The sequence below is a fragment of the Perissodus microlepis genome, chromosome 2 (genome assembly GCF_051167445.1).
Source record: "Perissodus microlepis isolate ML-2025 ecotype Zambia chromosome 2, ASM5116744v1, whole genome shotgun sequence".
Lineage (NCBI taxonomy): Eukaryota > Metazoa > Chordata > Actinopteri > Cichliformes > Cichlidae > Perissodus > Perissodus microlepis.
The window spans coordinates 22,010,906-22,071,853 of NC_140462.1; the positions used below are offsets into that span (position 1 = coordinate 22,010,906).

The window sequence follows — 60,948 nt, forward strand, 5'->3', positions numbered from 1 at the left end:
GCTGTGGAAATCTTGTCTCAATCACTTTATCCTTCACCTTTCATGACATAATGTCTCAAGTTGCATTTATTCTTTTCACACACTTGTTTTTGGGTGTTTGTGCGACATTTGCAGTGATTGCAGAGCAGAAGCAGAACCACCAACCTTCCAACAGGTAGACAGCCCGCTCTTCCTCCAGACCCACAGAGTTTAAATGATCTGCAGCTGTGTGTGAATACTTGTGGACAGGTTTGTTTCCTCAGCGATATATGATGCCAAAGGATCAATCCTAAGTTTTCTTTAAATGTTCCTTAATTATCAAATCCACATTTAGATCAGAGTGATCTCTGAGCTATGACATTTCCTTGAGTACTGGTGGGAAGGTTGTTGTCAGAAATTTATTAAATGTGTGCAGATGCATCAGTCCATTAAGAGTTTCTTTCCACGGAGGTGACACCAAGTTTCCACTCGGTAACGCTCGGCTCTCAGGCCTGTCTGACTCAGGGCTGCCTTTAAAGGAGCACCGAGCCTGGGCCGGATCCGCATGCCAGCGTGACTGCGGTGCGTGATCCTGACATGCAGCATTGATTTGAGGCATCAGCAGAAATAAGAAATGGTGACAGGTAACTCAGCGTTACCAGCATGCATGTTTTTACTTACTGTTCATGTACTGCTTCTACATGATGAATCCATACTGATGATTGTAGTCTCTGATGGTTCTGCAGAGAGCCACAGAGATCTGCTGAGAACAGCAGCACAGTAACCTGCACTCTTTGTAACATGAATGGCTATGGAATAACTACAGAAACACAAAACTTTATATTCTCGGTTAATCTGTTAAAATCTGTAAATGAAAGTGGTGTCGGTGTGAAGCCGTCTCCCTGATAGCCGAGGCTGTCACCGGGTGACATGCTGTACCTGTCCCTGAGGTCACCTGCCACAGCACAGACCCGCTGGTGACAGTCTGACCTTACAGATCAGCCTTTCTTTGGATCAGTGAGCGCTCCATGAGGAATACTCAAATGTGAACGCACACACACACACGCGCACACGTCTCTGCTTACAGGATTGTGTTTAGTGCCTGTGCAGCTCACCGGGGCCCAGTCGGGCCCTTACAGACCCTCTGCCGTCCCGAGTCGTTGCCTGGCTCCACAGGCTTCTGTTTTCTAACCCTCAGCAGCTCTTCCTTGTTTCTCTGGCTCTTTTTGTCTTATTCAGTCTTCACTGTTTGTACTCAAGGATAACAAAATCCGAAAGGAGCTGCGGGCTGTTTATGGTTGTGACATATTTCCCCAGAGAATCAGCACTTTTAAAGATGGTGTAGTTTGGAGCGTACACTCTTGTTCTGTTATGATGTATCTCGGTCTGTTCCCTGAGCTGGCTGAAGGCCTGAAATGTGATTATAAAATGCAGTAACATAAGAAGAGGACAGCAATGGAATGCAGCTTGGAAAGTTTGTTGGTATCTCAGTCACGCTGGCTGATTCTTCTGAGGACACCACCGACAGAAACAGCGTGCAGACATGGCAGCTCTGTAAATTATGGCAAACACTATTTTTACCAGTTGGCACAGCGGGTGCCATAACTAAAATAGTTTTACTCCTGCAGGAGGAAACAGGCCGGCCGTTCAGGACGCAGGGACAGAAACTGTTCGTCACCTGGGGTTGTGTTAGTTTTCTCTGGTTAAATAGCAGGCGTCACTTATCCTAACAGTATCATCAGGTGGTCGTCACCTCCCTCTGTCTGCCAATCAGAAACCTGCACAGGTCTTCTGGCAGCAGAGTGGCTGATGGACAGAGGAAGAAAGAAAAATCTGAGGAGGTTAAACAGATGAGAGCTGAGCTGTGCCCCACTCAGAGACAGAGCTTAACAGTGATCAGCATCAGAGCACAGGAGCTGACTCTGTCCTGCAGCCTGGGGAGGCTTTGAAGTTGTGTCTGAGTTTGGGCTCAGGGCTGAGTGAGGATCACAGAAAAATAGAGCAGAAATACGTTTCTATAAAATTCGCTATTTTTAATGATGCTCCTCACACAAAATCCAACCCTGTGACCCTCTGAGCAGCCCCAACCCATCCTCCAGGAAATGTGGCGCTACCGTCCAGAGATCTGATTGGTCTGCACCAGAGCAGGTTAGGTGTGTCTATTACCTTGGTAACAGATGCTCTGTGCCTGCTCAGTAATCATTACCTTTGAAAATGAAATGCTGGCGTAGCCTCACAGAGAGCAGCTCCATCAAACATGACCCGGCGCTATGAACTGTGGGTGTTTTACTCAGGTAAAGCCTGCAGGTGTTTGTAAAGCTGTGGAGACTGGACCAGAACCAAACGCAGGATATGAAATCGGAGCTTCAGGTGCTGCTGCAGACTTTGGAAACGTTCCTTAAACATTGTCTGAGCATCACTCACGATTCTTTTCAGGCATTGGCCTCTTCTTCAGTGGATCAGACAGATGTTTAAACCAGTACTACTGCCCGTCCCCCCTCCCGGGGTGTGGGCCATTCTTTTCAGTTGGGCCCAGGTGTAGCCCATCGTTTTTGCTTCTGCTTCGAGGTCTTGTTGCCGGGTGTTTCTTGGGTGGCCTCTCTTTTACTTGCCTTCCACCTGAGAGCCTACCTGGTGATGTTGGTTGGCGGTTTGCTTAGAGCGTGCCCTACCTAGCACCATCTCCCTCTACTGGGAATTGACGGGTTCTTTTCCATAGTTTGATGTTTCTGATGGTGGGGTGTTTAAACCAGTGACCTGCTGGAAACACAGAACCAAAGAAACCTGTAGGCCTGGATGGATCAGTCTGTTTAATCCATCTTCACTGGTATTTGCTGAAGTGGCTCATGTGACACACACATAAATAAGATATGCAGAATTATTCAGACATGTTTCCCTTTTTGTTGCAGTCACTTCCTCTCTTTTATGACACTCGCTGTATGCATGCTTTGCATACTTCTAACACTCGGTCTCTGCCTCGTGCTTGTGCACTCCTCACTGACATAATGCATAACTCGGCCCCGCGTTCATGCATTAAAGCACAGAAAAGACCAGAACTGTTGAGAAACATGAACATTCAGACCCTCAAACAAGTGGCGCGGAGGCTTCCCACAGACGTGCTGCTGTCCCAAACATCCTCAGTCACAACTACAAAATAAGACTTGGATCGAGGAGCACATTTCTGTGACCGACGGCAGAATGAGAGCAAAAACTTGGCTCTGCAGTAATCACATTACAATCACTGTGTGCGTCTCCATTTTCCCGCTGCTTTCTATCTGGAACAGCTGCCATTACACAAACTCACAGCAGTCACAGCACATTCTGCAGTCTGCATGTCAATGAAGCTTTGGATTGCATCATGCAGCAATAATGGATCGTTATGTAATATTATGGGCAACGTATCCTGGAATGCATTTTCACAATAATCTGATAATGTTACAGTACATGAAACACACAGTCACATTAAAGTTGATTTATTCTGCTCATTTCCATCTCCACTCTTTGTTCCTGGGCTCTATCAGGGCAGCTTTGCGTGATTCACAATTCAGAATAAGCCTTCTGTATCCTCCCCCGTTAGTCCTCGGTCTGAAACGAGCTGTTTCTGTTCACACCTGGTGCTGCGTTAGTGAGATCCTCAATTTGTGACATCACACAGATCCCAGAGGAGAAACGCTGTGATAAACGAGTGTTTGAAGCAGCCTCACAGGGTTACTATTTATATACTGACTCATCATTAGAAACTTTGCACCGGAGCACGAGATACACTTTATTGTGTACACCAGCTAATACCAGTTTGGACCTGCTTTTTTTACTGAAAATCCCACCAGTAGCAGCCTGAACACGGACACAGGCAGGATGGATCCATGCTTTAAACTTGTCAGACCAGGAAATGTTTCTCCAGCTTCTGTTGTCCAGGTTTGAGAGTCTGTGTTAGCCATAGCCTCAGTTTCCTGTTCTTACTGACAGCAGTGACACTGGTGTGGTCGTCTGCTGCTGGAGCCCATCTGCTTCAAGGTTCAGAGATGCTCTTCTGCAGACTTTGGTTGTAGCAAGTGGTTATTGGAGTTATTGCTGCCTTCGTATCTAAGCAGTCTGTCCATCTTCCTCTGACCTTAGCGAGTCATTTCCTCCCACAGAGCTGCTGCTGGCTGGATATTTCCTCTGAGCTCAGAGATGGTTGGAGATCAGTGTGTGAAATACTCAGACCAACAACCATGCCACATTCTTTCTTCATCATTCTGATGCTCGGTCTGAACTTCAGCTGCTCGTCTTGCTGTGTGATTGGCTGAGTAGGTATTGGTGTAATAATCAGATGAACAGGTATACCTAATAAAGTGGCCAGTGAGTGTATATGTTGAGGACGTTAAAGCATCTTTCTGGTATAACTTGGGGTAAAGTGAGTATGTGCTGACGTGGAGCTGACCCTGTGGGATGACTCAGGTCAGACACACCTGGCTCTGTGTACAGGTCACACTTAGTCTGCTGCTTCGATCTCACACAGAGAAATCAATCAATCAATCGAGGCTTTATTCGCCACGTGCAGGTTGCCCTGCAGTGAAATAGGACCCCCCCCCCCCCGACCTTACACACACAACACAGACATCACATGGGGATACAGGTCGGAGATCGGTAGCGTTACAGAAAACAAACACTGAAATATACACTACAATTGGAAAGTACAAGAGGAAAAAAAGAGACCTCTACTCATGCTGGGCTCCTGGGAGGACAGCATGAGAACAGGAAACAAAAAAACTCCTCTGCACAAAAAAGCACATAAATGTCCACAGCACAACATTATGGAACACGTGACAAACCACAGGGTCGGGTGGGGGGTGAGGAGTAATCCGAAGCAAACACAGCAGCCATCCTGCCCAGCGCTACCATTCCAGCGCGGGCTCAGACCCGCCGTGTTCCCAGGAATCATGAAGTCTGGCTGTATCCAGTGAGCTGGGAGCAAAGCAGGCTCACCTGCCCGTCCTGACTGACCGACGCTGAGCCCACCTGGCTGATTTACTCATTTAAGAATAATTAATCAACATAATCTCAATTACAACAAAGAAAGACTAAAGTAAATACTGCAGGCTGATATCGGCCCTGCTGATCAGTTTATCAGACAAAACATGAAGTTTCAGTATTTCACAGCACCAGCAAACCTGCCCCTCTTCTCCACCCAAAGATGGAGGTGGGATTGATCCAAATATTGATAGTACTGATACAATTATTGGTATTGGATCGATATGTTGTTTCTGTCCGCTAAGCTGACCCAACAGGCACGTCTACATTCAGGAATGCTAAAAGCTGTTTTGTTATTGCTGCTCATTCAGATGTTTTCAGGATTTGTAAATTGATGATAATTCATCCTGTAAAAGTGACGCCGCGGCTCAGAAGCTGGCATTATTAAAAGTGTCGGTAACACCAGCCTGCAGCATCACTGGCACCGGGGCACAGCGCCGAGGCCCTCACCTGAATGCCTTCGGCCAATGGCAGCAGGCTGACTCAGTGACTGACAGAAGTTGGCTTTACAGTTGCCTGGCAACCGCCACAGGATGCTGTCCACACCTGTGCTTTTCAAAACAAAGTTATGAAGAGTCCAGAGTGAGGAGCAGGTGTGTTACTGTGTGTGTGAGAGAGAGAGAGAGTGTGTGTGTGTGTGTGTGTGTGTGTGTGTGAGGGAAAAAGAGAGAGAGAATGTTACTGTGTGTGTGTGCGTGTGTGTTTGTGTGTGTGTGTGTGAGGGAAAAAGAGAGAGAGAGAAGAGAGAGAGTGTGTGTGTGTGTGTGTGTGTGTGTGTGTGTGAGAGAGAGAGAGGGCGAGAGAGTGTGTTACTGTGTGTGTGTGAGAGAGAGGGAGAGAGAGAGTGTTACTGTGTGTGTGCGTGTGTGTGTGTGTGTGTGTGTGAGGGAAAAAGAGAGAGAAGAGAGTGTGTGTGTGTGTGTGTGTGTGTGAGAGAGAGGGAGAGAGAGTGTGTTACTGTGTGTGTGTGTGAGAGAGAGGGAGAGAGAGAGTGTTACTGTGTGTGTGGGTGTGTGTGAGAGAGAGAGGGAGAGAGAGAGTGTTACTGTGTGTGTGGGTGTGTGTGAGAGAGAGAGGGAGAGAGAGAGTGTTACTGTGTGTGTTTGTGTGTGTGAGAGGGAGAGAGAGCAGCAGGGTCCGGGCAAATGACGTCACACAAGTTAAGCCCCCCCGGGGCCGCCTCTGGGTCCCGGGCCTCATGTTTGTCCCTGTGTGGGCGCTCAGGTACGCCGACCCTGACGCTCGCGGTCCGCGCACGTGTGGCGTGCGGGTGAGCAGAGGCGCCCCCTGCAGGCGCGCTCCCGCGCCGCTGCTCCTCCTCCCGCTATACTCTCCGCCCGGTTCCGCGGCTCCTCATTCAGTGGAAGATGGCGGACTGCGCGGCGCTGCTGGATGAGGAGCTGTCGTCCTTCGTCTTCAGTTACCTGACAGAGAGCTCGCGCAGCCAGGTGAGAGACCGTCCGTGCACATGCAGCTCTGCGGACCGGGGCGCATGAAGGGAGCCAGCGGCGGCATCCCGACCCAGTCTGCATGCGCGTGGGTCCGGGTGTGTGTGTGTGTGACTTTGACGCAGTGTTGGAGGAAGTTTTCTTGTCGGCACGCAGACCGGGACACGTGTTGTGTCCTCACGCGTGAACTGTTCGTCATATTCGGGATTAAAACTGGTGTGTGTGTGTGTGCAAGATAGTGTCCGTGTGTGGGGACCTCTGTCTGTGCGCGTCCCGCTCCGGTCTGCCGGTACCGGTGCCGAATCCGGTGCTGGTGCTGTGAGCGAGGAAGGGCGCGCGGCTCCGCTCAGGTGAACTCAGAGCGTTTCGTAAGGCTTTGCGTAACCGAGCGTTACAAAACGTTTGTTTGAGTCACGTGGTGTTTTTTTCGGTTAAACCGGTGTGTGTGTGTGTGTGTGTGTGTGTGTGTGAGGGGGAGAGGTCACCGGTGAATCGGGGTGAGGATGATGATGATGATGGTGATGCGTGCAGTGGACCCGCGTGTATCCGAGCAGCCTCGTGCTGTGCGGAGGGAACTCTGCTCGTGCACGCCCCTGAAATGAAAAATTCTCACGCGACACCGGAACTTATCGGCTCTGATCTCCATCTGCTGCGTGCGGGGCACACGCGCAAACTATTCCATCTGTCCTTGTGCGTGTGCGCGTGTGAGTGGAGATGATCAGGCTGACTGCGAGGCTGGGGCGGTGGGGGGATTTGTCACAGCTGATTGGCAGCTTAAGCAGGTTACTGTGAGTGTGTGTATACAGGGGAGACTGTGGATTATTTATACACTTACATGTACTTTTACACACACTGTAACACACACACACACTGTTACACACACTGTTACACACACTGTAACACACACGCTATAACACACACTGTTACACACACACACACAGTATAGTACGTTACAAACACACAGCCTGGGGCAACTCACACACATCATAGTAAATATAATCCCACACATGTGTGTACTGGTGTGTGAGTGTCCATGCTGTGTGTATGACATGTTTACGTGTGTGTGTCTCCAGCTGGTACACACACTCTGCAGTCTTGAGCCCTGTTGTTGTGAGCAGCCACAGTCTCTGGTGCTTCTGAGCGTGTGCGGCTGAACTGAGAGTGAAACGTGCGAGCAGAACATGAACAAGTTTGCTCTGAAACAAAATGGAGTCGGAGCTTGGCGTGGAGCGGCGGGGACAGCGATGTGGACGTGTGTCCTGCGAGGCTGGGCTGCAGAGTCCTTGGAGATAAAGAGCAGACGAACCAATCGGGTGGTTGTTGCTATCCCTACGTGGGTCCTGTACAGAGTGATAAGGTGCCGGTGCTCTGAGGTGCATGAACGTGTTAATATTCACTGAGGTTATTGGAGCAGGCTGCTCTCTCTCTCTCACTGTGTGTGGATGGCTCTCGCCCCTGCCGGCTGCTCATTGTAATACTACTCTCTCCTCGTGACCGGAGTTACAGAACAGGCCCGCTGCAGTCATGTGAGCTGTAGTGGAGGAAGGGAGGGGGGGAGGGGGCGTCACCATGACGTAGGCGAGTGCCAGCACTGCCTCCTCCCCTCCTCCACCTCCTCGTGCTTCTCTTCTTCTCTTTTCATACTCAAGCTTGTCATTTCCTTTTCCTGTCGCCTGTCTTAGACCTGCTCCCTGCCTGCTGCAGCCTCTGTGTGTGCTGTTTCACTAACTCTGACTGCTCCACAGCATTTCCCCAGTTTGCTTTGAGTTCTTGATGAGCAAAGCAGCAGACGGCTTAGTGTTTGAAAGGTCAGGGCTGATGCCGTCCTTCAGTGTTTCCTCCCAGCGAGCGGTGTGCAGACAGGTCGCTCTCAGCTGGAGAAACGTTCACTGCAAAATGTGATTTTCGATCAAACGGAGTCAGCTGACGTGTGCTGGGAGAGCGCAACAAGCAGCTTGTTCAGAGCTTAAATGAACTGTGGACGCTCGGGCCAGCCAGCCAACCCCAATCGCAGGGGCTGCGGGTGAGTCGGTGCTGAGCGCCATCAGGCTGCCGGCTGGATCAGGTGTGTAAAATGAGCAGCTGGCTGCAGCTGGACTCTGGGCAGGGCCGGCTCGAGGACACTCACCTTGTTTCACTGTAGCTGGTCAACGATTAGCTCGGCTCGGCGACTGTGCGTTTAGTGACCTTGCAGCCACAGAGAGTCATGTGTGTCGACTGATGTCAGGAAATGGGGGGACACATAGGCAGACGTTCCCGTCTTCACTGCATGTGTCTTGAGGTCACGGGGCACTGAAGTGGCTGCACCTGTTTGTGGGCGTCGTAAAAACCGTTCTGTGCTCCTGAAATAAATCCTGAAGCATGCAGAAAAGTCTGAACGCGCTCAGTTTAGGGTTGGAGCAGACGTGCCCCACCAGCCTCACCGCTGTGTTTGCGCTGGGTGAGACGCTCCACTCAGACTCCAGATATTTGAAGCTCGAGGACGCTGAGCGTCAGGACGTCCTCTCAGGTATCCACTCCAACCAGCAGCACACTTGTGGCTGACCTGCTGCTGTGCAGGAAGCAGCTCAGACAGTCTCTCAGCTGAAGTTTGGACCATTCTTGGTGTGAAGGCTTTCAATTGTGTGGTTAGCATCATGAAAAGGATCAGTGGCTGCTCACAGCTGAGTTTAAAAAGGCCCCACACACACTCTGTGAAGCACTCTGGGCCTCCTCTGGGCCCAAAGCCACATGAGAGCTGTGATGAAGCTGAAAATCACTCTGTGCTGTTTATCGTGTTCATTTCATGGAGATTTAGCCCATCACCACCATGCCTCTGAGTGCGTGTGTGGCGTCAGTGCACAAATAGCTGACAGGAGCAGTGATGAAGGGTGGAGATCATGAGAACCAGAGCAGGTGTGTTCCTCCTGTGATGCTCGGCCTGCCCGACATAAACCACATCAGTCTGCAGGTGGACTCTGACAGAGGTGAGCTTTGAAGTTCCAGGCCAGCGATGGATGCAGGCATCACAGCCAGAAGCAGACAGGATCTACATCTCTGAAGGTTTTCTCCATTTCTCCTGGCCATTCTCCTTCTTTTATCTGTCTGTGGGAGTCGTGATGTGCAGTGCTGCAGTGCAGTGTGTTCAGCTTGCAGCCCTGCAGTGACTCACCTGTCACGCACACACACACACACACACACAGCGGCAGTTTTAGATGCAACGTGTGTCCAGAAGCGATGTGTGTGTTTACCATGCTGCTAATATACACTGCAGTAACTCGGTGTGGCTATTGGAACACCTGCCAGACCGAGCTCAGGGCACAGGAAACCAGCGGTAAGTGGGCAGGTTCCGAGCCAATGAGAGCAGACCTGCTGATGGTGGTGTGGATTGTGTTTCCTGTTGTGTGCGTGTGTTGGGAATTTGGTTTCTTCCTCGCAAATCCCTCCGAGGTTTATCAGGAATCCGCCTCAGAGCCCGGCCACCTTCAACGACTGTGTGTGTGCGTGTGCGCGCGCTCTGCAGGTGAGCGGTCTCTCTGTAATGAATGATTCAGCGTCACAGATGAGATTTTGGTGATTTGTTTAATGCTGCGTTAACCTCACCTGAGTGTTCAGGTGCTCTGATCCTCACGGTCATTCAGTGGTGTCACATATTCCTGCAGATAATCAGCACTGACCTCCAGATTCAGGCCGGGCGAGCGTCCTCCTCATAATGTGCCGTTTTGTGTTTCTGCTCTGGAGTAGCTGAGGCAGCGTCACCTTTAGCCCAGTTTCCATAAACGGGGCTAGCAGAGGCTTACTGACCTTACAGCTGCTCAGAGCTTCTTCTTTAACCACTTGAGTCCGCTGTCTTCGTGCGCATCGTTTTCCTCCTGAAGCTGTGGCTGAGAGCCGTTGGTCGTGCTGTGGGTTGTTTTGGTCACTTTGAGCTCTCCGGAGGATCTCGTAGTGGAATAAATGTGTCAGCAATCCTCTCTCACATGCACATGTTCAGCGTGTAAATCTGTTCATTGGGGCCAGGTTCCAGGTTGTTGCTTTAATGCAGATGATCTGCCTTACAGGCTGTGCCGTAGCTCACACTTTTCTCAGCTCTTCTGTTTTTCTGGCTCCTTCAGAGCTTCAGCTCACATCACTCCATTTAAATCATCACAAGCCATCAAAACAGTAACCACGGCGCTGCAACAGGTCAAGCAGGGATGTCCTTTGGTACTGGAGCTTTGTTCTGACTTCTAGTTTGAACCAGTTTTGGCTTCACTCTGTCACTTCAGAGTCTTCAGAGTCAGCTGATGCTGATGCTGAGTGTAACAGTGAATGAGGCGAGCTGAATTATGGGCACACACGACCCTGGTGTCATTATGAGGTTTGAGCGGGGCAGGTTTGCGGGTCTTTGGCTGTGAAGTTGTGTGCTTGTGGTGGCGGCGGGGGTCCTGCGGCGTGCAGAGAGGAAGAAGATGCTCCGCAGCTGTTCGTTGGTTCTGTGAGCCGTGCGCTGTGCGGTCCACAATTGGCCTGATGAGGATCTGATTGTGGTGTTGTGGTCCTTACTTAATGCCAGGAACAGGACGTTTCCTGTGGTAAAGTAAGGCGTGCGTATGTCTTTCCTCGTAACATCAGAGGTTTTTTCCTAAATTTTTCGAGCGTGGATGCTTCCACATGAACATCCTTATCTAACCTGTACAGGTGATTTGTATTCTTCCCAGGGACTCGGTGTCGGGTTTGATAGTGTCAACATGAGTGTGAGGCTGGTTGTCTTTGTGCACCTGCTCCTGCTGTGGCTTTGTGTAGCAGGCTGATAGGAAGGTGAAGCAGAGGGAATCCAGCCTCCAGCTCAGGGCTGCGGAGGGAAACATGGAGGACCGGAGGTCGCAGAGCTCGCCGCCTGCCCTACTTCCTTCAACTTCTCTGTGTCTCTTACCTGATTTATCACGGCCGAGGCCCGTCTGTTTTTAAAATGAAGGCAGTTAGGTGATGAGCACAGTGTGAAGCCTGCCGTCTGTACAGGAGGAAGCATGTGACACATTTAGGAAACAGATTCTGCAGCCACGCCGAGTGGACCTTAATGCAGCGTGAGCACTGCAGAGGCTTTGACGATGCTTGGGTTTGGGTTTGAGCTCAGACTTGTGGTGGGTGAGGCTCTGTCTGTGAAATGTGTCTGCTGCTGATCGGCGAGGCCTGGGCGCCTCTCTCTCTCTCTCTCGTTGTCACGTTGCCAATGTTTTGGCTGGGCTGGCGTCGACTCGGAGGTATGGAGCTGTAAAGATGTCTGCGATGGGAGGACACAAACATCAGCTGCACCCTGGTACCCGAGTGTCGCTCCGTCCTGTAATCCAGCAGGATTACTGGCTGAGATTACAACTCATGCTCCGTGAGTTAAGGATTACAAGGTGGTTTCAGGGGTGAAGCCTCGCGGTGCAGTCCTGAAACAGGTCTTCTCCTTAGTTCACGCATCACCGCGCTTGTACTTTCACACACATGCGCATGCGATTGTAGGACGAGGAGGCCTTGCGAGCGTCAGAGAAGAAGAGTAGAGGGCGAGCCGCTTTGTGCGATAAAAAGTACGTCTCTGTGAAACCCCGGGCTTCAAACACTGCACTACACCTGTATTCGTACCTGAGCCAACATGTCATCGGAAGCATGATCAGCGCTTCTTTAATTCTGAGCGTCTGGACCGAGTTAAAGCTGCACCTCCTCGCTGTCACTCGTGTCGTAGTGCTCGCAGTAATAACTTTTGGCACTTCTGGACTAGCCTCGGCACATCTTTTCCCAGCCGGCGGCAGCTGTGTATGATGGGAAGTTTCAAGTATTCTGTGCCGAGGCGTACCACAGGGCATGCCACAATCTCACCTGTACACACCTGTATTCATACCTGTGCGAGGCAGCCTGTCATACGCTCTCCTTGTAGCAGAGGACATTCAGGGCGCACGGCAGCGTTCAGCTCCGTTCAATCACACGTGTCTGCATCCAGTGCTCGCTCACTCCTCACTGAACCACGCTGTAGCACCAGCACCACCCAGCAGCTGCTCCACCTTACTGAACCTTCTCATGGGATAAAAGTCACCTCACTGCTGCTAACAAGTACCTACAAAATACTGCAGTAGTTCTGCAGCGGCATAGTATAAATATAATACTATACTGCAGCACACAAAGTACAACTGATACAAGTTGTGGCAACAACTGAAACAAGTACTGGCAACAGTATAGTAAACAGCAAGAGCAAGAGTACTCCACTGAGTAGTAGAAGCTTTAGAAGCTGTTTTCTAGTAGTAGTAAATGGTGAATGGCCTGTATTTGTATAGCGCTTTACTAGTCACTAAGGACCCCAAAGCGCTTTACACAACCAGTCATCCACCCATTCACACACTAGTGATGGCAAGCTACATTGTAGCCACAGCCACCCTGGGGCGCACTGACAGAGGCGAGGCTGCCGGACACTGGCGCCACCGGGCCCTCTGACCACCACCAGTAGGCAACGGGTGAAGTGTCTTGCCAAAAGACACAACGACCGACACTGTCCAAGCTGGGGCTCGAACCGGCAACCTTCCGATTACAAGGTGAACTCCCAACTCTTGAGCCGTGATTGTAATATAAGTACTTGTTTGATGTAGCTGTTGTAAAGTGTGAAGCACTGGTTTGTGTTGTTTTGGTCACAGCAGCAGGAGGCCGAGTACTTGTGTGCTTGTAGTAATTGTAAGCAGGAGGCTGATAGTACTGTGACTAGTAGTAGTATTTGTAGTAATAATCATCTGACTGATAAGCAGATTTGATGGTTTTATGAGCTAAGCACACACAGTTTATAGTATCAACAGAAGGATGGCTGGGCCCTCTATCGCCACGTAGGCTGTGTGTGTGTGTGTGACAACTCTCAAGGGCACTGGTGTAAATGAGAGAAAAGGTTAAAGGAAATTTCCATGCCATGGTGTAAACGAGCACGGAGAGAGAGCTCACACACAAACACACACACACACACACACACACACACGCGCGCTTGCATGGTATATAGCCGTAGTAACCATGTGCCAGGGGGAGGCGTGCTCAGGCTGGTGTGAACATGCACACTGTTTATCAGCTCAGTTACTGAGGAACTCAGGCCATCACAGTCAGCACACAGATATGGTTCAGTACACACACACACACACACACACACACACACACACACACTTTGGTGCCTTTTATCCAAGAAGGAAACAACAATTAAAAATAACTATAAAAGGACTAGGTTTTAAAGTAGAGTAATAGAGAGGAGTGTGTGTGCGTGTGTGTGTGTGTGTTATAAATAGGTTTGGTGCGACAGATGCGTGTCCTTGCTGTCACCTCACAGGACAGATATCGGCCTCATTCAGAGCCGTCAGCTCGACTTCCTGTGAGTACGACCTTGCAGATGCCGGCTAGCCGCCCAATGCAGGAACTCATCACGAACTAGAAACGCGGCGCTCTGGCAGTCCAGATGTGATGCAACTGTGACGCAGTCTCACCATAGTGTGATGTAACATAATAGGTCATAAACACCCACTGCTTTCACTGAAGGGCTCAGGAGAGTAATGGAAACTATAGACGTGTGTGTGTGTGTGTGTGTGTGTGAGTCATGTGTGTGGGTTGTAAGTAAGCAGGCTCTTACCTGCATGCGGCAAGGAGAGAGAGAGTAGGGTGAGGCCTTCAGTGTCCTCTGGGATGCAAAGACACACATGTGTATACACACACACACAACGTTAGCATGCGTGTGTAACGTGTGAGCACATGCTCCCAGTAAAACAGGATTGTTTTCCACATGGAAACGTTCCAGTCTCTTCTCCTTCGTACTTCATGTTCTGCTCACATTTACACCCCAACATGCTCCCTCCTTTCCTAACTGACCTCCTCACCACTCCTCCCTCCCTGCCTCTCTCACTGACCCACTTCCTGAACGCTGCTCAGGCTTGCGTGACCACAGAGCTCAGTGCTCCAGTGCTATGTTACACACACACACACACACACTGCAGTGAGGAGTGAGGAGCAGCTGACTCAGTAACAGCTGTCACTGATCGTGATTAAAATCAATAAAGTATCGGTAACACGTGTAAGTGATTTTGTTACATGTTTATATTGAGAGTTTGTGGTGACATCATTACTGCTACAGTGTTACAGTTGGCACATACAAAGCAGCACCACGCCAACGCTGTCTGTACCTGAAACCTTTGTGAGTCTTGCACAATCAGGCGGGCGTGCTATTGGCACAAGCCTGGTTATTGGTATGAAGCAATGGAGTAATGGGCCACATTCCTGTTTGTCCGAATATGTGTCGAAACAGCTGTGCGTGTCTTCGTGTCCTGAGTTTACTCAGCTGGGTTTACCTGAGCCAGGCTATGATCAAGTGGTGATCAGGTGGTCAGAGTTTGGAGGCTGATTTTATTTTTGGATTTGTGCAGCCAGAAACTGAAACATGCACATTATTACTCCTGTGAGAACGCCGTTAGCCTCCTGATCTAAAAACACATAAATCAGTCACACTGGGCTAAATCTCATCCTCTTGTTTTGAATGAAATCATACATATATCACCATGGTGACCGTGGGAGTTGGACATAAAGCTGAGTGTGTGTGTGTGTGTGTGTGTGTGTGTGTGGTGATGGTGATCATTCGTCCTGATGCCGAATGGGGCGGGTCAGCCCATCGGGCTCTCGGTGGTGATTGGCTGGTGCACGTGAATAAACGTGATCTGATTGGCTAACTCATAATTTGAAGTTTAGCAGAAACAAAACGAAGCATCACGCAACTTCACAGTGAACGCTCGTCCTGACACTGATCACCTGGACTTCTGGAGCGCAAGTGGAGCAGGGCGGGCCAGGGCCTCCTGGGTGGAGCTGCCTTTCATTATTTCCTCTCTTTCCTGTATACCACTTCCACACACACTGTCTTACCATGACACATACGTGTGTGTGTGTGTGTGTGTGTGTGTGATGGATGTTTAGTCAATCAAATGTGGGATTTAGCTTGACTATATGCGCTCAAAAGCACTCACATTTATTGCACGCTCTGTCTGCTCGTTACTGGGACACCAGAGCTGTAGGAAGGCCTGCTGCCGAGCGGGTCCCATATTTAATCATTTGACCTGGTTAGTCCACAGGCTCTGCAGCACTTCTGTTTAACAGGCATCGATGAGTGGGTGCTGGAGTACTGGTCTGGCCCAGTCTGGCTCTCTGCTGTTTTATACCGCGGTCAGAGCCGGCCTTCCTGCTCTTTTTGTCGCGTGTGTGTGTTTGGATGTTGTTATTCCCATACTGTGTGATAACGTAGCGCACCGCCTCCACCCTGTGTGTTTGTGTGTGTTCTGGTGCAATCAAAAAGCAGCGGCCGTGGTCCGGTTCTTTATTCAGTGTGTGAACTCCTCGGAAACCAGCGGAGAAAAGCCTTCTGGAGTTTTCTGTGCTTGCCCTGCTCGCTGGCGGTGTGCCTCCTCGATTGTAGCCACCAGCGCACCAGAACCTCCACCCGTACAGATTTTAGCTTTCTTGGAAACTGCCCTCGCCTTCATTTAAGGTCCCCTGCAGAAGTCCTTTCAAATCCAGGGTCTGTTTCTGCATGGCTGCCTGCACGTTAGTATGCAGAGCATACAGCAGCAGCATACAGAGCTCTGAGGTGATGTAATGCTCTCTTTGGCAGCCATGTTGGAGCCGGTGAGGTGCTGGATGTGTCCCACTGAGGTCGAGGAAGCACTGTTGGGGGGGTATGCAATGACTCCAGGTGGTATAGATGTCACTGAGCTGTAGCTTAGGTGGAACCTCAGTCGTTTCTCTGTTAAAAACTCTGTGATAGACTGCAGGGGGTCACAGTGTGGAGTGGGATGTTTAAACAGCCGCAGAGAAAAGTGCAGGTTTGCCGGATGATTCCGGATTCTGGGAGGTTAGCGACACGGCCCTGAAGTTCTCTCTGAACTCTGAGGTAACACAGCAACTCACCAGCTGTCAATCAATCCCTGCATTAGTACTAGGAGTACTTACTGCAGTACTGCAGTAGGTACTCCTGCTGTGTATGATTGACTGGAGGCAGATCTGCTCCCGTACTCTGGTACAGAGACTGCAGGGATGACTAACGCTTGCATAAGAACATCCTACACACACTCACACACTGACACACAAACACACACTCGCACATCAAACACCCACAAATGTGCAAATTCACAGAGTGACATGCCGCACAGCCACAGTCCATCCCACTGGGTGAAGTGTGTGTTTCCGCAGGTGACGGTGAGATTTATGTGTGTGTGTATATAAAACAGAGGAATCAGGGTAGTGTAGTAATAGTGTGAGCTGGTGGCGTGAAGGTCGCTCTGACACTATGAACAACACACACATACACACACACACACACACACACACACAGAGGTAGCTCTGAAAGTGCTGCAGTAAATAAATTCATATTTAAATTCATATTTAAATATAATACTCTTCTTCAACACACACACGCTGGACAGGTGTGCGTGTGTGTGTGTGTGAAGGCCAGGTGACGGGTGTCTGCAGACACTCTTGACAGTCTGTTTTCCACACTGTCTGTTTGAGCCATCGTGAATAATTTTCCCGAATATGAACAATGCAATCTCTGTTTGTTGCACAAGCAGCTCATTAATGATGTCACTAACCATGACATCACCCTTTGGTTTGTGACGTCTCCTTTTGCAGCTTTGATTTGAGCTTTTTGGACACCATGATGTTTCTTTTTTAAGAGACCACATTTGAATGAGAGTTATCAGATAACACGAACACAGTCTTTAGGTCAGGTGAAGCCTGGCATGACAGCTAGCAGCTACAGCTGCCTGCATCGCCATCCGCCTGTCAGTCAAAGAGGCCATGCCCCTAATACTTGAAACGCATACAGCCGTTATAAATAGGGAAATTGTCTATACAGGCTAAAACCCTCTGTGTCCGGCTGTAAACACGTTTGTTTTAACGTGGTAGTCTGTGGGACTGACTCACTGCTGCCTCTGCTGGACACCCGAGGAACTGCAGTTGTTGGTGCTCCTGGTTTAGAAGGTTGTTGAAGAAGAGTATTATATTTAAATATGAATTTAATTCTGCAGTGAAAAGAAAAAATCTAATGATCATTTTAACGTCTCGGTGTGTGCTGCTGTTGTGCATCCTGCTGGGATCATTAAAGCTTCATATTTATTCTCTCCTACTTTAATTGAATCTGTAGTTTACCTGCCGAAGGATTAAAAATACTTGTTTCATAAAAGCAGAACCGGTAGAGGAGATGTGACAGGAACAGATGCAGAAAAAAAATGATCTGTGTGTGTGTGTGTGTCAGACACAGAAAGGAAGCAGATCTTTTGATGGGACAGCTGGGAAGTTCAAAGCTCTGCAGCTTTACGCCTGATGATGAGCACACACACACATGTACACACTAACACTTTCTGCTTTCTGTGCTTGGTACAGCTGCAGTGACACACACCCACCCATGCACACACACACACTTGTTGGGTCAGCCTCATAGAAGCAGGTTCACCTCTGCGGAGCCGAATTTAGAGATAAACCAGGTCAAAGGTCACAGAAAGTCTGTCTTTGGTTCTCTCTTTCTTTTCTACCTTATATGGCTTTGCTGCTGCTGCTGCTGTTGCTGTTGCATGAGACCCTCCGTCACGTGCACCGTGCAACACACCACACACACACAGGTCACAAACCAGCTTCTCTCACACACTCTGATTCTCGTTCATAACGGAAGCTACAGATGGAGGGAAGCTGTAGTGTTAGTATGGACACTGACTGATGTGCCCGTTAACAGCGTTAAACCTTCACCAGTGGCTGATGGGTCCATGGTTAGGGTTAGGCAGGAACAAGGTCGAAGGTCGAAGCCCTGTACCTTATGTGTGTGTGTGTGTGTATGTGTGTGTGGGGTGAGTCAACATTAAAGCAGCGGTACGTTAATGCTTAGCTCTGTTTTTATTTTTCCTCTCTTTGCATTTCACCGTGCACGTGATGCTACATGTACACGCTCCTGACAGTGACGGATGGAGCTCGCTGCAGAGCCACATCTGCTGCTATGTTACACACACACACACACACACACACACACACACACACACACACACACACACACACACACAGCCTATTTATAGCTGAGCTCTTGCATGTGTGTGATTGTCTCTCTGTTCTATTTCAGCGTGGGAGCACTTGGCATGCACAAAAGACGTGCCTGAAAAGCGGTGGTTGTTTTCGTGCTTGCGAGGTCACTGTCTGACCTACGTGCGTGTGTGTGCAAGAGTGATCTTATGAAACCCGATCAAAGGTGAAAAAGGTAAAGCAGTAGCACCAGACAAATGTTCTTTCACTTTTGTGTTGCACAGCAGCATCACCGTTACACAGTGATTGTGTGAGCTGGAGGCAGAGGCTGTGATTGGCTGATGTGTAAATCCAGTCTGAATTTTCTGAAGTCAGAGTGTTTTAGTGTGGACGCAGTGAGCGCTGACCGTCATACACGTATTCATGTTGTTGCTGATCTCTGAGTGGAAGCTTGTTCCTGGCTGCTTGGTGCAGATGAGCTCTTGAAGGAGAATATGCCAGCAGCTCAACAGGCTTCAGCTCCGCAGTGGAAAGTAGAATTAAGCATTCATGAAGGTACAGTGGGTTAGGGTTAAGTGGACTGGCAGTCTGTAACCCCACAACTGCTCAGCATGAGAAGGACACGTAGAGCTGCTGCATCATCCACATCAGTGACTGTAAACACAGCTCCTCCATCACTCTGCACTTACAGTTTGGGTTGTCTGTGGGCGGAGCAATCTTCTTTTAATTAACTGTAATCACCTGCTCATGGAGTCACAAACCTTTAAAGCTGCGCAGTCATGCAAGATGGCTTGGAGCCCCTCCCACCAGGTGAGGCGTATACACCTGCTGCTCAGACGTATGTGAGGATGCAGAACACAAGTAAAGATTACACAGAAACAGATTTGAGCACCAGTCAGCTGAGTTCTCCCAACGCCACTCAGAAAAGGAGGCCGAGCTTTTTGTTGGCGCAACTGAGCATAGAATTTGAGAGTTTGGGGTGAGAGAAGTCATTGGACATATTATGATAAAAAGATTTTATTACCATTACTTTTTTGTGGGTGGCTGTAGCTCAGGAGATCGAGGAGTCCAATTAGAAGGTCGCTAGTTAGATCCCTGACTGCTCCAGTCTGAGAGATACTGGACCGTGATCCGAGTGTGAATGTTGGAAAGCACATCTGTGAGGGTCTGTGTTTGGGTCTGTGTTGGTCTGTGTGAGTCTGTGTTTGAGTCTGGCTGCAGTAACAGGGACTGTGTGGCTCTTTCTAATACTGTGTAGCGCTGTCTCAGTCTGGTCTGTGATTGGCTGATGTATAAACTGAAAACTGAAGTAAATCGTTTCAAAACCAGCTGTCAGGACAGGTGAGGTCACGAGCTGCTTTGCTGTTGATGGCGGTCTATAAATAAAAGACGGGCACAGAGAGCCTTCAGCTGACTCCAGGCCCTCTGACATGCTCAGTGAAGTCTGCTACACCTGCAGGTGGTGCAGGGGAAGGCTGCATGCTGTATTTATAGCTGCACTGTTTCCATGCTAAGCTCTTACATGTTTTACTGCATAGCAGCACACGCTGCATCCACTGACAGCATGTCCTTCAGGCAAAGAGCTCACTGACCTTCATGGCTGCTGCATATCAGCAGAATGGACAGCTGAGGGGTGGGGGTTACTCTGGGGAAAGGGCACCACAGCTGAAACGAGTGGGGAGAGGAGCGGGAGGAAGTAAGGCCACAGGAGAGGAAAGGAAGGTTAGAAGGAGAGAGACAGAGAGAAAGAGGAACTCTGCTTTTAATTCTGTAGAGAGCAGTGAAGCTCTGCCTCAGTGCACACACACACACACACACACGCACACAGTAGTTTTTTGTTCCTCTTCATCACTTCGGCCGCTTCCTTGGAGACGATTCACAGATTTGAAAGCGAGGGGAGATAATTAATAGTGTTTATGCGTGTGTGTTTGTGTGTGTGTGGCGACCAACTCTGCAACACTGACCGTCTCCAAGGAGACGCAGAAGGCGAGAGAAGCAGCCAATATGGCGTAGTAAACCCAAGAAGTGTCCCCCTCTCTCTCTGTGTGTGTGTGTACCTGTACCTGCTCGTTTGTTTCCTAGCAGCTCTGTGTTTGACCCAGGTGCGTCTAATTCATCCTTCCTCCCTTCTTTGGTTCCTTCTCTGCTCACAGCTCATGTTGATGTTACCTTTGCTTCTCCAGTTTTCCTTCATTCCACCTCTGATTATCTGCTGTTCTTCTCTTTCTTTCATCCGTCATTCTGTTGGCACCCTTTTTACTTACCTTTCCTTCTTCCTGTCCTTGCTTCCTTCTGTCCTCGACTGTATGTGGACAGAGTGAGCACGATGGTGTTACAGGCCGAGAATGACCCCATCCTCCCATCCTTCCTCTTCCACTTCAGGGGGTGGTTTGGTTGGAGCCTTTGTGAACCGTCATTGGCAAAGAGGCGGGGCACCTGGACAGGTTGCAGGTCTGTCACAAGGTTAACACATAGAGACACGATTCACACGGACTCCCACAGCCAATTAGAAGTCTCCATTTGACCTAACGAGCATGTGTTTGGACTGTGTGAGGAGGCCGGTGGGTTTGAAATCAGGACCTCTTTCCTGTGAGGCGACAGGGCCAGCCTCTGCACTAGGGCTGCCACAAACGATTATTTTGATAGTCGACTAGACACCGATTATTTTTGTGATTAGTCGACTAATCAGATCATGCATCCATTGAATGTAAAACGTACATCTTATTCCACCAGCATGCATCTGCTCTTATATAACTATCATTAGCTTTTAGCTTTAAGTGTTTAAGGTATGTGCTAACTAAAAATAAAGACAAGATGATAGTTTATTAAATTTTAATGAAGTTTGCAGATTGTTTCGGTGGAGTTTAATAAACTCAGTCGTCTGCTCCTTGCTATCGAAAATATAACAGGACACCGGAGTATATTCTCGAGCATCTCACACTTCTGATAATCAGTTGTCTGCTTGACGTTTATTCAGCTGTGTAAAAACTATAACTTTAATCTCAGCCAAACCGATTTACTCAGGAACAAATAAAATACTGAAAAAAGCCAAACAATAACATTTTAAGTTATCTAAGTGACTTATATATCATGTTTAACCTGAGTAGCGAAAGACGGTGGTGGGTTTGAAAACGATTTGCCAGGAGTCCGGTGTTCTCACCGGCTCTAATGAGCCTGTAACCCCGGCTAGCTATCGAGCTAGTGGGTAACAGACGTCTCCGAAAACGTCGGAGCACTTTTGAAAATATGTGGTGTCTTGATAAACTGAGCAGATGTTTGAAGTTTACACAGTTACACTCTCGTCTGAAAATATGTTAAACGTTTATTTTGTGATCCAGAAAGAATAATAAGAGTAACATTAAAACTAACCAGCTGCCACCATTGTTGGAAACTGAGCAGGGCCGCGCTATGAATTCTGGGACACAGTTTCTTCTTCTTCGGGGTTTAACGGCAGCTGGCATCCTTGTACATGCAGTGCTGCCATCTTCTGTTTCAGTCCGTTATTACACTCTTAAATCCTACTACTTATTCCTGTGTCTTTTGGGATCTTACAAAGCTTCAAACGACGCGTCGACTATTAAATTAGTCGTCGGCGATATTGATAGTCGACGTAATCGTGACTAGTCGACTAATCGTGGCAGCCCTACTCTGCACCACCATGCCGCCAGCTTTCGTTCAGCTCGGCTTCACACATGAACTCAGTGATTCTCGGGTGGAGGCTGCTGCGGCACATGGCTGCCCCTCCCTTAGCCTGCTTCAGCTGGATGTTTCTTCCTGTTAAAAGGGAGTTTTTCCTTTCCAATGCCGCCAATTGCCTGGTGATATGATTATTAAGACTGCTGGGTCTGGGTCTAACCCTAACCCCTACAGTATGAAGAGGCTCGAGCCTGCAAGTGCTGAATAAATACACCTAGACAGGTGAGAATAATTAGCAGAACGCAACGATCGAGGATTGTTTCCTTTATATTTGTTGTGATGTGCCGGGACAAACGGTGTGTTCCCAGCCATCTGATTTGAGGCCGTGGTTTCAGACTTTACGGATTTCCTTTGAGCTTCACCTAAAGACGATTCCTTCCTGCTCTTTATGAAGCGTTCCAGACATTTTTCCCTCTTGGATCTTTGTGTGTTTTTGGTTAAACAAAAGCACAAAAGGCTCCAGACTCACAACAGTACACATTAGCTTTGCTGCCTCCAGGTAACCGGCCTGTTTTATCCTGAGAAATGCAGCAAATTACTCATCAAACAGCCGACTTCTGCTTTAGCTGTCACTGTGTGTGTGTGTGTGTGTGTGTGTGTGGGGGGGGGGGGGGGGGGGGGGGGGTTGAAGGTTTGTGTTGGCGGCCGGCCAGCGGTGGGAATTACAGGTTATTTGTCAGAATAATGTTGTTGGCTGACTGCAGGAGTGTGTGAAGCCCCGTGGCTTTGGATCGTATATTTGGAGCTTTGGTTATTATGAGTGTGTGTGTGTGTGTGTGTGTGTGTGTTTACATGACAGTGGCAGAAAGATGGACGTGCATGATGAATGTTGTCAGCTCTGGGTTTGCAACAGATCGTCTGCTCCTGAAAGGTGAAAGGTCATCACTATGAAGCTCAGCGGACTGACCCTGTGTGTGTGTGTGTGTGTGTGTGTGTGTGTGTGTGTGTGTGTGTGTGTGTGTGTGTGTGTGTGTGTGTTAAAGCTGCAAATCTCTTACCTCACCCAAACAAGGTCTGGTCTGGGTGTAATCCTGTCATACTGACGGGTAGATGCATTCTGGGATATCGGTAAAGGACAGGGCCTGCACAGAGGTGATAGCTGCAGATCGCTCCCATTAGCTCAGTTTGGTCGTATTTGTTAAATCAGATGTGGAAGCCAGGCTGAGTTTAAACCTGATCTCAGTGGGTCATATGATGAGTGCGGAAGATCTTGTGGTGTTTGTGAGGCAGACTGAGAAAGGGAACTGGAATCCTTACATCTACTGGCTTCACTGGTCTGTAACCCAAGATATAAATTACCCAGACTCTGAGGAGGTTTGAGCCCTGACACTGCAGCTGCGACGCTCTAAGAATTAGGGCTGCACAATTAATCGTTAGAAAATTGCGATCTCAATTCATACTTTTGTGTGATCTCATTTCCAAATGACAACGATTTTAAGAAAAAAGAAAAAAAGATGACGATTGTACGGCATTTTGATCGGGGACATAATCTGCATGAAAACAAGTGCTCACTCTTCCTGCTCAACAAATGACAAGGGCGGAGCCTTATACCACGTGATACAGAAGCCGGCTGGCAGAGAAAAAACTACGGAGAGCACGTGAGAGATGACGAAGCTGTAAAGGCCAAGAAAGTGACAGGAGAAAATCCGTACCGGTCAGCCACCCAAACATCAATAACAGGAACCTTATACAGCGCTTCCCTATACCGGTCGAACTCCCGCAGGCACAAAGAAATTACGGAGACTAACACTTATCACCTGACTAAAGATATGGCTCCCATCAACACTGTGCAAAACGAGGGATTTAGGAAAATGATCAACACCCTAGACAAACGCTACACAGTGCCGTCCCGCAACTATTTTTCAAATGTTGCACTACCTGCTCTATACACGCAGTGTCGAGCAACGGTGGAGACGGAATTACAAGCAGTACAACATTTTGCGGCAACGACAAAATGTGAGACATTTGTTGTTTTTATGTTTATTTATTGTTTTTATGTTCAGTCTCAACTGTTACGAAGTTGATGTGCAGTTAATAAGTGCAATAAATATTTATATTGGAAAAGAAAATCATGAGAGAATCGTGATCTCAATTCTAAGCAAAAAAATCGTGATTCTCATTTTATGCAAAATCGTGCAGCATAAGAATACAACGACACCAGTGAGGGCACCGAACACCGTCTTAATGATGCAGCGTGATTACTCTGGATTTCCTCTCTTGTGTAGTGCGAGTTGGTCCTGATTGGTCGGTGGCACCACATTTACAACATTTAAAGTCTGAATCCACCAAACAGAGTCTGAGTCAGTGATATTCAGGTCCGGCTTCTGCCGGCCAATCACGCGGCTTGCTGAGAGCAATGTTGCTGGGAAAAGTCACTGATTTGTTGTTGCCTTGTGAGCAGATGGCTCGGCCGTCTGTCTCCAAGTTAGCAGGATACAGATGATATGAGTCAGCTAACGCACGCGCACGCACACACACACACACACACACACACACACACTCTCTCTGTGGGGACTTTAGTGTCTTTTTCCTGATAGAAAATCAAAGTGTTCTTGACTGAAAGTTTAATGTTTTCTGAGTGCCGAGTCAAAACCAATCAGAGTGTGCGTGCTCACTCGCTCTGGTCTTGAAAACACACCGTTCTCAGTAGAATGTGCTACTGCTCTGACAGCAGCGTGTGTGTTACGGGCGATGAGGATGGATCTGGAGGATGTGTGAGGAATGAAGAGCTGAATCAAACACTGAAGACAGCCAATCAGAGCAGAGACAGGCGTTCCATGTGACCTGCAGCAGTGTGGGTCAGTGATCAGACTCAAATTATTCTCTTTACAGTTCGGGTTGTTTTCCATCTTCTGGCTGAGCTGCCTCAGTAGCGACCCACAGGAAATCTTTCCTCTGTGTGAGGTCACCTGACACAATGTGATAGTCGGACTGCAGAACAGTGTTAGCTGCAGGCTATTAGCCATTGTTTTGCATTGCACTAGTGACCCTGAGCCGAAGCCTCCTGATCCTTGCACTGCTTCAGGTGTTTCATGTAAAACAGCTCTGAGGTATTTCTGTGTATTTAATCATGATGCTGCTTGGCCATCAGCTGAAATAACACACACAAACACACACACAGCTCTGCAGTGAGAGTCTGACATGTTTACTTCCGGGACTTTGTAGCCATTGGTTGCAAGTTTATTACAACTTTACATAATTCCATAATTGGCCGAGTGTGACTGGGCTGGCTCGTCGTTGCCCTCTATGCCGTGATATGGATGCGCGTAAAGAGGTGTGCGGGGAGGAAGGGGTCAGGTGAGCTTCAGTAGGGATCAGGTCACATGGTACATGGATGAGGTCACTGTCAACCTGTGTTTCTGTTTCTCCACATAGGGTTCCTGATTGGAGGAATCAGCTGGCTGATGGCTGAAGAACGCTGAGCTTTCCGTGATGCGTGCAAATATAACACGCTTATTCTATGTGCGTGAAACCTGTTGGATCATCTTTACAGTGTGAGAAGCACACTGCAGAATCAGCAGCTGTGTGTGTCACATCTGCACTGTTTTGAAATGGTGTGTGTGTGTGTTCGGCTGGAAGGCCTTTTGTTTTGCTCAGGGCATGTCTGCTGCTGGGATCGAACCTGCGACCTTTCTGTTAGACGAGGAGTGGGCTCAGAGGCAGTGGGAGGCGAGTGGAGCAGCCCCAGGCCTTTTTCTGTCTGTGTGTTTTTATTTACTGTCTAGTATGTGCCACTCTTTGGCACAGCTGTTTCTCACTGTGCCCTTTTTAACCCCACAACACCAGCGCCCCAACACACACACACACACACACACACACACACACACACACACACACACACACACACACACACACACACCAACAGTCCAGGATAAAGGTCAGAGTGCCCCCCATCCAAGCTGCTAGAGTTACAAAACAAATTGTGGGGTGGCCTGGCGAGGAGGGGTGGAGGATACAGTGACAGCCCCAAACTTCACACACACCCACACATGCACACAAACAGACACACACCAAGGATAAAGTGACACTGGAACATTGAACTTTGAACCTTTTCTCCCAAGAGCTTCTCACCTCCTCCTTTTCTTCCTTCAGTTTTATGTCTGTAGGTGTCTGTGGGTGCGTGGCTGTCTATGGGTGCGTGGGTGTCTATGGGTGTGTGGGTGTCTATGGGTGCGTGGGTGTCTATGGGAGTGTGTGGGTTTCTGTGATGGAGAAGGCAGGAGGCTCTGCTGATGTTTGGAGGTCTGCCTGCGTCTCTCTCACTGCATTAGAGCTGCTCCCTGAGGAGAGAGGGGAGAGATGGATGACGAGCGTGGCTGCAAAAATAACTTCCATATTTAGACTCGGAGAGGAGAGATCAGGAGCGGCGTGGGTTTCAGGGCTGCTCGGAGAGCTGAGGCATCCTCGGGAAAGCTGCTGGTCCTGATCCATCTATAGTTTCAGGGATGTCAGTGGAATGAGCGCCTGCGAATCAGTCCTCTGTGGAACTGATGTTTGCACGTGAGCTCTGATAATTGATGCTCATGGCTGGTTTGTGACGATGCCGCTTTTTCCTCTTGGCTGCACTCTGACCTTTCAGCCACATGCCCCGATCCTCCTAAGGTTTAAAAATCTTAGATGAAGTATTCAAATCATCGTCTTTTACAGCGTGTCTGTCTGCCACCTAACATGTTTATGGGTGACCCACAGCTCTGTGGGTTTTACTGTGTTGACGGTGAAACTCGGGGGTCGCTGGGTGATTAAGCTTTCTTTAATGTGAGCGGATCGTTGGGTCTCAGGAGCAGGTGCGTCAACACAATCAGACACAATCAGACACAAACTGGCTTCATTAGTCAGCATCTGGAGCGCGTTGAGAGTGGTAAAGGTGAGTAGTGGCCGCGGTCTTGGAAAGAAGCTGATTGATTATTTGTTGTTGATCAATGGGATGTATTTGGCTCGTGGGCAGCTGTTAGTCTCTGTTTGTGTCAGAGTGAAATGTACAGAAAGGTACTCCATCATATCTTAATTCTGCCGTCGCATTGTGATTCAGCCTGGGTAAAAAGGTCCCATTGTTGCATTCAGGTGCTTTCAGGAAAGCAGGAAAAAAGATTCATCAGCTGTTTCCTCCATGTTCCCATCTCCTCCGCCTCAGCTGCCCTTCTCGCACCATTAAGGAGTCGTGACTCTGTGGATGCAGGGAGGCATAGACTGAGAGGGAGGGGCGGGGTGTGTCGTGATGCTCGGCTTCACCTTTCTGCTCTGCTACAGTGAGACAAGGTGGAGGCAATGGAGGGGGGGGGGGGGGGGGGGGGAATCTGTGGGTGGTTGAGGAGAAGTGAAAGAGCACAGAAACAGAGTGAGGGGAAAGGATGATGGAGAGAGAGAGGATGCGCACGCACACATACTGCACACACACAAATAGAAGGAGGAATTTAAAAGCTTGAATTTGCTTGACCCCTTGATGAGCTGGCTGCACTCACACCTGTGTGTGTGTGTGTTTGTGTGTGTGTGTGTGTGATTGAAGGGGAGGCAGAGGTGTTGTCTGTATGATCAGTGCTTGTGTGCGATGATGTTTCTGATGCTCCTGAAGCTTTCACTGCTGTCTGTCCTCCTGCAGATCACACACTCAAACACACACACTTCCTACGAGTATCAGAACGACCTTGAGAAAGCAGCCGTGTGTGTGTGTGCGTATGTGAGAGATGTCCAGCAGTGATAAGATTTTTCTATTAGTTACACACGACACGTTCCATTAGAAGAGAAGTGAGAGTGCCCTGCAGACGAACTCTGGATCACTGATGAGTGTGTGTGTGTGTGTGTGTGTGTGTGTGTGTGTGTGTGTGTGTGTGTGTGTGTGTGTGTGCGCGCGCGCTCAGTAGGTGTTGTTAACTGACCAAGAACTGATGCAGCTCCACACTGTAACCTGCAGCCTGCAGAAACACACACACACACACACAGATTTGTTTATGTTTGTACGAGTGCAAACAGGATGTGATTAGGCGTGTAATTAGCTTTGAGTGTTCACGGTTTCATGAGGTTTACACGTCTGAGCTGAGCTACAGACACACACGACAGACACACACTACAGATGGGTGCAGGTTGAATTTGGTTCTGGAAGTTTCCCGGATCTGTTCTGGACTCAGATGCATGTGCTGTGGCCACTCCTGTTATTGACCGTGCCAGGAAGTGAAGGCTGATCGATTGGCTGTTGTGATTGATTGACAAGCAGATAAAGAAGTCCAGAGTGCGTGGATGTCACGGTAGCAGAGGGCAGCAGGGCCTGCAAGCCTCCAGCTCGTTACTTCACCTTCTCCGCCCTCAGCCCGCTCCGTGAGCTCGCCACCTTCCTTTCTGTGGTGTTTTAGGGTCAGGGAAGTGATGCCTTACACCTCTGTGAGTTTGAGTCCACCTGTAGGGGCTTTGTGTGCAATCAGGTGGTTCCACACGCTGAGCCATTATCTAATTTGACTCTTGATGATTGATTAAAGCCCACCGCTGCCGCTGCCGCTGCTGTGACTCGCCATATCGCGTTGCGAGGCGAAAGGATCGTATTTCCTCCCGGCGTCCTTGCTCTGTTTGTCTGACGTGTTCCTGAGCCTCAGCGGTTCTTTAGTCACAATAACCTGAAGGCATGTGCTCTGCTGCGGCGTGCTGCAGTTTTGCTGACGGCGTGGTTATGAAGCAGGAAGGACGGCAGCGAGGCTGAGGAGGTGCAGACTCCGTTTGGTCCGGAGGCTGAAAATGAGATCTTTAAGTTTAGATTTGAAATAAGTTTGTGAACAAGTTTGACCAGCTGGGGTTAACATATAGTTGGCCTCGATTAATGAAATCTGATAGGCTGACGGGTCAAAAAGGCGTGACCGTGAGTTTAAATGAAAGTGAAGTAATCTGATTGGCTGACCTGTCACAGTTGAATTAAGGTCAGGGGGAAGTGCTGTAGTTTCAGAATGAGTGGGTGTGGCACCATGCAGGCGTCTCAGATTCGGTGAAAACGGTTTCCATGCATTGGTCAAACGTGAGGCGAGGCTCCTGCTGCACTCCTGCTTCTGTCTTGGAGAACCTGCCGCCGTCCTTCGGATGGTTTAGGCTGTCTGAGTCTTCCTCATTTAATCCCAGATCGACTCAATGATGTCAGGGCACTGTGGCGACCTCACCATCTGCTGCAGGACTCCTTCCTGTCACTGATGGTCAGGAAACCTCTGACCATCAGATTCCCACAGAATCCACCTGCTGGCGATGAAGCCTTCATCCTTCTTTGTTAGTTTCATCCTCCTTTACACACACACACGCACTCATTATCCCCTGCCCTGCTGACCTGCCCTCGCTGATGAGGTTCTCTCTGATTTTCTCAATCCTGTTAAGAGATTACAAACTGTGTTTGACTGAAAATATAGATTAACAGGGTGGAGGTGGGTGGAGCTGGGGGGGCTGTGATAGATGTGGATTACTGGAGGGTGGTTGGATGCACATTAGTGGGATCAGTGTGAGCGATGTGAGGTTGAAGTTCACAGGAATAATTTGGGGCAGTAATAAAATTCAGAACGTGTCACAGGATGAAGAGGAGGAGCAGAAAGGCATGATGGATACTCCTGCTCCTTTAACAAGCACCTCAGTGCAAAAACAAGCATGTGGACTGCATGAAGTAAGAGGAGGAGGAGGGGTGGAGGCAATGCTGTAGGAGCACAGGGAGGTGGATGAGCTTGGGTCGGGTGTGTACGTATGGCTGGGATCAGCTCCGCTAATGGCTAGCACAGCTTTGAGGAGCCTGTCAGATCCTCTGATCCCTGAAGACCTCGCAGACATGATGGAAGCAGGTGCAGGTACAGCTTCACAGGTGAGAGGTTAAATAATGAGCTGTAGGAAACCAGGTGAGAGCAGACCGGGGCGGGGCTCAGAAACAGGGCAGGTAAAATATACAGCTGCTGTTGTGTATATTTCACAGTAAAAGCCTGAGGTATAAGATTAAATAAAGTAATTTCATCTGGAAAACTGAATTCCAGTTTTCATCTTGAAAAGTCTGAGATGTAGTGATGTCAGCAGAGGTGTGACATCAGAACGTGGATGATCGGCAGTGTTCTGCCGGCGAGGGTTTCCTGTGATGAGATAAAAACACGGAGAACGATCCCAGATTCAAGAATAACAGGATGGAGTATTAATATGTGTCAGACCTGGGACACGCACATCCACACAGGTCCCATCAGAGGCACCTGACAGACCTTTACCTCAGTTTTTACTCTAAACAGTAAGTCGGGCCACACAAGAGTGTTCATCGATCAGCCGACCTTTGTGCAGCAGTGCCATGGAGCCTTCAATACCTCTAAGAGAGGAGGCGAGTTGGGCTGATGGATGGAGAGCAGCTAAAGGGCGAGCTGCAGCGCTCTGGAATGAGATACTGGGATGGCCGGACACCTGAGACTGGAAGTGCGTAGACACTGAGGGATAAAGCGTGCTCAGTGGCACTTCAATCAGCACAGGTCTCTGAAAGGGAAACTGTGGAGGATACAGAGGACACTCGGTCTAAGCTTAACTTCATGTTTCTTTAATTTATCACGATGAGGCCTTCCTCTCCATGTTTAGCTGTGCCGGCGGTCCATTGGAGCGTCTCTGTGTGTTCAACTGGAAGTGGAGCCAGTTCAGTTCAGTGTGGCCGACTCTCCTCTTTCATCACCGCAGGTGTTCTTCCTCGTTCTCTTTCTCTCTGCTCTGTTCTCGCTTTCGAGGCGCCGCCTGAATGAACTGAGCTGGCTCGGCCTCCATGCTATCTCAGCTGCCACCGACACTCTTATACCTGAGCTTTAAATGGGCCCTCCCCCTCAGTTCCCATTACCCAGCAGCCCTGCAGAGCCAACTCAGTGGCTCTGCCTCCGTCCGCCAGCCGCTCGCCTTCGTTTTCCTCGCTCCATCACCGTTCTGCACCTCGCTGTCACTCCACACTGTCTGAATGTTCACACTTTGGGTCCAGGTGTTCTCTACGGTTGCAGGGCTTTGATTTTCTGTTTGTGGGTGTAATTAAAAAACACCTGCCCCCCCACCCCCCTGTCTCAGACTTGTACCCATCAGCCCCAAGAATAGTCGGATTTAGCCTTTACTGCTAATCTGAAGTCTTACTGGATCTGCCTACATCCCAGGAAGCCCAGTCAATAAGTCCAGCGACTGCCAGGCTGTGTCTCACAGATGGCTCTTCAGCTCAGGTGGATATAATTTACCTGAGGGCAGGACGGGACAACAGGAAGAGTGTTAGCACAGCTCCGGCCTGTCGAGTCTGGTAAAGACTGGTCAGCTTAACGTGCGTATTTCCATCCTGGCATCATTAGCCTCTTATACTCAGGCTAGATTTAGCCCCACGCCTCTGCTGCTCTTCCTGCCTGAGAGGTGGAGGAGTCGTGAAGGCGGGGTGGGGTGTGGGGGGTGGATGAAGCCAGATTAGGTTTCAGAGCGACAGAGGTTGGCTGGAGGTGAGATCAGTGTAACGGATCTGCCAGCAGGAAGAAAGAGAGACAGGTAGACGGGCCGGATTCCACGACGCACGTAACCCAAAGAAACCCGGACTCTGTTTCTTAACCCTTGCGAGTCCGAGCCACGACGGACGGACGAACCCGAACCCTGCATACGGACAATGTTTGTCGCATTGTCAAGCTGGACAGGAAGTCTCTGACATGCGGCTCATTCAGCGAGCAGAAGAGACGCTCACAGAAATATTCCCATAAAAACCAAAAACAGAAGTTTTGTTTCTCAACATTGAAACTGAAATGAATCAAAATGTTCTGATTGGCTGACTCGTGCCTGAGCTTCTGGTTTTAGACTTAAAGAGGGGGATGAAATGAGGATTTGGAACGAAGGGGAGGAAAAGAAGAAAGAAACAGAATCTAGAAGCGTACTTTTGGCTATGTCAAAACAGAACAGCCTGAGGTCGAGCACTTCCCCACGTCGCACTCTTGACCACAATTTGTCTGGTCCTCACTTCATCTCTGCTAAGGTTGGGTCATTGCTCACATTTGAAGCTTGTGGCAGTAACGAGGGAGGGCGGAGCTTCACAGACGGACCAGAGACATAAAAGTATGACAGTTTCATGAACGCTGAGTGGGACTGAGTGTAATTCGTCAGAGCGGATTCAGGAGTTTGTGGTGCCGAGCTTGCACGAACAATCTTAGAACCACAGCTAACAGATAGTTAGACGTGAGGTGGTGAGATGCTCACTCAGCTCAGCAGGAGGCTGTTATCAGTAGTGGTGCAACGGATCACGGTTGATCCGTAATCTGAACCGATCCCACTCCACGGTTCGGCACGCACGTGAAAAGTATGTGTATGGTGGTCAGTCTGTCAAGCGGTAGTTATGGTCAGCGCTAGCGGTCCAAGTGGAGGAGCAGAGGACTTTGCGGCATTTAAGCAGCCCTTTGCTGCCCAATCCGACCGGGCTAAAGCTATTACAAAAGCTACTGGGGTGTTTAGCTGCAGACGTGAGGCCGTACTCCGTTGTGCAAAACAAGGGGTTAAACTATGATGAACGTGCTTGAGCCACGCTATGATATCCCGTTGCGTGTCCACTTCTGTGACAAGATCGTTCCAAGCATGTATAAGCAGGAAAAGTTTAAAGTTACAGCTGAACTGTCCCAGGCATCTTCTGTTGCCCTAACTACAAATGGGTGGACCTCCAGGGCAACAGAAAGCCACGTGACCGTGACCGCTCATTATATCACAGCGGAGTGGTAGATACAAAGCCCTGTACTGCCCTATAGATTCGATTCGATTAGATTAGGTGAAACTTTATTAATCCCATGGGTTCCTCTGGGAAATTCAGTTTCCAGTAGCACAGCACAGACAGAAGGTGCAGAATGTGAGCAGAAATATACCACATATACACATATATAAATACAGAGTATACAAAAGGGATAAATAGAATAAATAGGAATAAGAATACAAGGGAACGGCACATTTCAAGTATTGTGAGTCTATTACACCGTTGGATGTTAACAAAAACTATTGCACAGGGAAAAGGCACTACAGCTTACTTGCCCCCCCCTCCTTTGTCCCCCTGTTTCCCCTCCCTCTCCCGTCCAGCGAGGAGTTAAACAGTTTGATAGCGTGTGGGACAAAGGAGTTTTTAAGTCTGCTTGTCCTTGACTTTGGAGAAGCAACCTCTCACTGAACAGACTCCTCTGGTTGTTTATGGCCGTGTGCAGAGGATGCCCAGTATTGTCCATAAAGTCCATATTGCACCTTAATTTATTTTTATATAAGTGCGTGGAATGAGTCTTGAGCTGAATGTTTTTTAATAGGAAAAAATACTTAAATAAGTAAATGGCGAGTCAAATTTTTGTCTTTTTTTTCTTTTTTTGCTGATCACCTCACCTCACAGGTCAAAGATGCTTCACCTGTGACGTCTTTGGGCAGAGCTCTCACACAGAGCATCCACCAGAGTTTAGGTCTGATCACACTGAAGGTCATGACCTTTGGTGCAGGCTGACACACAGACATAGTCTCGGCCGGCCGTGGCTCTTTATGACATTTCATCACCACCCAGAAATGAAAATCATGTTGAAGGACGGTTTCCCCCTGCTGGAGGAGGTCCAGGGTTCCTACTGGGAGATTTAAGAACGGACACCTGTGTGAAGCCGGAGGAGAGGGTGGGGCTGTTCTCAGATCTGTGATCACACATTGTTTCAGTCCTGCTTTAAATATACAACATAAAAATGGCACCTCAGCAGGACAAGTCATTATACCCCGCTACACACACACACACACACACACACACACACACACACACACACACACACACACACACACACACACACACACCCTGAAGCAGCAGCAGTGATGGGAACAGCCAGTACTTCACAGCACTCTGGTTTAGCAGCATCTCACTTCCTCCTTCAGTTGGCCTCAGTTGTACTCATCACTATACACACACACAGACACACACTCCTGTGTGTCTGGCAGCAGCTCCTCGAGTCAGCAGCACTCTGTGGAAGAACTGGTCATGAGACCAGGATAAGAGCTAAACATAGTAACAAACACACTATGACAGGACACACACATATACACCTATTACAAGTGTGTGTGGTTTACACACACACACACACACACACACACACACACTGTAATAGCACATTTACGTTGTGTAAAGTTTCTTCTTTCTTCTCTCAGACAGAAAAGAGTAAGTCCAGAATCCAGACCCTGTTCCAGCTCTGAGCTGTTTGTCTTTGTAAGGAAACAGAGATCTGGGGGCGGGGCTTTCTCTTGTGCACAGACACACCTGTGACACCTGTCCCATCAGTGCCTTGGAAATTCTGATGGACAAACGTCCCGTGGCTCTGTCTGAATGAGTGTGAAGAGCTCGGTGTGGTAGAGCAGGTCGTTTCCCTCCTGCTGCTGCTGCTGAGCTCAGGCTCCACCATCCTGCTGTTAGCGAAGGGCAGCCAATCAACAAGGATGAACTGAAGTTCTGCACGGAGGCTCGGTATCAGAGAAAGGAGGATTATTTTGAGCTGTGAGTCATGCAGAGCTGCTCTGGGAGTCCCCATGCAGCAGAATGGATGGATCAGAGATCTCAGCAGCCAAGCTATGTTACAGCAGCCTGACAGAACCATGTTTGCATGTTTGTGGCATCATCTGCATGTTATTGGTCAATCAGCAGATTAAAGTTGAGTTTACACGGTGAGCTGTCGCAGGAGGTGGTGAGGGAAAAACGCTGTGGTGCTCAGTCAAGCTTCTCGGGACAAATGGACTAAACGCTCAGCCTTGGCATATACCCCTGTGAGCTTTCACTGTCTCACTTTGTGCCTCAATAATCAAACGGCAGGTAATTGGCTCTTTGTGGGGGGAGGAGGGAGGGGCACTTTTTTGTCTGCTGTGATTAAGCTCATCCTTTCTTTACCGGCTGCGTGGAAGTTGAAATCCTTCCACCGCTCGCAGGTGTGTCGCAGTGAGCCTTCAAACAGACCCTGTGACTGCGATCAGCTGCAGGGATCACTGCGTCAGCTTGTGTTCTCCTGCTGTGTGTGAGCTTTGCGTGGTTCTGTGGGCCGTCAGATTCCTGCACCAAGCACTTCCTGTCAAAGTGACTTACAACAAAGTGGGCGTTAAAGGCCTTATCTCCTCCATGTCAGTTCTTTATGCGGAGCTGGGATGTGATTACACCTTCTCCATCCGCCGCCTCTCATCACCATTTTTCAGCTCTATGGGAGCGTCCGTTACCTCACCTTCACGTCTGTGCCACGCCTCCTTTTCCTCATTACTGCGTCTGTCAAAGACGAGCTTGGGTCATTTCAAGTCCCGATAAAATATGTCCATAATCGCACTAAAGCCACGGGGAGCAGACTAATCGTGGATTCGCTGCTCAGAGGATCAGGAGTTTGGGAAAGGTGTCGATCGAAGCATCGATTACTTCCGTTTGTGTTCCGGGATTATTTCAGTGATTCTGCAGTGAGTGCTGTTGCAACATCAGCTGTTTGGTAATCTCAGCTGATCTGGAGCTGCAGGCCCTGAGGGCAGCCCGGTCTCTGAAACTCGCTAACCTGGAAACACCACCCAGTGCTCCGCTCTCAGCCTCCTGCGGTGTGCAGTCCAGAGAGCCTGACCTTGTATGGTGTTGGTTGTGTGTGTGTGTGTGTGTGTGTTTGAGGGAAGTTGGGACAGCTCTCACATGACCGGACTTGTGACTGACCTTGCGCAACATTTCAACAGGCCTGCGTCCAGCTGCCAGGACAGTAGCCGAGCTTTGATTCCTGCGTGTGGATCAATAAAGTTAAACGTTATTATCAACGCTCCACTATTTTTATTATCGTGATTTTTGGCACAAAGTTTGGAGGAGGTGTGATGCATATACAAAAACATGACAGCCTAATTTCACTCAAGTTATGAATCACCAGAGAAGCTAATGTTTGTCCCAGTTGTGTGTGACCTCCTCGCTGCTCGTGATTGGCTTGTGTCCTTTCTGGACCCATCTGCAGATAGTTGTGTGTTCTTTGAGATTTTTCTTGCTTCATATTTTTCTTAAAGAGTTAAAAAAGCGTTCACCTTTGAAGGGTGACCTCAGCTAACGAGATGATTTCAGCTTGTGTAACTCTGAGTCCAGTGGAAAGACGCGGCGCTCGCGCTCAGCCAACCCAGAGATAAGCTTTGAGGAATCTGAGTGTTTAAAGATAGAAACGAAGGATGCTGGAGCTCCACCGCAGAGCCTCGCTGGCCTTTCCACATCCACTCTCTCCTTTTAGCCCAGATAGCTCTCCCACGTGCAGGCGTGCTATAAATAGCCCAGGTTTAATGCACGATTGTCCCGGCGGACTCTTCGTGCTGGTAGCGTCTCGCTGCTTTCGCTCAGGCACACATTAACCACAAATGGGTCCCACCACACCTCCACCCCCCAAAACAGCAGAATTACACAGTGAGGGCCTTCGGAAGGAGCTGATAGTGAGCAGATCTCAGAGGTCAGGCTCATTCATTTGCACATTACCTCTGCTGTCCCAGCACGAGGCGGAGGCTCAGCGCAGAGCCTTCGTCTCTGCCTGTCAGTAACTTCAAAGGTGTGAGTATTCTGCATTAATTTCGTGCCCATTTGTTTAATCTGCCCGTTCGAGCAGTAACGGCTTCAGAGACACTGCTGACGGGCCGTGGTGTCAGGGAGGAATAAACCCGCCTCTGCTGCCGTTTGCTTTCAGAGAGGGGATTACGGAGCACCGTGCTGTCACTCAGCAAAACCTCTCATTTAAAGTCACATCTCAGGCTCCTTGGCACGAGTCAGGACCTGCTTTGTGCAAAAGCGGGCACGTACGTGCTGCTCTCACCTTCTTGTCGCTTCCACTTCTCCCTCAACTGATGCTTGATGACTGCAAAAATTTGAGCCCTGACTTCGATCGGCAGGAGTCAAAGCTCCGCCTCCTCGCGCTCACCTGAACTCGACCCGATACGGGGTCAGAGTGTCAGAGCCGGTGTACATTCGCAGCAGTTGGAATAAATGTGGGGAGCGACAGAAAGGCTTCAATGAAACACGAGCAAACATCTGCTCTCAATCACACGCAGGCCAGCAGTAAATCACTGCATCAATGCCTTAAATGGGCGTCTGGAGGCTCTGAGAGCCTTCCTGTAAATGCTCTGACGCAGTTTGACTTTTGGACCTGCAGTGAATCCCCTCACCTGATTGGATGCTGCACACGTGTTTATGCTTCCTGGAAACAGGAGCAGAATTGCTCCTCGCCGAGCTGCTTCCTCCTCCCGGCGTCTGATTCATGTCAAGAAGCTTTCAGGGTCTTTGTCGCTATTCAGAGTCAGTGCAGCACTACAAGCACGCCGCAGCCTCGTATCGCCTTCCGCTGCTGCAGCGTCACGTGTGCACTGATGTTGTGGGACATGTTCTACATACGTGGGATGTCCCCATGTGTGTGCCTGTGCATGCGTGTCGTGTTCAGGGATGGTTTTATTGATTGATGGCTGTGGTGGAGGGAAGGGAGGATGATGGAGGGAGGAGTGGTAACATTCAATCCACCGTCCTCTGATGGACGAGGGTAAAAAGAGTATACGAGGAAACTGTAAGTGGAGAAAAGGACAGAGTGGCCAACGAGGGAAGGCTGCATGATGGTAGGAATGAAGAAAGGATGGGGATGAGTCAGAGCCACGTGAGGAGGATGTGAGCTGCATGCTGAGGGAGGTTCACACTCAGTGAGGTGAAACACACCTGCATCAGCAGCGGGGGGAGGGTCTTACCGAGGGCGCCCTCTCCTCTGTCACTCCCCCTTTCCTCCTCCTCCTCCTGCTCAGTGAAGTCATGACCGCTCTCCCCCCCTTTCCCTTCGCTGCCGTTATTCTGACCTACATCTTCCTTCCTGTGTCCTTCTTCTTCTTCTCTCCTTCAGCGCGTCTTCTGTTTCCCGCTCCGTTTATCAGCTTGTCCACCGCTCAGGTTCCTATGCTCTCTACTGATTGGCTCTTTGATCATGTCTCATGAGTCGTTTATGAAACCGTAAACGCTATCAGCTGATCTTATCTCTTCCATGACCCAAATAAACACGCTGAATAAACACTCATAAACCGAGACGCACAGCGAGGCGGTGAGCTGAGGTTGGAGATCACTGAAGGTATGTGTGTGTGTGTGTGTGTGTGATGTCAGGGCTCTAGAGTGCGACCAATTTGGTCGCAAATGCGACCAAATTTTTCAGTGGTGCGACTAAAAAAAATATTTGGTTGCACCTGTGCGACCAACTGTTCGGGTAGCAAAAAAAAAAAAAAATCCGCAACCTTCCCTGTGGTCAACAACAGACACACATTATGCCCCTATCGTGGACTAAACCAATCAGAGATAGTAAGGGGCGGGACCTCTCTGATTGGCCGTGGTCCAGTTGAAAGTGCAGGTGGAAGTGGGAGGTGAGTAGCTTGAATAAAGCGATATCAATTCATTAAATCCTGAATCGACTTTTAAATATAACTGTGTTTTGCCAGAAACGCCAGATTCTCAGATTAAAGCTCACAAAACCATTTCAACAACAACCAAACAGCAAATGAGAGCAGGTACACGGATTCCACACAAAGACGTAAACACAGAACGGACCCGACGCATCAGAATCAACTTTGTCTTTCTCGGCTTTCTCACCCGACGGCCCGTAGACGGACACGCTGTCGGAGCTTAGCGATTCTGATGCGTCCGGTCCGCGCTGTGATTACGTCTTTTTGCGCTGATTCTGAGCTGCAGGTTTTGTCTCTCTCCAACCAAAATTCACCGAGCCAGCAGTAAAAGAAGCAGCAAACTGCGCTTCACATTTGATCAATGTCGTCATGAATTTTGCTGTTTTGCTTCCATGACTATTAAAATCACACTCCATGCACAGCTAGCTCTCTCTCTATCTCTCTCTGTACTTCAAGAACAGTTTCCCGTCTCCGATCTCTGTTTTCTGTATTATTCATTCGCTTATTACCCACCAGTCTACTGTTGTTTACAGCGCTGTCGGCTGCTGTCTTTTTCTTTTCTTTTTCTTTTTTTCACTTAAATGACCTCGGACAAGAAAGCCTATTTTTTCTGTTGTTCAATACTGAAGAAATTTAAACTTTATATGCAGAACATTGTAGAATATTTTTAAGGTTATCTGCTATAAAAAGCCAGACCAGGAAAATCTCCTTCATGTTTTTCTGTGTTTTATTCTCAGTTACTTTCACACAAAGGCATCTGCTGTGATGTTCACAATTCTGATGAAGTCAGTACTGATAAATGATCAGAATTATAATATTTCTGACTGTCTGAGGCTAAGTTGAATCGAATCGGGACTTTGAAAACCAGAATCGAATGGATTATAGAAATCAGTGATGATACCCAGCCCTAGTGAGCAGCCTAGGCACGACAGAAGTGGATGTAGCTGTAATAGGAAAAGAACTATTGCTAACTTTTCTGTTAAGTTAAGGCCTGATCCTTCTGAAATTCATAGCCAGTGCTCTGACACGGTGTCATCAATCTTTGAATGCTGAAAAAGCACAGTGTATCCAGAAAAACACATTATATTATATAAATTATTATAAAATTTGTGTGCGCCTAACTTTTGTGCCGGTACGCCTAACTTTTTAAAGTTAGGCGTACCGGTACACCCATGGCAAAAAGTTAGTCTAGAGCCCTGGATGTAACTATGCTTTGATTTAAAAGTGGGATAAAACACGCAGACCAAAAACAGCCAAATATTAAAATGATGGGGCAGCGGGATGGGGAGAGGAGCGATGAGGCTTTTATCATTTCTGTGTTCTGGCTGTCGATCGAACAGCTGATTGGGAGAAATATACGAATACTGTTAATTGCTTTTATGAAAAATGTGTTCATTCATGGTGATCGTGACGTAGAAGACGGCTCAGAGCTGCTTTGTTGTAGCTGATGGTGGTCTGTCAGCTGGACAAGTTGCCGATGTGGACTGTGTTATGTGTTACAAACAGAAGGATGCTCCTGCACAGTTCCAGAGATTCCCAGAGCCGATCTGAATGGCTCAGCGTTGGGTCTGACGTAGAAGTGTGCTATATATACTTGATGTATTGCGAGTTTTTCCACATACGGTGGTTAAAATATCTTCTAGAAGAAGTTGCCGTGGAAATATAAATATATAAATATAAATATTTCTGAAACATGCCGTAAAACTGTTGCTGCAGTGCCACGAATTTATTCCAGCAGCTGAAAAGTCGTCCTCTGCAAAACAAAGACTGTTTTAAACTGTGCATGTGAACATCTCCATGTTATAAGCACAAAAGAGAACCTTTGTAAGTAATTTTGTCTCATTAATTCTTGTTTGTGATCGTTTGTTTGTCGAGTGTTGACCACAGAGACAGACGTACTGTCACTGGTGAAAAAGCCTCTGTGTGCAGATGATGCTTCAAATAACACATTTAAATTGAACGAGTGCAATTTTAGGCCATATGTGGTTAAATATAACATTAAAACATGTAACATAGTCTGACAGTGGGTCCAAGGATTTCACCCTGATACCTAATGACAGGATACGCCTCCTCAGAGATGGTGGGTCTCTGAACTCGGAATAAAAAGTGTTCCTTTCATTGTGTGAGCAGAGAGCACTGCTCGTGTTGAACGTGTTAATTTGGTTAATTTCATCATCACATCAGTGGTCTCGGCTATGCTAGCTGAAACCTGATAGAAACGTGACAGTTGCTGCTGGGACAGAGTGTTCTGCACGCTCAGACACAATCGGGAGAGGACGAGTCGGCTACAAACTGAGCTGCTTTGTGTTTGAGGAAAGCTGATCTGTTTGAATCAGTTAAAGACGTTTAACTGGTCGACCCAGTGTGTGTGTTGTCGTTCCCTCATCATTCATAAAACAGGACATTGATTCTGTGTGTCTTCTTCATGCAGACGTTAAGGAAGGAATGTTTCCTCCTCCCTTCAGAGACCATGCAGTCATTTCCCATCACGGCGAGTCACGCACAGACACTTCCTGCTCTTCGCAGTGACGTGGCTCAGTGTGTGTGAGAGGCTCGGCCTGCTGTGACTGTGAGCCACATGGTAAAGAATTTAGAGATGTGATCTCGAGGGTAAAACACAAACTGAGCACAGTTTCCCTTTCCACATGTTCCTGAGAGCATTTCAGGAATTCTTGATTAGGAAGCGGGATCTGAAATCGTCTTGTATGGGCAACGGACATTTTCAGGGAGTGAGTTTTTCAGAGTGGGGCTAGCCATCGCTGAGGTTTTAGAGAAGTGTTTGGCAGTTCCTGACTTTATGAAGGGTGAAGGCTCTGGTTCCTTCAGGCAGAGGCTTTGTGTAGGTGTCGAGTGATTTGGTAATGGGAAATGATTCTTGAGGTCTTGTTACCTCAGAGGTCGCGAGGGGTCAGAGGGTGCCTGCTGAGGTCCTTTATGTCCATAAGAGTTCATGTGGAGGTTCCTGTGATTTGATGTGATCGTAGGAGATCCTCGTTGTTGATTACTGCCTGGAAATAATCTCCATTCCTCTGCTGTGTGTCTAAGCCTAGGCCTCCTTTTCTTTCTCTTTCGGTGTTTGCAGTGAGTGACGCGCAGAGCTCGAACAACTTTGAGATATTTGTCACTAAAGAACATCAGAAAACAAAGTTATATCAACCATCCACCTCCTCGGTCAGAGTACACATGCAGCTCAGTAAAACCAGCACTCATCACATGTGTCACTGTGACCACAGTGAGACGTGCATTAATAGATGAAGACCGTCCACACTGGCCGACTGTACATGTGACAGACAGTCTGTGCGATCCTGGTGTTGAACCTCCTCTAATGTGGAAGCCTTATTACATCTAATGAGCAGCTGTTGATGAGAGCTCCTTGTGATGCTGACAGCGAACAGTGATTTACAGTGCAGACTTTTATCCAAAGTGCCTCTCACTTTGAGAAAGGGCGGCTTGATTGGAACTGAAGCTCTGACAGTACAACCACACAGAAACATTCAGACTCATCGGAGTCGTGGAAGGAGAACCATCTCCACGTTTGTGTTTCAGTGAGCACAGATAGCATCATCCACTGCTTAAGGCAAAGCAGAACAAAAACACACTTTTACCCAGCTGTGATCTTTGTGACTTGTGCTATTTTTTTGTATCCCGAAAGAACCCAGGCTCCTGGGAATGCTGCTTTGATCTCGATGTTTAACTAACGTGACCTCTCCTTCTCTTTTTCCATCCTCAGTATGGGGAGGAGGAGGTGTGTTCGGACCGTCTGGACACCGACTTCCCGGACATTGACCTTTCCCAGCTGGACACCAGCGACTTTGACAGCGTCAACTGCCTCAGCGAGCTGCAGTGGTGCAACGATCAGTCGGCCAACGCGTCGCCGGCCTCCATTCACTACAGCACAGCAGACGAGCTGTTCGAGGTGAGGTTTCTGTCCTGAAGCCGGCGCCTCTTCTCTAAAATACGTCTCCTTTTTCGGCGTCTTTCTTTCTCATACCTATGCTCGTTATCTTTCTATTCTTGGAAGAGCTGGTGGTCAGAGGGAAATGAATCTTCGTCCGTTGTTTAGTGTTGAGACAAAGTTGGTGTTGTGTGAAGGACTTCCTAAATACTCCCTGCTGACTCCTTTAGCTGCACAGTGTACAAAATATGTGCTCTGATATTATTTTAGTGAACTGAGGCGAGCACGAGGTGTCAGGCCGGAATCAGCTGGCCAACATGTCCACGCGCTGCAGGCTTGTCTCAGCAGTTCACACCAAACAGAGGCTGAATCTGTGCTTTTTGTTTTGGCACCTTCTTGTTTTTTCAGACCTTTTGACCAAAGCTGTTGTTTTATGAATTAATTCAGCTGTTAATTGAATCTCACACGTGCCTTTCGTGGAATTGGGTCTCAGAAGCATCTTGTTAGAGAGCCAAAGTTTCCTATGCTGAAGTGGGTGTAAAACCCAAAGCCCTGTCTTGACCCTTGTGCTTAGATGTGGACATGCAGCGTGTCTCTGTGGGCCCAGCCAAGAAAGTAGTTCCCAGTTATGCTGCGTGTAACACGATGATGCAAGCAGCACATCTGCTGGGCCGCTGAAAGCCCGAGGCTCCGGTGTCCGGTGCCCTTCCGGGATGAATTCAAGGAATACCCTTCTAATCTTTCTTTATCTGCGAGCCGGCCCTGGATCATTGATCGTCCATAGGTTTGCAGTCCCTGCAAAGTCTTGCAGTCCCATTATGGAGGCTAAATTGAGAGCACCTCGAGAATAAAAAGACAATAACGGAGAGATAAAGTAGCATTTAGGTCCACATCATCTGCTGTGTAATGCAAGTCTGCTGATGGAAATTGCTTTGATGCTGCAATGTGCCACAGAGAGTATTGGTTAAATGAAGACAGGCAAAGCATTATGGGAATTCAGGTAAATAAACACCCACAGCCCCTGTCTGCACTCTGAGCGCCTCAGTTTTATTCTTACTTCGATCCACATTAGCTGACGCCTGAGCGACTCTTTGACTTCCTGCTGCTGACACGAAACTAAACTTCACAAGATCACAGACGCACAACACAGACAGTTACAGACACAATCATACAGCACAAACACAATCACAGACACACAACAGACACAGTTACAGACACAATCATACAGCACAGACAAAATCACACACACACAGTCGCAAAGACACAATCACGGACACACAGCACAGACACAATCACACACACAATCACAGACACGATGACACAAACACAGACACAATCACACAAACACAGACACAATCACGGACACACAGCACAGACACAATCACACACACAATCACAGACACAATCACACAATCACAGACACAATCACACAATCACAGACACAATCACACAAACACAGACACAATCACACAAACACAGACACAATCACGGACACACAGCACAGACACAATCACGGACACAGGTGTATTCATACTGAGAAGTTACAGCAGTGAGATTCTTCATGTCTAACAGCAGCTGACTAATAAGAAAATACACGAAGAGGAAACGGGCGCGTTAATCTCACCGTTTTTCTGGTTCTTTGTCTCGATCAAACACTGCAGCTGCTTTACTTCCCAGCCTTTGTGGTATTGGGAGCTCTTTGATGTCTTCATGGCACTTTTTCCTCTCTGTGTTTGTCACCAGTAACTGCTCCTCCTGATGCGTTCTGGTCTGTGTTCACTCATTTTTCTGTTTCTGCAAACTCACTCTGCACATGTACAGCTTTTAAAAACACAGCACCCCCCTTCATTCCTCTGATATGTTATATTTCAGTCAATACTATATTGATCAGACTAATACAGCAGTGTAGATGTTCAGACCGCGTTTGATTATGAACACGAGTAATGAATAGAGTGATAAGCAGGCACCTGAAGCCCTCCCAGTGTCTCTGCCCCTCTGCTATCAGTCAATATGGTGCTTATTTACGGTCGCGTGTCGCAATCTCATCCCCAGCTGGAGGTTATCGATCGTGTTTGTGTGACTTAATTTAACCTCAGAGTGCAGAGATCAGGAAAGGAAAGAGCAAATTGATTTAGAATTATGATTTTAGCAATAAAAGCCCACACACGCTCAGTGGACATCTATTCAGCTGTTCGTGTGTCAGCCAATCACACGGCAAGACGAGCTGCCGAAGTTCAGACCGAGCATCAGAATGATGAAGAAAGAATGTGGCATGGTTGTTGGTCTGAGTATTTCACACACTGATCTCCAACCATCTCTGAGCTCAGAGGAAATATCCAGCCAGCAGCAGCTCTGTGGGAGGAAATGACTCGCTGAGGTCAGAGGAGGATGGACAGACTGCTTAGATAGGAAGGCAGCAATAACTCCAGTAAGCACTCGCTACAACCAAAGTCTGCAGAAGAGCATGTCTGAACCTTGAAGCAGATGGGCTCCAGAAGCAGACGACCACACCAGTGTCACTGCTGTCAGTAAGAACAGGAAACTGAGGCTACGGCTAACACAGACTCTCAAACCTGGACAACAGAAGCTGGAGAAACGTCTCCTGTTCTGACAAGTTTAAAACATGGATCCATCCTGCCTGTGTCCGTGTTCAGGCTGCTGCTGGTGTGACTCTCAGTACCAGCTGAGCATTGTTTAAACTCCACATCCTGCCCGAGCGCTGCCGCTGACCACGCCTATCCTTTATGACCTCATTGCACCGTCTTTAGCAGGATAACAAAGCTCCGTGTCTCAAAGCTCAGATCATGTCAGACTGGTTTCTAGAACATGACTGTGAGTTCACTGCACTCAGGCAGCCTCCACAGACACAGATCTCAGTCCTGCAGAGCAGGTTTGAGATGCAGGAGACACATCTGCATCAGCTGTGTGATGATGTCATAACGATGTCAGTCTCTGAGCAGCTTGTTGAATCTGAGCCATGAAGAGTTAAACTCAGTACTAGCAGGTGTACCTAACAAAGTGTAAGTAAGTAAGTGTCTGTATTTTGATTGTCAGGTAAATGTAAATCTGTTTTTCTGTGACTGTTAAATTAAGTATTGCTTTTAGCCAATCAAAGGCTTTCCTCTGCTGATGTAGCACTGTGTAGATTCCTGCAGAGAAGACGTGAGCTGGTCTGAAGATGGAGAATAAATGTAGGAATAAATAGTTTTGGCAGCTGGGGACAGATGGATCTGGATGATAAAAGAGAGAGACAGATGAATGAAGCTCGCTGGCTTCCCGTAGGCCAGCCGTGCTATCGCCTCTCCACCAGACTCTGCTCTCAGCAAGATGGCAGCTCATCAACAGTAAACAACTCCTGTGTGGATGTCACAGGAGGGCCGGCGGTGGAAAGAGAGCTGAGCTTGGACTGAAATTACACATAAACATTATTTTCTCCAAATGAGACAATGTTCATGCTGAAACATTACAGAAGTGTGCATACAGCATTGCAGAGAACTTAGTGTCGTACTGACGGAGATAACGAGGTCAAAGGTCAGAGTGGAGTCACCTGACCTGTGATGTTATTGTGATAAATGACACAAACAAGAAGAAAGAGTGATCAGAATGTATGGGGCATTGTTTGGGGAGTGATTCAGCTCCCAAAGAGTCCTTCAGTCTGAGAACCAAGACATCTGTCCATACATCCATCCATCCATGTATACATCTATACATCCATGTATACATCCAAACATCCATCCATTCATATGAATGTGGTGATGATGATAGATCTGGTGTGGTGGATTAATAGTGGATCTCTGAGGTTTGTATCTGTGTGCCTGATCCCGCCCATGTTCTCTTCCTGCAGATAGAAGAGGAGAACGCGGCTCTGCTCGCCGCTCTCACCGACAGTTTGGATGGGATTGTGGATGCCGAGGTGGGTGGACTCTCTGTGTTCCCCGCCCTGGGGGAGGAGCCCAGCCAAGAAGAGGAAGATGGTCTTTCTCTCAGCGCCGAGGATTTCAGCCAGCCTCTGGGGTCCGAGACCGAGGACCCGTCTCTGGTAAGAACACAGAGCGGCGTGAAGCAGCATCAGAACTGTTTCTTTTGTCTCTATTCTGGGTCTGGACCTCAATTTTCCACATCTCCCTCTGTTATGTTTGGTATACAAAAGAGAAACAGGAGATGAATATACCAAACATAACAGAGGACTTGGTATATTCATCTCCTGTTTCTCTTTTGTCATTGGTCTGCAAATCAAACGTCTCTCACAGCCCAACAGACAGAGATCCTTTAATGCGAGCTTCAAAACCTATCCAGCCCTCGTCACCCCGACGTGCTGAGCCTCTCCTTTCCCATGCTCTCCCTGCAGCTTTCTCCCCCGCATCTCCGTGTGTCCTGTGTCGCGTTCACTAACCTTCATGATCCCCTCATCGGCCTGCGAGGTTCAAAGTCTGCCTTTAACTGCAGGAAAACAGAGCAGCACAAAGTAACCTTTCATCCTGTGTGTGTGTGTGTGTGTGGTGTGGGGGTGGGGGTCCCGTTTCTGGGAACCAGGCATTATTTCAGTCACACAAATAGGGTGAAATGCTTCAGAGAGAGCGCCTTGTAGAGGTTTGTGTGAGAATGAGATCTGGTCATAAATGATGAAATCCTGAAAAAGAATAAAGTCTGAGATGTGTTGAGAACGGCGATACAACAGTTTCTTACAGCAAGCTGCTGGCCTCAGACTTTTAGGAAACTTTCAAAGTTGTGTGAGTGATTTGACGATTCTGCAGACCTACACAGTCTCAGGACCATGAGTGAGGTGGTCTGTGTTGGTCTTTGTGCTGAAGTGTGTGCGTGTCTGTGTGTGTGTGTGCCCCTTTACTTGTGTGCTCTGATTTAGCGGCAGCTGACAAAGATGCTATTGTTTGGCAGTCGTAAGTCATGGCGGATGTCTGAATACCTGCAGTGTAAATGTTTACCAGCATGCTCTGACTTCTTTTTGTACTGACACGATGAGGCCATCTATAAAACCAGCCTGTCGATCCACATTTGCTGGGCTCTAAAATGAATGCAGTGATAGACTGTGAGATAAGAACGGGTCAATATCCTTTATGGAACAATAAAATATGTTCTTACAGCGAAAGAAGACACCATTGAGTCTCCTAAAATCAAGCGTTTTGGATTGAACTGCTCTGCAGAATTATACCAGCAAATGAATGATGGAGCCTTACAGTGAATGCAGCTGTGCTGCAGTGTGTAAGCCGTGAGGAAGCAGACTGAGCGATGGCAGTATATCAGCCGATGCTCTTCTGTGGTACAGGGTGCACTGTAGTGACTGCTTTGGCCTCAAGCCGCTTTATACTTTATACTGGAGTAATAGAGAGAAAAGCCCAACAATGAGACAACCCCCTAGGAGCAAGCACTTGGTAACAGTGGAAAGGAAAAACTGTTGAACAAGAAGAAACCTCCAACAGAACCAAGCTCAGGGTGGGAGCCTGCCTGCTGTTACCTCTTCAAACCGCTTTGCAACCCACCCCACCCCAGCACCTCCACTTCATGCTTTTACTAACTTAATGTAACTGACACCTGCTCATATCTGTGCTGGGGTCAGAGGTTGGAGCTGGGGTCAGAGGTCGGTGTGGTGCAGTATAAAAGAAGGAATCTGTGCATTTTTATGCCTCGTGCTTTTCATGTATGTATACAGAAGGACCAAGAGGTCAAGGAGCGCCAAATATAAATGATGAGAGGTTCTGTTCCCCACCTAAATAATATCTGAACACTAAGACTACAGAACCACAGACACTAACAGACACGTAGGTGGAGCCTTGACAGTGTTGGTGTAATCATGTCCAGTGGGCCAGACACCATCCTTGGTGTCATCGTTATCCCTGTTCATTTAAAGGTACACTGTAAAGTGTGTGCACCCACTGCGAGCTGTTTTAGTGACACCACTGGGATTGAGTGTTCAGTTTGACAACATGCAGAACACATCACCAACGACACGTTTAGGAATAATACTTATATACAAGGTACTAAGCCGGAGGTTTTACTGTATGACTGGAGTACTCTAGTGTACTAATAGTAGTGGGGACGGATCTGAGAGGCATTAGCAGGAAAATAGGGCATTCCTTCCAAATTGGTGGAAATTGCAGTGACGGTAAATGTTTCAGTAATCAGGACAGTTTGGCTGTTGAGGAAGCCAAAAAAGAAGCAGTCAAGCCTGTGAGCACTAACGGTGAGTGTGTGCCGGCAGGAAGTCGGGCATCGCTGCAAGCGGTTAAATGCAATGAAGCTTTTGTTTGGTGCAAAACAGGCCAAAGATAGCGAGCTGTCACGCCACGACATGCCGTCGTCTCTGCTGTCTCACACGTTTGTCCTTGAAGCTTCGGTGGTCATCAGTCAGCCGGAACTCAGGTTGTAAGTAAGAGACCCCGAAGGTCACAGAAACGCCAGCTCAGACTTCATGACTGTCGCCGTCGTTTATTCTTGAAGTTTTGGTGCACTTTTGATAATATTGATCCCAAAGGTCCACATATAGAAAACTCCAGAGCAGTTTGATTGTGACAGATGCAGCTCTGAGACTCTTTAAATAGCTTTAAATTATTACACTGCACAGGGCTGCTTTTGACTTGAGAAACAATTTAAAAAAGTGAAGGTGTTCTCACAGGTGCAGCAGCTGGACATCCATGCAGGCAGAGCAGCCTCCTAACAACATTATTCTCTTTACTCTGTGTGCTGTCACATGACTGCTGTCACTGTGTTCAGGCTTAAATGAGGCGGCGCCCTCTATTGATAAATCCTAGAATCCTAAATTTTGTTCCAAAGTCTTCTAAAAGTCGTGTCTGTGTGGTGTGATTATAATTACATGACATATACGTATACAGCTGCATAAACAGTGGCAAGTTCAGTTTCCTCAGAGCTAAAAGAGCCGTGCAGAAGCTTTTAACATGTGTTTTCTCTGCACCGTGTCCCCCTCTTTCGGTGCTTGTGCACACTCTTGCAGTTTGTTCACACGTGATTGGCCCTTGGCTCTTTCTTCCTGCCTGTTTGTCCCAGTGTAGAACAAGGCCTCCATTGATGAGGCCACTGAAGCTGTGGGAGGTGTCCAGAGTAGAGTAGAGTGAAGAAGAGTAAACTGTGTGTTTGAGGGCCCCGGATGCTTTCAGTGGTCCAAACAGACACAAACCTTCAGTTGCCACTTTCACGCCCCTCAATGGGACTCTGAGCGGAGCATCAGCACGCGCTCAGAGCCAAGTTGGCTCGCCCACAAAGAGCGGCTGTGGCCCATTAACGATGTGGGCGACCGGCCCGCTCACCCCAACCCAGATAGTATCTGTGCTTGCAGCCAGTGCTGACGGCTGGTGATGATGTGCAGCGTCGCTCACAGGGACACAGCTTTTAATGCTGACCTCCAGAGAGTCTGCCGCAGCATCACGCCATCATAAACGCTCTGCACGCCCTGCAGTAGGTCTTCATATAATGTTGCTTACCTGTGACAGCCCCAATCAGAAACAGAGTTTTTATGAAGCGGCAACATCCGTGAGTTTCTATCAGCGATTCAGAGAGACTCAACCCCTGACCCAATCCCTGCTGTCAGGAGTACTGCAGTAGTACAGTATCAGTGAGCTGGTCACACATGCGAGCTGTGCTTGTGTATAATTGGCTGATAAATAACAAGCTGAGGTCGTACCACAGCAAGCTTCTCGTCAGCTGCTACAGCTTTCAGTTTTACAGCAGCGGCTCACCACAAACTCTGGCGAGCTCAGAGAGACCGCCGCAGCAACAGAACCGGGTCACGGTTCTCCAACCTCCAAACTGTAAACCAAACCTCAAACTAAAATCAGAGCCGAGACTTGTTCGCCTCGCTGCAACACACTGAACTTTACTGTGACTGCTCTGACGTGCACACTGTCAGCTGACCACAGCCACGTTCAGCTGACCACAGCTGCCCGCTTCAGCACTTGCTGCTTCAGGAAATCCTCCGCAAAGCTCCGGTCCTACTCCTCCTGCAGAGCTGCATTTTCTGCATCGTCTTCTGCAAAAGGAGCTGATGGAGCTGACATGAAGCTCAGACCTGCACTGAATGGGCGACGAGGACAGTGGGCGGGGCTTGGGGGTGCTAGCGTTAATATTCAGCTGAAGGGTAATACTGGGGGATGATGAACGACAGGTTGGCTTCATGCCTGTAAGAAGACTGTGATGGAGGGATGAAGGAGCAGTCGTGCTCGGTTATTATAGAAAGAGAGAGTTTTTAATGGGAACGTGAGCGTGCCGTGTCGCTGTCAGCTTTAGTCGAGTGATAAATGTACAGTATGTTGACCCGGCCTGCATGTTACTCTTGTACAAACATCCATCAGCGAAGTGTTAACAGCTGACAGAACGTAGATTAAAAACTGGCGCATTCATCTCTCTGTGAGCCCTCTCCCGTGTTTGTGTTTTTACTACATTTGTAGATCCGCCTCGCCGTCGTGCACGCGCACAAAGCGGCACTCTATGTCTACGTCATGAAGACACTTCTGAAACCTTTTGATTTTCTTCCTCCTCAGCTGAAGAAGCTGCTGCTGACGCCTCCCAACATGCCTGCAGGCATGGACGTGCACAAAGAGGGCGTGAATGGCCATCGCTACTGCAACAGAAGCTTGCGCCTTCGTCCGGTCAGGCCTCTGCTGAAGGTGAGACACTTCCTGTCAGTACGTGCTGTTTAAAAGTTCACTACTTGTTGAATTAGGTTTTCAACAGAGCAACGAATTATCAAAACTAAATTCTCCAGTCTTTGGATTTTTACAATGAGTCGACGCAGTACTCGTGGCTGCATAGGTAGTAGTACATCAGCAGTAAATGGTACAGTACGAAGCAGTTTTTACAGATTGTTAAGCTGTAGAATAAAAGCTTGCAGAGACCTTCCCGAGGAGAGGATGCTGTTGATGCTGGACGGAGTTCACAGAGCTGTGGCTTTAGCTTTAGAGCCGCGTAGCTGTGCTGTGGCAGATGGTGTGAGGGCAGCAGCGAGTTATGTGGATAATCCACAGCTGCACGCAGCACAGACATTAAACGTGAGCCTCTGTGCAGGGCAGGAAACCGCTTCCATGTTTTGTTGTGTGGGGCTTCATTTTTCGTTTCCATGAACAGCTGCAGACAGGAGAATGAAACAAAACAGTTCATCTGAAGCATCAGGATGTAGTGGAAGACTACAGGCTGCTGTAGTTGCATCCTTCATTACTGCATAGCAGGCCTTAACTGTGTTAGCTCATAGCACCGGTGCTACATAGGGCTGCAGACCAAAAAGTTGTTCCACAAGCTTTTAAATATCTAGGCACAGAAAGCCCTTTTGACTTTTCCTTTCTTGTCCTTCAGATCGTGTTTTTGTTTCGTCCCGATGGCTTGTTTTCTTTAAAATCCAGCTTCCAAATTCCATCAGATTCTCTGAGCCACCTGAACATGCCGTCTACCAGCACACTGGCGTCAAACACAAAGCAATTCTGAGAATTGTTGTAGAATTTGAGTCTAATTACACTGATCCTTATCATCTGTTGTGATAACAATCACAACAGACTACAGCTACTCTGTAGCGTTGTGACGTAGTATGGCTTCAAAATCATTTATGGCACTGATACTGCCTCCTGCAGAGGGAAACAACATCGACTGTGTCGGAAAATTATTTTATGTTTGTTTGGCATCAACGCAAGGATCGATGCCATGGATACATAATAAAGTTACGTTATAGTACATTTTTACAGTGAGCCGAGCTGTTTTTGCTCAGCGGTGCACACACAGAGCTGAGCATCATCATATATCCCTCGCATGTTATTTTTTCCTACATGCTCACCTTGTTTCTCACCCTCTGGTTTATGCTCTTGGTAGACTGTGGTGCTCATTTGGGCAGTGCTTTTTGCAGGTTGTTGGTAGACACGCCCCCACCGCCATGTTTTTTATCCTGTATGCAGAGCACTTCCTGTTCTAACCGCTTGTTTGTCTCCATCTTCAGAGTGACGTCCCTCAGGAGAGGAAGCCCCGGGTGGTGCGTCCCGCTGGGCGTCTGTGCACAGAGCTTCACCGCCACCTCACCACCACGGAGGACACTGCGGCTCCTGACACGGAGGAGGAGGACGAGGAAGAGGAGGACGAGGACAGTGAGTCTGAGGAGGAAGAAGAGGAGGAGGAGTCCTCCAGCAGTGAAGCGGAGGGAGCGGCAGGCGTGGCCGCTGCCCCCGCTGAGGCACCGAAGCCTCAGTTCAGCTCAGAGAAGGAGCTGCAGTCTGTGGTGGAGCTGATCAGGTACATGCACACCTACTGCCTGCCCTCGCGCAAGCAGCAGGGCTGGGATCGTAAGGACCGTGACCTGCTGCGGTCCCGGGCCCGACCTGAGGCCCCCCGCTCACCTGCCACAACTTCTCACAGCAGAGTGGTACTGGTGGCTGGTCCCGGGACCGGTGGGGGTTCGACTGGGTCAGCCAGCACCGCCACCAGGAAGCTCCCCTTCGCTCGGCGAAGGGAGATGAAGGCAGACTCCCTTCTCCGCACGCTCTTGCAGCAGAGCAGCTCTTTTGACGTGAGCAAGCCTTACAGACTGCACCGCCCACCCTACTCTCGCAGCCCCGACCGAACGGGAGAACCCGCTCCCTCAGGCCCGGCCCAAACCCCCACCTCCGCCAACCCCAAGCCAGACCTTGAGACCCCTGAGAGGAGAAGCCACTCCTCTGAGCCACCACGAAGCCTGGAGAAGACTGCAGACTGCAGCGGCTCCTTCTCAGTTCGGCGCTCACGGCGGCTGGCATCGTTTCCCAGCCGCTTTGCCAAAAGGCTGCGGCCTGAACGGGCCAGGGAAGAAGACAGGAAGGAGGGACGGGTGGGGCTCAAACTGCTGCCCACCCAAGCTGGAGGGGAAAGCGCGACGGAGACGCTGACAGGAAAGCTAACGTCCAGTGAGCTGAGTCACCCCTGCTGCCACGGTACGTCACGCACGTCCTCCTTCGTTCGTGAAGGCGGGGCCTGCGAGTGTGACCTCGTCACAGCAATACTGACCTACATGCTGATGAGTTTGTACATGGCAGTGAGAGGATTTTTGTTGTGGTTGCAGAAAAGCCAGCCTGCCTGTGTCTGCCTCTCAACACAAAGTCTGCAGGGTGAGTATCCACAGCTCAGAGTACCTGTAGGTTTCATCAGGCAGGTGCACCATAGTTATTTAGGCCGGAAACTTCACTTTAGGTTTACTAATGTTGAGCTGACAGCAGTGCAGAGGTGACTCAGCAGGCGCTCCACGCTGAACATACTTCAGATTATGATGCTGAGAGGATTGTTTCAGCTGTGCTAATCTAAAGCCTGTAAACATGCAAATGACTGTTAATCACTTGGAAACCATAAAAACCTGCATTCATTCGTTTCTTCCTGTTTGGGTATTTGCTTAATGATCTTAATTATAAAAAATTGAATGGTTGGCAGTTTGTCAGTGTGCGCACTGTTTGGGCTGACACTAAATTTAAGGCTCCGTGCAGGAACACAGGGACATCACTTACCCTGCAGTGAAACGGTCTCTCACCAGTTGAGCTCACTTTTACTTCAGCATAAAAGACGCTCATGTTCATCAGAAGTTCTAGCATAAGGTAACCAAAACAGGAAGAACCATCACATTCAGGCTGCTCACCTGTGGGTCTGATGAGATTTCAGGATAAAAGGCTTCAGCACCATCCATGGGACCATTTCTGAACTTTTAAGCCAGACCCAGATTCATCAGGACCCTGGCTGGTTTATCAGAATTTAATTTGGGCAGACAGAGTACTTTTTTGAACATTATTGAATGGTGATTGTGTTCTGGGCTCTAACGTGTCCTCTGCTTTGATCCGGCAGAGAGTCCCAGTACAGCACCAAGGCCTTCGAGCAGACGCTCAGCGTGGACCTGTGCGGAACGGCGGGTAAGCCTCTTGCTACTGGGGCCCCACGTGATGACATCATAGCTGCACATGCTGTTTCTCGCTCATATACTCAAGCCTTTGTTGTCCCCACTCAGGTCTCACCCCTCCCACGACTCCGCCTCACAAGCCCGTGGAAGACGAGCTGTTCAAGCCGGCAGACGGAGGAAAAGGTGGAGGTGGCGGTGGTGGAGGCGAGCCCGCCCACCCGGCTTCAAACAGCAGCGCTGCCGCAAAGACCTCGTCCTGGGCGAGCCGGGCTCACCACCAGCGGAAGCTGCCAGAGCAGACGGAGCTATACGCTCAGCTCAGGCGCATGGGCCAGGCCAGCGAGGCTGACGCCCACCGCGGCTTTGGTGACCATGACTATTGTCTGCTGAGCCTCGGCGAGAGCCGCAAGCGTAGCGCTGCCATCTTTGGCGCCATGTTACAGGGACGAGCAGAGAGCGAGAGAGTCGGCGCTCCAACTCCCAGAGTGGCCGAGGAGGAGCGGGAAGGGAAGGAGAGCGAAGACGGGCTGGTGCACCCGGAGGCTGCAGAGCCGCGGGAGCAACTGTCATCGTCACCCCCATCAGACCGCCAGTCGGACGCCGCCACGCCACCAGCTTCTGAAGAAGAGGCAGAGGGCTCGTCGGTGTCTCGCTCGCCCTCGCCCATCCCCCAACTGTGCCCCAACTCTCCCTCCAGCAAGACAGACTCCAGGTAAGATGGACACTTGGGGGGACTGTGGAAGGTAGAAGCAGAATCCCAGTGAGTCTTACATTGTCAAAGATCAGAGGTCATTATTTCTGGAATACAGGTTTTTTTTCTTTGCCGCAGTCACCTGTTACCTGCTCGTGTCTTTCATTTTCACCTCGTGTCTGTCCTAATCTCACATTCAACCACCCCTGCTCTTTCAGTGAGAACTCGGAGATTTGTCCTGACGACACGCAGAGGATCAAAGCCAATCCTGATGAGGTACGTTCGTCGTTCCAGAGCCTGAGCGCTGATGTAGCCACAGTCAGGTGTGCCTCTGCGTACCTGAGAGCGGCTCTGCGCTCAGCCTCCCCTCGCTTTAGTTCACTCATCTTTCAGTATTCTGTATTGTCCTTTGTCCTCACTGTTGCCATGGTTTCCCTGTTGCCAGGACAACTGCCAGGTGTTTTACATCCACAACCTGCCGAGCAGCGTGACCCAGAACATGCTGAGGAAACGCTTCCAGGTTTTCGGCAAAGCAGAGGACTGCAAAGTCATCATCTGCAACGAGTAAGTGTGTGTGTGTGTGTGTGTGTGTGTGTGTGTGTGTGTGTGTGTGTGGGCCACCTCCCTGTCATTGAGTCTGTCCCGTGATTGGCCACAGCCCCTAAAGGTCAGAGAGGGTCACTTCCTGAGGGGCTCATTAAATGTGACTTTGAAATTTTAATTTAATGATGGCGCCCACTCCTGTTGTTGCAGACAAACCCAAACATTTGGTGGTGTTGATGTAATAGTTTTGTTTTGGGGTCAGAGGCGAAGTCACTGCTTCATTGTATCCAGGATGTCACTGATGAGCTTTCTGTGTCTGCACCACGCCTTAAAGCACCAGTAAGCTAATGCACCGCCTGTCCTCTGCCGGCATGTAGGGAGCGCTGCGGGGTGATAAAGATCCGCTCATCGGGCGTTCAGAAGCACTGGAGAGAGCGGGAAGGTGTTTTCCAGAACGGACCGGTGAGCCCGCGGAGGCTGACGAGGAAGCGCTACATAGACCTCGGTAATGAACGCACACAGCAGCACTCACAGGTGCACTCAGTAACCTGGACAGGTGTGTCAGTCATTAGTGCTGCAGAGGAAGAGCGCTTCAGCTACCGCAGAGCATCCTCCCGCCTGTAGAGGCGGGGCACTCACCCAGCTGCGGTTTGTTTCCCAGCAGCACGCCTGACCTGAAGCTTTGCTCTGTGTGTTTCAGATGAGGCGGGTCCCGGCCCGGTCAAGAGCAAGTACGATGCAATGGACTTTGACACTTTGCTGAAGGAGGCCCAAAAGTCCCTGCACCGCTGACAGAAGAGGTCCACCGTCTGGCCAGCCTTAGTAAAGAGCATCAGCCCTGCAGCGACGCGGCTCTGCCCTCAGACTGACTCCTGGTTCCTCCACGCAAGACGACCTCGCGAAATGTTTACATTTTTACCGTTGGACTAAACCATGAGGACCTCGTTTTTTTAAGTTCTTTCACCAGAGGATACTGCTCATAAACGAGGCGCCGCTGGGACCGCAGAGCGGCGCAGGGTCACTTCAGAGAGATCGCTTCTGTGCTGCTTTCTTGTCTGCACCGGGATGCCGTTGCCTCGCTGTGGACAAGCGGGCGTGAAAGACCCAGTAGCAGATCCTTGCTATCCCTGCGTGGCGTTGGTTGTTGTGGTGTGTGTCCCCATGTGTTCGTTGTTCTGTTTGTTTTGTAAAAAAAGAGAAATGCCCCTCTGAGGTCACGACAGGTGACTCTACGAGCTGCATTTGCTCGTGCGGTCGCATAACCCCAAAAAAGAACCTGCTTTGTTTCAGCGACAAATTGTGGATGTTATTCATTTTAAAATTACTGTGTGTGTGTGTTATGGACAAAGAATATAAGAAAACATTTAATGTAATCATTTTATGACTGAGAAAGTTTACAAATCTAATATGAAGAAAAAAAATCATGTTTTTTCCTTTTTGTAATTGTAGTGCTTCCTTGATTTGATCTATGCACTGTAAGGACGCACCTGTTTCTGCTGTCCCTCCCTCCGATCTCCGCCATGCTGACGTTACGGCTGCTGCTGCTGCTGCTTCACACACGAAGGCTTTCGGGATTTGGGAAAGTGTTCCCGCACTCGTTCACACGCACTGAAATAAGATGTGAGTTTACTTGAACGTGACGCCTGGAGGCATGGCCTGAGATGGAGGCATAGGCACAGATTAGTTTGCCCACATCCATCAGAACCAGGACGAAAGTTGGAAACACTTTTCCCAGATCTTAGAGCCTCCCTATCTCCCTGATGGGAGCCCCCCAACCGCCAATGCAACCGTTACTGTTTACATCTGGACAGCAGCAAGCGTGAGGAAAATGGAGAGCGCTCTGTACAAATCTAGCACTTTGTCCAGTATTCACCCCTTGAAGCTGCTCATCAGCCCTGTGGGGCCGAGAGCTGCCCGCGGGTCACGTGTGCGGGCCGGCCGCAGCGCGAGCCTTGCCCTCGACAGCACGCAGAAGGATCGGCTGGTCTCGTGGAATGTATTCGAGGACCTGAATGTAATCGTGGCGTTTCCCCCGTTTCTGCTCGCCCAAAGATTGTGGAGCTCTCCGGTGCTTTAAAAGGCTACACCGGCAGGGCTGCGTGAGCCGCTCCGGCCTCAGCGGTCGTCCACTTGCGGCCGATTTACATTCCCGGCGCAGCTAGCAGCAGCAGTACCCCGTCAGAGGGAGAGAGCCTCCACAGCTGCCGGCGAGGTGGCATGATATGGCCCGAGGATGAGCAAGGGGCCGGCCGAAAGGGAAGGAACAGAGCGGGGGTTTCCCGCCTGCTTCAGATGAGCATCTCTACCTCACATCCATCCGCCCCCGCCCTTTGTCTGTGTACGCTCTCCCCCTCCTCTTTTATAAGTGTCTGTCACTGGTTTCTTTGCTCGGTGTTCTCGGTGTGGGGCTTTTCTCTGCTGATGGGCGGTGTGGGTGGGGTTTTTCTAATACCGCGACTCCTACCACTACTAGCCACGATGGGGGGCTACTCTCTGTGTCCGGGGCCGCCTCACGGCGGTCCTCGGCGTGTCTGTTTCTTCGAGTCTCGACCGTGTCCTCGTGTAGCTGAGTGTTTTGTCTTCGTCTCGTGTTTGAGTTGGACACTACTGATGCTAACCCTAACCTGGGCCGGGCCAGGGGGGTGGAGCAGGTCAGGTTACCCGTCTTTCCCTCGTTCTTCCTCGGGAACGCGCCCAATCCTGATCTCCTGCTCATCCTCGCCCCCGGCCCGACTCTCCCTCTCTCTCTCGCTCTCTCTCTCTCTCACTCTCTCTCTTTGGGTTTGAGGGTTCCGGGCCTTTCCCAGACTCCTCCCACTTCTTTCCCCTTCCTCTTCCTTTCTCTATCTAATCGACTTGTTGGTAACACACAAAAAATTGAATGTTTACATCACTTGATTCTCGTCTGACTTTATTAGGAACGCACACTAAGTACAAAGGCGCCTTATTCAGTGTTTCAAACTAAAACAACAGCAAGCAAAGTGTCCCGGGGGGGCCGCACCTCCCCCCCAAGGCTCACTGATGTCCAAAACGTATACATACTGATGGAGGAACAAGAACCCCTGAATGAGTATTTGTGCTTAGTATGTATACTACTCAAAAGTGAGAGAATGTGCTGGTTTACATGTTAAAAAGAAATATATGAGTATATAATGTGTACATAGCACTATGCCTCATTGTAAACATAAAATGTATTGTGTGTTTTTGTAAAGGTGGTGGGTCACTGTTGATTCTGAATCAGGCGGGAGGTGCTGGTTTGGGTCGGGGAGGAAATCCAACACTGTAGTTCCCTTTAGTCCGTCACACTAGCACGTCCCATTTCTTTGCTGTTTATGAAACGATTCGTTTTGTTTTCAGTTTTCTGAAAAAGCAATTTAAGATGCAATACATAATAATCTTCTGATTACAGCCATCCTCACATCCTGAGGAAATAATGTGTGTGGGTGGTGCTGAGGCGTACTGCCGTTCTGTGCGCAGACCGCAGCGGGAGGAAAGCGGTGCGTCGTGAATGGCCATCTGAATTTACTCTTGCACAAAATTGTCACAAACGGTGAAACGGCGTTTCCCATCAAAGAGTCAATGGGAAGGAGTTTCTGTCGTGTGTCAGCAGCAGCCGATCCACACCGCGACCAGAACACGGGATGTGAGAGGGGGGAAACAAAAGGAAGCTGTCGCTGGTTTGACCCTGTTAAATATCTGCACCCCCCCCCCCCTCCCCCGCAGAGGCACAGGTGTGTGGGCGGAGTTTCTGGCTGAGGTTTCCGCCCTGCTTTTAATTTGAAAATCTGAGACCGAGAGGGGTTTCTGCAGTCAGTCCTCCAGGTGAACAACATCAGCTACCCCCGTCTCCAAACGGCAAGCCTTAAAAACCAGCTGGGGGAACCACTAGCTTTTATTATTACTGTTTAACCTCCTTTCCAATCCAACGTGGTTTATTATTAAATAATTACTGACGTAATTACAACTTTTTTCAATAGCCATATTATAAAAAATATATACATATATATGAATATATATTTGTGTGTTTGTGTAGATATCTAGATGATTATATACTTTCTTATAGAAAACTTTGATGTTGATCATTCTCCTGAGTGTTTTGAGAACACATTTCAGCATACATACATATATATATATATATATAAAAGTGCTGTCTGCCTGGTCTAGGTCCTAGGTCAGCAGGCAGCAAATCCAAATAATTTAAAAAAAAAAACCTTCCAAAGGGAATACCCTCGTCACAATGCAATACCTTTCTTTCCACTCTTCCTTTCAGAAAAATGGGAAATGGCAAGAAAATCAGTTAGGCAGGTTAACCAAAAAAATTTTAAAAAGTCTTCAGTAATAAAGAGCTTGGCTCGCAGCTCTTGGAAAAACACGTAACGTCTTGGGTTTTCTACGTTGGCGACGCCGTGGCCATTTAAAAAAAAAAAAAAAAACGCATCCGCCCGCGCCTCGTTTCACATCTTGTCGGGTTTTTGGTTTGAGAATGGAGCCCAGCATCGACGCGTCTCTATCTGCTAAATGTGAGTTTGGAAACTCGACAAAGGGCATACTTGTTTCATCGTTTCTCATTTCTATTGATTTCCTGTCTATTTACATCTAATGACTATCAGATTCACAAATTCTTATTTTTTCTTTTTTAACTTAGTTTTTGGTAAAAGACAAAAAGGTAAATACTGCTAGTGAGATTTTATATTTTTACATATGTTGGTTTTATTTTGCGTGTCTTCTTTTTTATTTATATGCCACTTAGTTTGGATGTCTTTGGTTTTGTGTGAATTCATATGTCTGCAGAATGTGGAGACAAAGGCATTTCAGTATTTTTGAATTGTTAAAATCTAGTTTCATAGAAGCGGAGTATCTGATGTTATAAATTATATTTTAATTCATGTAAATAGTTTAAAACAGAAGATTATGGCTTCCTTTTAAACTGAATACATTTCTCTTCAGAGATTGTTTACATTATGAAACTGTAGAGATGTGCTCCTCATATACTGTATAAAGTACATATATTCATTGATTTGCCTCCAAAAATAAAATCCTAATGAACAAACCTTCAGTGCACGTGCTGCTTTTTGGCACAAACGGGCGAAGCCACCGGAACACCACCCAGGTCTCCAGTCGTTTGTCGAGGCCGAAAATTGGAGCCACCGACTCTGTCCCACGTGAACAAGCTTTTTCTGCTGTTTTAATGCAGCAGTCTGTGGTTCGCCAGCTTCAGCCCACAGTATGTTCAGTTTTCATGCTGTCACCACCTGTCATACAGCACCAATCGCAGCAGTAGTCGTCTAAAGGTGCTTTACACAATCAGACCTCCCCTGTAAACAACGTTTGGCGACGGTGGGAATGAAGAACTCCCTTTTAACCGGGAGAAATCTCCAACCAAACTGGGGCAAGGGAGGCCTCCTGGCTCTGTACAAATCCATCACTTCTGCACCTTGTCCAGTATTCACCCATCGAAGCTGCT

At 48.7% G+C, this 60,948-nt stretch overlaps 1 protein-coding gene across 2 annotated transcripts; it reads left to right on the forward strand.

Moving 5' to 3' along the window:
- The first annotated feature begins 6,257 nt into the window (after positions 1–6,257).
- ppargc1b (peroxisome proliferator-activated receptor gamma, coactivator 1 beta) lies at positions 6,258–60,535 on the forward strand. Of its 2 annotated transcripts, none has more exons than XM_084952579.1 (12): positions 6,258–6,419; positions 42,226–42,411; positions 46,235–46,429; positions 50,901–51,026; positions 52,340–53,303; positions 53,432–53,477; positions 54,199–54,263; positions 54,359–54,962; positions 55,160–55,217; positions 55,387–55,505; positions 55,862–55,989; positions 56,185–60,535. In XM_084952579.1, exons 1-12 carry the CDS (start codon positions 6,339–6,341, stop codon positions 56,274–56,276), a joined length of 2,664 nt encoding a protein of 887 aa, XP_084808705.1. In that variant the 5' UTR covers positions 6,258–6,338; the 3' UTR covers positions 56,277–60,535. The 2 variants fall into 2 exon arrangements, with proteins under 2 accessions (XP_084808705.1, XP_084808712.1); XM_084952586.1 differs by lacking the exon at positions 6,258–6,419 and adding an exon at positions 31,510–32,076.
- The last annotated feature ends 413 nt before the right edge of the window (positions 60,536–60,948 follow it).

Coding starts and splice junctions, on each gene's coding strand:
- ppargc1b (XM_084952586.1), top strand. CDS start 31,921: ATGAGGATTTGGAACGAAGGGGAGGAAAAGAAGAAAGAAACAGAATCT. Junction 51,027..52,339: donor CGGTCAGGCCTCTGCTGAAG/GTGAGACACTTC, acceptor CTCCATCTTCAG/AGTGACGTCCCTCAGGAGAG. Junction 53,478..54,198: donor CTCAACACAAAGTCTGCAGG/GTGAGTATCCAC, acceptor TTGATCCGGCAG/AGAGTCCCAGTACAGCACCA.